Source organism: Mustelus asterias, unplaced genomic scaffold (genome assembly GCF_964213995.1).
Source record: "Mustelus asterias unplaced genomic scaffold, sMusAst1.hap1.1 HAP1_SCAFFOLD_35, whole genome shotgun sequence".
Lineage (NCBI taxonomy): Eukaryota > Metazoa > Chordata > Chondrichthyes > Carcharhiniformes > Triakidae > Mustelus > Mustelus asterias.
In genome coordinates this window covers 3205814-3277687 of record NW_027590117.1, presented here as the reverse complement: position 1 = coordinate 3277687, position 71874 = coordinate 3205814, and the positions used below count along the sequence as shown (strand labels likewise).

Below are 71874 nucleotides of genomic sequence, written 5' to 3'. Positions count from 1 at the left end.
GATGTGTGCCTTCGGTTGATTGGCCATGTTATAATTGTCCCTTCGTGTCAGGGGGACAAGCAAGATAAATACATGGGGTTACGGGCATAGAAACTCGGTGGGTTGTCTTCTGTGCAGGCTTGATGGGCGAAACGGCCTCCTTCTGCATTGCAGGGATTATATGATTCTTCTTTGAAATTGTTGCATTTCTTTGAGTGTGGAATCTCTGTCCCAATTTTGAACATTTCTTGGAATATTATGCACATTTATAGTCTCAGTACTAGTGCATTTACCTTAGCATCATACCATCAACTCCTTTGTCATTTAATGTCTCCTGCCCTCAACGATGCTTTGAAACCAGAAGAGAAATATTAATGCTAAATTCAGTAATAAGTATCAAGAAATAATTAATTAATATTCTGACAGCAGCGAAACATTCAGAAATGAGTGTTTGAGGCAGGGCAAAATCACTCAAATGCTGTAATTTTTACCTTATGTAATTTTTACCTTAAGGTAAAAACTCTGTCTTTAACGTGGTGCCGTTTCCACTTTGCTGACTCTCTCGTCCTTCTTGGTGGTACATGTCACAAGGAGGACGCTGCTGTCCAAATCAGCATGGTGACTTACTGCAGGGTGTCCTGTAGATCAGACACACCGCAGCAAATATGGATAAACTATTTCTGTGAAATCATTGATCGTCTCTGCTTCCACCATCCTCGTAGCGAACTTGATTGATCCATTACTCGGCTCTTCTGGCCGAGTGATGTTGCTGTAGTGGTGACGCAGCTGCTTCCCAAGCAGTTGACCCGAGTTCGACTCCCGGCTATCGCATTGGTTTAATTTATTTGGGACGGCACAGTGGTTAGCACTGCTCCCTCACAGCGCCGGAGCCTCAGGTTCGATTCCTGGCTGGGGTCACTGTCTGTGTGGAGTTTGCACCTTCACCTCGTGTCTGCGTGGGTTTCCTCTGAGTGCTCCAGTTTCCTCCAACACCCCAAAGATGTGCAGGTTCGGTGAATCGGTAAATTCTCCCTTAGTGTACCCGAACAGTCGCCGGAATGTGGCGACGAGGAGATTTTCACAGTAATTTCATTGCAGTGTGAATGTAAGCCTATTGTGACAAATAAATAAACTTATCTTATCCACAACCACTTTCACTGTTGCCTCACAGGGCCAGTGACCCGCTTTTAAATCTGTCCGTGATTCACTGTCTGTGTGGAGTTTGCACATTCTTCCAGTGTCCCCATGGGTTTCCTCAAAGATGTGCAGCGTTGGTGAATTGGCCATGCTAAATTGCCGTATAATGTCCCAGGATGTTTGGGTTAGGGGGAATATCGGGGTATTTACCTGGGGATAGAGTGGGATGCTCTGTCAGAGAGCCGGTACACACTCAATCGACCGAATGCTTCCTTCTGAAGTGCGATGCCCCTATGCGTTCCATACATTTTAAATCTTCACTGTTCCCAAATCTTTCTGCTAGCTGTTACAGCAACAATTTCCGCCTGAGTACTTTAGTTCAATATTAGGCAATAGGATTATGTGTGAGATCCTCTCTGGCTAAGTCGAAGGCATCCTGAAACCCATCGAAAAAGGACCCCCAGCTTTTGAAGCGACACCACGAACTTCTTACAGAAATTCAACACCCATGGAGTAGTTGAACGAGGAATACTCCTCGTCACAATGGACAATGGCACTCGACACCAGCATCCCCCGCGACGACGACATTGCTACAACAGCCTCAGTACTCAATACTGACGCCGTCATCTCCACATCTTAGTTCAATATGTTATACACTTTTACACATCTCTTAGAGCCGCACTCAATTGAGTTTGCTTCAACGAGAGGAACTCTGGATTCTCCAACCAAACCTTGCAGCTAAAATCCCTCATCGCTGTGTCCAATGCAGTAAATCACATTTACACCCTCCCAAGGACCCTGACACACTTTCTAAAATCTCCCCATCTCGTCTGTCAAAATGCAGCACTGTCCCTGAGTGTCGAATTATTAATGTGTCTCTGCGACAATATCAGTGAGAGCTGAGACTGCAGCTTCTGTTTCTCCAAGAGAATCTTTCTGTATAAAGCCGGAAGTTACACGGATTTCAGTCACTGATACATTGTCTCGCCGTCGGTATCTCACTGCTCGAACTCACTCTGTCTGTCTATCACTCGAACCCCTCTCATTAACTCAATATAAAGGCGGGATATTGTTGCTTAGTAACTGAGTGCACACAATCCGTATCTTCATCTGATCAAATAGAATTCAGCTTGTGAACAACATCATCATTTCAACCAGTTCTGGGTTAACCTCGGCACAGCTCTGATTGGAGACAGCCCCCTGAATCTCGGGAGCAGACACTGAGCATTACCGTCCTCAGAGACTTTAACCGTTACTGAACAGGGAAACTCCAACTAATCCTGGAGAATCCACAGCACAGAGCGAGAGGACAGGAAAGCCTGTCATGGGAGCTCTCAATCTGAGACACAGATTGGCCTGACAATGTGCAGATGTGAACCGACTCCTTCCATTCCCAAACTGTTGTCACCAGGAATACAGAACGCCCAGTAATGACCAGCTTGTTGCAATGTGTTTGAATGAACACGATGTCATATCATCGAAGCAGCATTTTGAAATTCTCATTCATTCAATATATTCTGATGAAATGTATTTCTTATGCTCTGTGTGTCATTGCATAATAATTTTCCCCTGACATGCCCTTGTGCCCCTGATGCTGATTTTAAAAAAAATCTGTTCATGCTATTTTCCTCATGGAACCATAGAAAGGACCAAAGAAAGGTAACAGCAGACAAGGAACCCATTCGGCCTTGCTTGTCCATGCCAGCCCGGGGATACTAAGGTGTCATTTCCAAGTTCACTCAGCTGCACCCGGCACGGAAACATGCAGCTGAAAGCATGATGGAGATCCAAAACCTTCATACCAAACATTCACTGGGATTTGCGGCTCTGTGAAGCAGCCGACGTAAACATTTCCAATCATAATCGCTGCGAGCAAGGTTCGAACCTGCGTGGGGAAACCCTATTGGATTCCACCTCAGTAACGTTCATATTAACTTCCTTTGGCACCAGGAATGTGCAAAGCACAGTGTGTGAGGTAAAATTTGTTCCTGTCCTTTGTATCTTTGTCTCCGACTGAGAACTCATTTATTAGGTCAGAGACTTGTATTTCTATTTCAATAATTTTTCATCAGAAACGAATTACATCCGAATAAAAACTGAAAAAGAGAAATCATCATTTTATTTCATGACTGTCAAATGTTGCGTTCGCCCTGTTTCTGTCCACTCGGTTTAAAACACAAGATACCGCGGATAAGGTTCTAAATAAATTACCAATTCGATGGTCGTGAATCGAACCCTGATCAACTCTTTAGGAAAAGCAGCGAGACTCACCACTATACCACCATCACTCACTTTGCTCAAACAGCCCTTATTTTCATTCGTTATAATTACAGAACTACCTTAGTTGCTGATTTCATCAGGCTCCAGGTGTGTCCATTGTCCAGTTTATAAACTAAACTTGGCTTGTCTCATTTTTCAGGACGGCTGCCACCTGTTTACTGTTGCTTCAGACTGAGAACTCATTGATTAGCTTTGAGGCATGTTCTTTGACTGAAACAAAGTTTCCACTGACAGCAACTTCAAACTGAATTTTACCTTGGACACAGATGGATATTTCTGAGGTCAAAATATTGAATGTTTTCAAAGCAGTTAGATATAGCACTTGAGGCAAACTGGCGCAAAGGATATGTGGGTACAATGTGGGACCAGGCGATTAAGTTGGATGATCAGCCATGATCATAATGAAAGGCGGAGCAGGCTCGAAGGGCCGAATGGCCTCCTCCAGCTGCGATGTTACGTTTCTGTGTTTTTTTCACTGTATCTGTTAATTTGCAGAAAGTTCAGCTCTGACAGTGAATCTGGTTTCCTCCAGGCCCAATCGGAGGGTGGTCAGAAACTGTCTGTCACTGTCAGAAACTCCATTATCAGCGACTGTGGGATGATTATTTAACTGGCTGTCATTGGTTGTTGAGGGTGTGATTTACTGTTATCTGTCAGTGCAGGAGAAACAAATAAAACAGGAAATCCAGAGATTCCGAGAGCAGATAATTTATATTTTCACCCGAAAGAAACGCAATGACATCTGTAATCACTATAATAACTGAAAAAAAAACCCAGATATGACTGGCTCTTGCCGCGGAATCTGGTGAACAGATGGGGCCTGCACCACATGGACTCCAGCGGTTACAGAAGGCAGCTCACCGCCACCTTCCCAAGGGCAATTATGGATGGGCAATAAATGCTGACCCAGACAGCGACGCCCACATTCCATGAATGAATTCAAAGGCAATCTGCGGGAAGCGGGCCTCAGAGTGTTACTGAGGTGAAGAACAGTTACTGAGGTGAAGAACTGTAACTAACACCCTGGAATCCGGAGCAAAGGTTATGTGGGTACAATGTGGGACCAGGCCACACGGTAGCATAGTGCTTAGCACTGCTGCTTCACAGCTCCGTGGACCTGGGTTCGATTCCCCGCTTGGGTCACTGTCTGTGTGGAGTTTGCATATTCTCCTCGAGTCTGTGTGGGTTTCCTCTGGGTGCTGCGGTTCCCTCCCACAGTCCAAAGGTGTGCGGGTTAGGTTGATTGGCCATGCTAAAATTGCCCCTTAGTGTCTTGGGATGCGTAGATTAGACGGATTAGCGGGTAAAATATGTAGGGATATGGGGGTAGGGCCTGGGTGAGATTGTGGTCGGTGCAGACTCGATGGGCCGAATGGCCTCTTTCTGCACTGTAGGGTTTTTATGATTTCTATTTCTATGATTTCAAAGGCGAAAAGGAGGAGAAATTCCGTCTGGGGCCTTAGATTTGGTGAAAGTTTTGTCCTGTGAATGTGTCGGTGTGAATATTGTGTAAGAGACAGTGTATGAACGGGGCGGGCGAGTCAGACTATTCTAACTGTGTCAGTGTGTCTGTTCTGATCATGGGATCTCCGAGTCTCTCTTGTGTAAAATAAAACGATTTTTTCAATTAAACAGTACCCGTAATCCCCCTGCTGAGCCCCAAAGTTAGTTTTCACGGCAACTGCTCCATTAAATTCAAGATTCCAGTCGAAAAGTAGAGAACATGTCAGTTATCGCGTGCCCGCACATGTTACCTCAAATCCTCAATATCTGTCCCCGAATCCCGCGGCTAGCAATTAATGCAACACAAGATGTAAAAATGAAGCATATCTTCCCTGCTTTGATGCATTAAAGAGGGTGGCAAAGTGGCACAGTAGTGAGCATTGCTGCACGTGTTTAATTCGGGCTTTGGGTGCCTATCTGTGTGGAGTCTGCACGTTCTCCTTGTGTCTGCGCGGGTTTCCTCTGGGTGTTCCGGTTTCCTCCCACAGTCCAAAGACGTGCTGGTTAGGTGCATGGGCTATGCTAAATTGCCCCTTAGTGTCCCAGGATGTGGAGTTCGGAGGATTAGCCATGGTAAAATAGCGCGAACGATGCTGTTTCAGAGAGTCGGTGCAGACTCGATGTGTCAACTGGCTTCCTTCTGCAGTGCAGAGATTCTATGCATACACAGTGTCTTCACTTATGAAACCAAGAATCCCTTCCGTTTTCCGAACGACTCTTTTAAAATTTCCTCTCATCTTCAAAGATCTCTCTGAACCTCAGGTCCATCTGGGCCGGCACACTGTTTAGAGCTGGACCATTCAGTTTCTGTTGCCTCTCCCCATCTTTGTTACCAAAATGCAGCACTGTTCCTGAGAGTGGGATTAATAACGTGTCTCTGCTACAATATCAGTAAGAGCTGAGACTGCAGCTGCTGTTTCTCCAAGAGAATCTTTCTTGATAAAGCCGGAATTTACATGGAATTCTGTCACTGAGACATTATCTGGCCGTCTGTGTCTCACTGCCCTAACTCACTCTGTCTCTGTCTCTCCCACCACCCACTCTCATCCACTCTATATGAAGGCGCGATATTGTTGTTTAGTGACTGAGTGCACACAATATGTATCTTCATCTGATCAAATAGAATTCAGTTCGTGAACAATATCATCATTTCAACCAGTTCTGGGTTACCCCCGGAACAACTCTGATTGGCTGCAACCCCCTGAATCTGAGGAACAGACACTGTGAGCATCACCGGCCTCAGAGGCTTACATAGAACATAGAACAGTACAGCACAGAACAGGCCCTTCGGCCCACGATGTTGTGCCGACCTTCATCTGAAACCAAGATCAAGCTATCCCACTCCCTACCATCCTGGTGTGCTCCATGTGCCTATCCAATAACCGCTTAAATGTTCCTAAAGTGTCTGACTCCACTATCACTGCAGGCAGTCCATTCCACACCCCAACCACTCTCTGCGTGAAGAACCTACCTCTGATATCCTTCCTATATCTCCCACCATGAACCCTATAGTTATGCCCCCTTGTAATAGCTCCATCCACCCGAGGAAATAGTCTTTGAACGTTCACTCGATCTATCCCCTTCATCATTTTATAAACCTCTATTAAGTCTCCCCTCAATCTCCTCCGCTCCAGAGAGAACAGCCCTAGCTCCCTCAACCTTTCCTCATAAGACCGACACTCCAAACCAGGCAGCATCCTGGTAAATCTCCTCTGCACTCTTTCCAGCGCTTCCACATCCTTCTTATAGTGAGGTGACCAGAACTGCACGCAATATCCCAAATGCGGTCTCACCAAGGTCCTGTACAGTTGCAGCATAACCCCACGGCTCTTAAACTCCAACCCCCTGTTAATAAAAGCTAACACACTATAGGCCTTCTTCACAGCTCTATCCACTTGAGTGGCAACCTTTAGAGATCTGTGGATATGGACCCCAAGATCTCTCTGTTCCTCCACAGTCTTCAGAACCCTACCTTTGACCCTGTAATCCACATTTAAATTAGTCCTACCAAAATGAATCACCTCACATTTATCAGGGTTAAACTCCATTTGCCATTTTTCAGCCCAGCTTTGCATCCTATCTATGTCTCTTTGCAGCCTACAACAGCCCTCCACCTCATCCACTACTCCACCAATCTTGGTGTCATCAGCAAATTTACTGATCCACCCTTCAGCCCCCTCCTCTAAGTCATTAATAAAAATCACAAAGAGCAGAGGACCAAGCACCGATCCCTGCGGCACTCCGCTAGCAACCTGCCTCCAGTCCGAAAATTTTCCATCCACCACCACCCTCTGTCTTCGATCAGATAGCCAGTTACCTATCCAATCGGCCAACAGTATCAAGGCTTGAACAGTTACTGAGCTGGAAAGCACCAACTAATCCCCGAGAATCCACAGCACAGAGCGAGAGGAGAGGAAAACCCGTCCTGGGAGCTGTCAATCTGAGACACAGTTTGACCTGACAATGTGCAGATGTGAACCTGTTCCTTCCATTCCCAATCCGTTTTAGCCAGGAAAACCTAACACCCAGTAATGACCAGCTTGTAGCAATGTGTTTGAATGAACTCGATGACATATCATCTGAGCAGCATTCTGATATTCACATTCATTCAACTCTTTCTGATTAAATGTATTTCTTATGCTCTGTGTGTCTTTACATAAGAATCTTCCTCTGACGTGAGACCTTGTTTTGTCCTTGTGCACCTGATGCTGATTTTTTTTATCATTCTGCTCACGTTATGATTTTCCTCATGGAACCGCAGAAAGAACCAGAGAAAAGTACCAGCACAGAAGGAACCCATTCAGCCTATCACATCCATGCCAGCCCGAGGACACCCATGTGTCTTTTCCAAGCTCAGCTTCCGACACCCGGCCCAGAGCCATGCAGCTGAAAGCATGATGGAGATCCACATACTTAATAGAAAAAGTTGGCGACTTTGTACCTGCTTGAAGCAAACATTTCCAACCATAATCGCTGCGAGTAGAGTTCGAACCTGCGCGGGGAAACCCCATTGGATTTCGAATCCAACCCCTTAACCACGCGGCCATCGCAGCTACTTACTTGCCGCCATAATGTAACCACCTCAGTCACGTGCATATATTAACTTCATCAGTACCAGGATTGCACAGAGCACAGTGTGTGAGCTGAAATTTGTTCCTCAACTTTTACTTTGTACCTTTGTCTCTGAATTCATTTATTAGGTCAGAGGCTTGTTTTTTTCTATTTAAATAATTTTTCAGTGAAAACAAAAGTATCTCTATTACTGTCGAATGTTGCATTCACCCTGTTTTGTTCACTCATTTTAAAATACAAGAGGCCGCTGATAAGATTCCAAATAAATTATCAATGCAAATGGCTGGGATTCGAACCCATATCATCTGCTTGAAAGGCAGCTATTTCCACCATTATGCCACCATCGCTCGCGCTGCATAAGCAACCGTTATTTGCATTAGTTATTATTACGGAACTACCTTAGTTGCTGATTTCATCAGGCACCAGGTGTGCCCGGAGTAAACTGAAATTGGCGTCTCTCGTTTTAGCCACCTTTTTACTATTGTTTCATACTGGGAATTCATTGATCAATTTTGAGGCCTGTTCTTTCATTGAACAAAGTTTCCACTCAAAGTAAATTGAAGCTGAATTTTCCATTAGAACGATCGTGATGGTGAGGATTTCATTGTAAGGGTGCCCACCTACTGTTATGACCTGCGATAACTAATTAAAGAAATCAGAACTGTGATGGCCAGGAACTGACCCTAGGTCAAATGCTCGCATAGTCACCACTCCACCACCATCGCTCACCTGGTTCTGCCACCCACTCTGTAAGAAAGTTCAGCTCTGACAGTGAATCTGGTTTCCTCCAGGTCCAATCTGCGGATGGTCAGAAACTGTCTGTCACTGTTAGAAACTCCATTATCAGCGAGTCTGTGATGATCATTCAACTGGCTGTTACTGGTTGTTGTGGTTGCGATTTACTGTTAGCTGTCAGTGCAAGAGCAACAAATAAAACTATACAAACACTTATTTGGAGAAAGGGCTTCTCTTGTGGCACTGGGAGTATTTGCATAATGGATGTCTGTTTCTGTTCAGTTTGACGGCAGTCACGTCTGATGCACTTTGATTCTTGTCTTTTTTTCCCCACGATACCCTTTCCCTAGCGCGACGTGTCATGTTTATTTGCTCGTTTGCTTAAATGTTGAACTGGAATTGGCCGATTATTTCAGCAAGATGCACTTTCTGCTCTGATCACTCTTTGTTGCAGTATGAGCGTTGCAGCTGCGGATCTGTGGCGCAAAGAATGGCATGCAGGACTTCTCATCATTGTTTTATTTAATTTGATTTGATTTGTTATTGTCACATGTATTAGTATACAGTGAAAAAGTATTTTTTCTTGTGCACTATAGAGACAAAGCATACCGTTCATAGAGAAGGAAAGAAGAGACTGCAGAATGTAGTGTTACAATCATAGCTAAGGTGTCGAGAAAGATCAACGTAATGCAAGGGAGGTCCATTCAGAGGTCTGATGGCAGCAGGGCAGAAGCTGTTCTTGAGTCGATTGGTAGGTGACCCCAGACTGATGTATCTTTTTCCCGATGGAAGAATGTGGAAGAGAGAATGTTGTCTGGTGAGACATTCAAAAGTTGTGGGTCAGAATCTCATCGGAGTCGGCTTTTTAGGTAAAGTTGTCAGAAATCAGGAACTGGTGTATCAATGCTCTCAGAGAAGTGAAACTGCCGCCTGGAACTTCATGAGAATGTCTACAGCGCAGAAGGAAAACATTTGGTCCCTCGGGCCTGCACCGACAACAATCCCACCCAGCCTGTATCTTCGTAACCCCACATATTTACCGTGCTAATCCCCCTGACACTGAGGGACTATTTAGCATGGCCAATCCCGCTAAGACGGCGCTAATTTTCATGGCTGAGCTGCCTATTCTGGAAAGACAAAATCTACCATTCGGGCCGCAAATGGAGCCGGCGTCTGCTTTGGATCTTCTGAAAGCACATGTTAATCTGGTGGCAAACTCCTGTCCAAAACTGGTGCCCTGATTTGAATCGAGTTTCTCATCGGATTAGAAAAATGGGAATGTGGAATTGTTCTGGACGATTCACCCATCAAGCCTGTGTCCCCAAACTTCATCTTGGTTCCGTGAACCTCAAAATACGGAACGAATCATCAGTTCACCGCCAATCAGTAGACAGAACAAATGCACCAGCGACGAGGATGGGATTCGAACCCACGCGTGCAGAGCACAATGGATTAGCAGTCCATCGCCTTAACCACTCGGCCACCTCGTCATACCATGGTGGCTCCCCAAACTACCTCTTGTGTTTTAACATCCGTAACAAAGAACACATTTCTCCCACAGGAAAATGTTGCCTTTCTGCTTTCTCGTTAATCTTGATTCGCTGTTACTTTTCCATTTGATGTAAATCCAGAGAAAGTAAAGAGAGAGGCAGTTCAACTCCCTTGTCCCTGTCTGGTTTTGAATTCACCGAACATGACTGTGATTTAAAAGTCACAAGTGCTGTGAGTTTGTGGCGTAACGGAAGAGCGTCTGACTTCAAAGTAGAGAGCTGCCTGTTCGAATCACGGAACTGTTCTTGCGTTGGTCTTGGGATTTTGATTGTTCCTGAAATGATACAACTGTGATAGAAATGAAATTTTAGGGATGCTTCCGGTTCGCATGCTCAGTTTACTTTTTTGCACACTTTTATATTTGAACAATGTGTCAGAGAAATGATTCGTCCATTGTTTGTAAAATTAAAGCAAGGTCCACAGTCGTTTCTGGGAGGTATCAATGGGGAGAGCTAACCTTTGGTGATGTAACCAGAGAATTCACACCTCAGGCGAGGAGCAAGGCTGAGAAGGCAGGGCCTTCATGAACAATCTCAACCGATACGGGAATTGATCCCGCGCTGCTGGCTGAATAAACTGTCGAGCCAACTGAGACAAATACGCTGTGCGACTCGTTAATGAAAATCAAGAAGATGAAGTAAATGAAACCTGGATTTGCCTTTGGGCAGCAGCAGAACATTCCTACTTGATGGAGTGAGTACGTGATAGCAGAGGATGGTTTTGATCTAGCGACCTCTGGGTTATGGGCCCAGCACGCTTCCGCTGCGCCACTCTGCTCCGAAAGCAAGTATCTCCCTGCTTGTTACTGCTGCCCGCGAGCCAGGAAACTATTCACTATCTCTTTTTATTTCAAACCAAATCATCCCGAATTTAACAGACAGAGAAAGACACATAGAAAAGCAGTAAAAAACTATTAGGATACACACACAATGAGGGACAGAACATATTCGACCAAGATACTGAGATGGAAAAACTGATTATGTATGAAAAGGGATTTTCTGTTGCACAAAGATAGGCCCTGTTTTGAAATGTATGTCCTGTTGTGTAACTGTGCTTTCTGCTGTGTAACTGTTCTCTCTGTTTGGAATATGACTCTGTCGTTGACAGAACTTCACTGTGGTTCTGACAAATTCTTCCCTGTTGTGTAAATGTGTGCCCGGTTTGCCCTCTTTTTAGGTCAAACCAAATAAACAAACTCAGATTAAGTCAGGACAAAGTAAAAAGGGGCAGCTCCCCAAAAGGAGGGGGAACAGCCCGAACAGAAGTCAAAGTACAAAGGAAACTTAAAAACATCAAATTAAAATGTGATTGTCAGGGTCAATAACGCACCCCAACCCCTGCGGTGCCCAACGGGCGCGGAAGGCGTCAACCACACCCTTGGACACCACATGCTCCCTCTCTAGGGACACCCGGCCGTGAACGTAGCCGCGGGAGAGGGGCAGACAGTCAGGATGGACGGCCCCCTCGATCGCTCGCTGCCTGGACCGGTAAATGGCGCGTTTCGCCAGGCCCAGGAGCAGGTTCACGAGGAGGTCGCCATCCCGACACTCCCCTTTCCGCACCGGGTGAGAAGGAACCCATTCAGCCTATCACGTCCATGCCAGCCCGAGGACACCCAGGTGTCCTTTCCAAGCTCAGCTTCCGACACCCGGCCCAGAGCCATGCAGCTGAAAGCATGATGGAGATCCACATACTGAATAGAAAAAGTTGGCGACTTTGTACCTGCCTGAAGCAAACATAATCACTGCGAGTAGAGTTCGAACCTGCGCAGGGAAACGCAAATTGGACTTCGAATCCAACGCCTTAACCACTCGGCCATCACAGCTACTTTGATGATTTAACCAGAGGATTCACACCTCAAGCGAGGAGCAAGGCTGAGAAGGCGGGGCCTTCATGAACAAGCTGTGTTATTTTATGACAATCGATTCGTGGTCATTGGACTTTTAAATCCAGATGTTTTTCCTGATGTCAAATTTCACCATCTGCCGTGTGTGTGTGTGTGTGTGTGTGTGTGTGTGTGTGTGTGTGTGTGAGAGAGAGAGAGAGAGAGATTCTTACATAATCAATCTGTTTGTGAGTATGGATTAATCCTTTATATTCCCTCATAAACACCGTGATCTCTTATCTTTGTGAATTCCTCAGATACACTTGTACCACTGAGAATCTGGTGTGCGGGTGGAGGGTGGGGTGAGGTTTGAAGGCAATGCCGCAGGGTGCTCAGTGTGAAAACAGCCGATTTTAAAGCACTTGTGTAGGAAAGTGAATAGTGAACTTGTCTGTGTGAAGATCACAGAAAAGCTCTATCTGGTGCTGCGTCCAAGAGACAAATTTTGGGTTGTCAGTAAATGAACTCCTATGATGAAGGCACAAAATCAGAAACAGGAAATGCTGGAAATATGCAGCAGCTCCGAAAGCAGCTGTGGGGAGATATTCCTGTCGCCAGGATGAAACCTTCCAATTGCATAGTTCCCGTTGCTCAGACCTGTCAATCTTAGTACCTTCGTGCAAGGAACACGTAGGGTGGGATTTGGGTCTTTGTTGACTTGAGCAAACAGGACATTGCACAAGCCGAGTAAACAGGAGATCCCGGTCTCAAATCCCAGCGAGAACCTTGAGTCCTTACAAGTGATCAGTGCAAGTGTGCAAGTCGCAATGTCCTATCCTTGCTCGTCGATATTGTCTTTACCTTTACAGTGGATGATCTACAAAAATGAAACAAAAACATGTTTCGAGACTCCACACAAATATGTCTACTATTTATTTGCTCGGTCAGGTATTTTCATCATTTTGCAGAAAACAAATAATCTGCAGTAAAGCCAATGCTGTAAATTCCACAAATACAGCTTTCCATTTTTTTTCTCAGGGAATTTCTAACACAGTCGAATGGCCTTACAATCGTACAATCCCAACAGTGCTGAAGGAGACCATTCTGCCCATCGAGTCTGTATCGACTCTCCAACAGAGAGCACACAGGACCTATCCCCGCGGCGCCACGCATCCACCCCGCTAATCTACCTATACAAACACCTTCGAGGCCAAGGGGCAATCGAGCATGGCCAATCCACCCAACTTGCCCATCATTGGATTGTGGGAGTAAACAGGAGCACTTGGTTTCCTGAGATAACGTGCCTGGGTGAATGCAGCTTGAACAGCACTACAGAAGTTTCGCATCATCCAAGACAAAGCATCCCACTTCATTCGCTTCCCAAGCATTAAAAATTCACTCCCTCCACTACAGCAGTGCGCACCATCTACACGATGCACTGCAGCAACTCAGCAAGGCTTCTTTGCCAGCCGCTTCCAAACCCACGACTACGACAGCCTGGAAGGACAAGCGCAGCAGACACACCAGAATAACACCACCAGGTTGCAGGGCACTGATATTGATTTCTTGATTGTAGCTATTTATCAATTGCTGTTGTTGCGTGTGTGTGTTCTTTAATCTTGTTTATCTCCCAGAAGAAGTGAAATATCTAATTGAAAAATATGTTACTATTTCTAACCCAACAAGCGAACGTCGTGTCAAACTTTAAGAAAGCCCCCGGGGTTTGCGATTTATTCTCGAGTCAGTGGTTTCCCTGGGAGCCGAGTCAACAGAAACAGCATGGAGAGATGGCAGAGCACGAATTGTCGGTGCCGACGCTGAATCACATCAGTGAAGCAGCAAACTGGAGGCCACGAATCTGATCAAAAATGCGACTCTGGTGGGACTCGAACCCACAACCTTTGAATGGCTAACTTGCCTTGACTTAGAAGTCCAATGCGCTATCCATTGCGCCACAGAGCCGCGCAATGGAAGATTGCTTTACTTGGCCATCTATGGATTTTTGACAATGTAGAAACTATTCATCAGTTCAACAATCTCATAGTTAAAACGTCAAGAACTGTTAAGAGGAACTTCGTTGATTGCAACTCGTGTTGGAACATCTTATGTCTTTTGAAACAGCTGTGGAAATTCACACCTTTATACAGGAAATGTGTCTATCACAGAATGATCCTCCCTCTCTCTCTTCCTCATTCTCCTGTACAGCTTGGAGGCAAATCTCGCAGGCTTGATAGCCGGGAGACACATTCGACTCTATCTGTCACAGGGCTAATCAGAACCGGTTCCCTGTTCCACTAAAACATCTGCACAGAGCACAACGCAAAGCTGGAAGCTGGAAATCTGAAACAAAAACAGAAAATGCTGGAAATGCTCAGCGGATGAGGCAACATTTTTGATTAATGGAGATTTTTGGAAAACAAGCTCCTGAAGCACAGCACATCTGCACAGTTTAAAGTTACCTTCCATCCACAATGGATGATCCATTCCATGATTTTGAATGATCCAAATTTGAGGATGTGCATTGTTATTCTGGTCGCCACAGTCTGAAAACCACTCCAGGCATTGATGTCGCCCTTGGATTTTAAATTTGTAAATCCATTCTCTATCTTTTAAAGCTACTATTGAAACTGTATCTATCACCTATTCAGTTCTTTGTGAGTGAGAAGGAGAATTGAAGATATATTTGGATAATTTTCCTATGACTGAATTTGTACAGAAGCATAAAAGCGGGAATCACACACATCACTTCATGAAAATCACCCGCTAAAGGCTGACAGTGTTTAATCAAGGGATGGTTCTCTTCATTCATTTATTATTAATGGAGAATAGAAAAGTTGGAACTGTATGCAATCTGGGCAATATAACTGAGCAAAGTGAAACACATGGGGACTGGTCACGATAAGCCTCCCATGGGTAAAAGACAAAGTGAAGGTGCGATGTTGACTGCCTTGTGAGACGGGGCAGGGAGACGTTGTAGGGTGAAGGTACATAGGAAAGTGGGAGTGCTAAACGTTTAATGATCACTGTACAAGCAAAAGGTGTAATGCAGACTGCAGGTTGGATATTCAATTCTTACTATCCGAAACAGCAGTGATTCAAAATGCCACTTGGTTCAAAATAAAATGCCAACCGGCACTAATACATTCACTTGAAAAGCATCGCCTTGCTGATTTATCATAATTTAAGTGATTTAATTTAATTACAGAGGAAAGCAGCGTACTGGTAGATTTCAAAATGATCTGGCCAACAGATTTAGTATTCCGAAGTTCTCCGTCCCAGGTTCAATATAATGTGAACAATACTTGTCTGTTGTGTCCCTCTCTAATGTTTAAACTTCAGTCTACCAGAGTGTGCTGACATTCACTGGCCGCAATACAGAACTGCAGTAGCGTGGAAAAAATGCACATCAACTATCGCTGCAGACCGACATGTTGTTGGTCAAAGAAGACAGAGGGTAGCAGTGGAAGGGTGCGTTTCTGAATGGAGAGCTGTGACAAGTGGCGTTCCTCAGGGATCAGTGTTGGGATCTCTGTTGTTTGTAATATATATAAACGATTTGGAGGAAAATGTAACTGTTTTGATGAGTAAGTTTGTGGACGACACAAAGGTTGGTGGATTTGCAGATAGCAATGAGGACAATCAGAGGATACAGCAGGATATAGGTCAGTTGGAGATTTGGGAGGAGAGACGGCAGATGGAGTTTAATCCGGACAAATGTGAGGTCATGCATTTTGGAAGGTCTAATACAGAGAGGAAATATACAGTAAATGGCAGAACCCTTACAAGTGTTGATAGACAAAGGGATCTGGGTGTACAGGTACACAGGTCACTGAAAGTGGCAATGCAGGTGGAGAAGGTAGTCAAGAAGGCATACGGCATGCTTACCTTCATCGGCCAGGGCAATGAGTTTAAAAATTGGCAAGTCATTTTGCAGCTATATGGAACCTTAGTTAGGCCGCACATGGAATATAGTGTTCAATTCTGGTCGCCATACCACCAGAAGGATGTGGAGGCTTTGGAGAGGGTACAGAAAAGATTTTCCAGGATGTTGCCTTGTATGGAGGGCATTAGCTATGAGGAGAGGTTGGAGAAACTTTGTTTGTTCTCACTGGAATGACGGAGGTTGAGGGGCGACCTGATAGAAGTCTACAAGATTATGAGAGGCATGGATGGAAGCTTTTTCCGAGTTTGGAACAGTCAATTACTATGGGACGCAGGTTTAAGATGCGAGGGGCAAGGTTTAAAGGAGATGCACGAGGCAGATTTTTTACACAGAGAGTAGTGGGTGCCTGGAACTCTTTGCCGAGAGAGGTAGTGGAAGCGGATATGGTAGTGACTTTCAAGGGGCGTCTTGACAAATACATGAATAGGTTGGAAATAGAGGGATATGGTCCCCGGAAAGGTTGGGGGTTTTAGTTCAGTCGGGCAGCATGGTCGGTACAGGCTTGGAGGGCTGAAGGGCCTATTCCTGTGGTGTAATTTTCTTTGTTCTTTGTTCTATAACTTCGAATTTGCTTTTACCTGGAGCATTTGAGTCGACGAGCACAGACGTACTAAAGGAAAATCTCGGTAATGAGACGATGGAGAATGAATTTCAGAGATAAGCAGATGATGTTACGTTGAAGATTTTGAGTAGAGGATCGTGTGGAATCATGCACTAATTAGAGCAAAAGGCCCAGTTTCAATTAGGTATCTTCCAGGTAGAATGTGTACAGATTTGCAAAGTCTCTCAGATTGATTTAGAAATTAATATCACAGACATATGTCGCATTAGAGACAGAAAGATACAGAATGAGTCCAACACTCATATATCTAGAATCTTAGAATGGATACAACAAAGCGAGGGAGACCATTCGGCCCTTTAACTGTATGCTGGTCTGTAAAAGAGCATCTCATCTCATCCCTTTCCAAGTCCTTGTCTCATAAACCTGGATATCCTTTCACTTCAGGTGCTGATCCCATTCCCCCTTGACAGCTCTGATTTGATGCTGCCTCTGCCGCCCTCCCAGGCAGTGCATCCCAGGTCCTAAACACTCAGCACATTAAAAAACAACCTTCTCTCCTCTGGCAATGGGATCAATGTTTCTTCATCAACTCTTCTTCGACTACACCCACAAACCCACCACCTCTACCATCTCGAAGGACAGTGGCAGTAAATACATGGGAACACCTGCACTGCAAGCTCCCCCTCAAGCCACTCACCATCCTAACTTGGAAATACATCGCGGCTCCTTCACTGTCGCAGTGGCAAAATCCCGAAAGACTGTTTGGCTAACAGCACTGTGGCTGTACCGATACCTCATGGACTGCAGCAGTTCAATAAAGCAGCAAACCACCACCTTCTTAAGGTCAGTTAGAGATTGGCAATGAATGCTGGCCTCGTCAGTGATGCCCACCTCTCGAAATGAATAAAACAAACACAAACTCACATCTACAACCAGAGACGGACGAATACTGAACAAATCTCACTCATGTGCCTGTGTTGGACACAATATGAATCCCCCAATCACATTCACGAACAGAGGGTAAAATGCAGTCGAAATTGGGCGATCGTTATCCAGTTGCAGTTTAACCAGAGTTTTATACAAGAATAGAAAACATCTTAACACAACGTGCAACATTTTAACCGAATATGGAACATCATGAGACCAGTTAATCATCTTTCTGCCGAACAGAAAACATCTTCACGGTGAACATTTTGACACAACAGGGAACACGGTTACAGAGCAGGGCATATATTAACAGAACATTTTTTTAAATTACACAAGATGGACCATATTTATCCAGCCGAAAAGATACTTTCAGCATGAGGGAAGCATTTTACACAACAACAGAAAGCACCTCTCAACAACAGAGAGCACAGTTGCACAGCAGGAATTATATTTACAAACATGTATTTGCAACAGAAAATTCCTTTTAAAATAGTGATTGATTTTCCAATTCCGTGTTTTGCCGGTTTTTCAGCACCTTTGTCTGTCGTTACGTGTCCAGACAATCTCTCTTACTGCGATTGTGTGTTTTTCTCTGTTTTATTCTCGGTGTGATGCAGTGGCTGAACCTCCTGACACTGGAACGAGTATTAAATGATACAACGGCGAAAATCTGCCTGACTACATTGATAGACAGCACAGCTGACTTTTACCATGGCAGAGTGTCGCAGCGGAAGCGTGCTGGATCCACAATCCAGCAGTCGGTGGATCACAACCATCCTCTGCTATTCCTATTATCACTGATAATGAAACGACTTGTGACTTTTAGATGGAGTCTGAGACAGGTATTTACATCGGCTTCTCTTTCCCCCAAAAAACCTCGATCTGCAGTGAATCACTTTTATATGCAAGAAAGCATATGAACGGGGAACATCTTAACACAATATGCAACAATTTACTGACAGAAACATCTTCACGGAGAATCTTCTCACACAACATAGAACACATGTGCAGAGCAGGGGCCATATAAACAGAACAGAGAAAAAAAAACATTTACACAGCCGGAAACACAACAGGGGAGCATTTTACACAACAGCAGAAATCATCTCTCAACAACAATTGAGACAGTTACATGGGTAAGATGGGTCTGGAGGGTATGGGACAAACACGGGCAATTGGGTGGTAAAAAAAACACGGGCTCGGTGGTAAAAAAAAAACTGGGCGGCATGGACAGGTTGGGCCGATGGGGCTGTTTCCATGTTGTAAACCTCTATATCATAGAGCACAGCAGGAAAAACAGTGAAACACTTTGCAAAACAACAGTGAACATCTTTGAACAGCGGGGGTGGGGGGGAGGGGTAGAGGGGGGAGGGAGGAGGGGGAGGGGAAGAGGAGGGTGGAGGGGAGGGGGAGGCGGAGGGTTAGGCGAGGGGAAGGGGAGGGGGATGGGGATGGGGGACGGGGGAGGGGTATGGGGGAGGGGAGGTTGGGGAAGGGGGAGGGGGAACGGGGAGGGGGAGGGGGGAGGGGGATGGGGGAAGTGGGAGGGGGAGGGGGAAGGGGACCGGGAGGGGGAGCGGGGAGGGGGAGCGGGGAGGGGGGAGCGGGGAGCGGGGAGGGGAGGGGGCGGCTGGAGGGGGAGGGGAAAGGGTGAGGGGGGAGAGGGACGGGAGGAGAGGGGGAGGAGGGAGGGCGGAGGGGACGAGGGTGTAGGGGGGAGAGGGGCGGAGGGGACGAGGGGGGAGGGGGAGAGGGGAGAGAAGGAGAGGGCAGTAGGGAGGGGGGACGGGGTAAGGGGGGACAGGGAAGGGGAGAGATGCGGGGAGGGGAGGAGAGAGGAGGGAGAGGGGGTGGAGGCGGTGGGGGAGGAGGGGTGGAGGCGGGAGGGGGTAGGCGAAGCTGGGCTTGCCGTAGCAGAGTGGCGCAGCTGAAGCATGCTGGGCCCATAGCTCAGAGGTCGATGGATCGAAAACATTCTCTGCTACTTCCTCTTAACAATAATAACAGAACCACTTGACTGCAATTCTGCAACATTTACGTGGAATATGCAGGCAGGTATCTGCATTGGCTCCTCTTTTCTGTTTTAAGCCTCAAACCAGTTTGGTATGCACAAAAGGTGTAGATACTGTGAACATCACCAGGATCTATTCGTGACAGACGTAATGGTGCACAGGACACAATTTCAGAATTTTGGGATAATGTTAAAGTTGGAAGCATTGTGAACTGTGAGGAGGATAGTGTGAACCTTCAAAAAGGACATAGGCAAGTTGACAGAATGAGTGGATAAGTTGCAGATGACATTGAAAGATGAGAATTGTGAACTTATTCATTCTGGTAGGAATATTATAGAAAGACAATGAAAAGTAAAAGGAAAATAGTTCCAAAGTATCTAATCCATTTCATTAGTGAGGTTTCTCAGTCCTACAACTCTAAATGAGGTGCAACAGTGCAACTCTAAAATAAAAGCAAATTGCTACTGATGCGATCATCTGAAATCAAAAGAGAAAATGCTGGAAAATCTCTGCCGGTCTGGCAGCATCTGAAAGGAGTAAAATGAGTTGATGATTCAAGTCCAGATGACCCTTTGACAAAGTCTCATCTGTATTGGTTTACTGCCAACTGGTAACTTCTTTAAAGTTAATAATAATCCATTCAAAATATCAGCATATGTGTTTTACAATCATAATTGCTCGTTTGAATCAATTACTGCATCTCATATTGTTTCTTGTTAGCTCATAAACGCATTTAGAAGTCACTTAACTGAATGCTGCTAGTTTTATCAAAACCTTAATGTCGACTGGTTTAAAAATCTTACCATCCCATCAGGGGTTCCACTTACAGGCATTAAATGTTATGAGGCATCTGGACAGAGTGGATAGGGACAAACTCTTCCCACTCTGGAATGATGAAGAATGAGAGAGAACAGGTTTAGCATCATTAGCAAAGGAAGGAATAGGAACGCGAGGAAAACATTTTTCACACAGTGATTGTGTAAAGTGTTGAATGCATTGCTGGAGAGTGTGGTGGATATAGATTCAATTGAAACGTTCTAAATGAATTAGACTGTTATCTGAAAAGGAAGAATGTGCAGGGTTGCAGGGAAAAGGCGGAGATGTTCATTTTCTGTCACAACTCCTCACATAATTTCGCATTCATCACTCATCACTGAATCGAGTGTGAGCTGTTCTCTTGTCGTTTCTAAACAAGGAGAAGTGCAGCAATGTTTAAATGACAGGAGAGTTGGTGGCCGAAGTCTGACGGGAAAGTTAAAAAAAAACAAATATATGTCTAAAAGGTGAGGATGGCAGAGAGACGAAATTTGAAATAACAACAGAAAATGCTAGAAACCTTAGCAGATCTGGCAGCATATATGGAGAGAGAAACAAAGTTAATACTTCGAGTCTGTATGATTCTTCTTCAGAGCTGAAGAGACGTTGAAATTTGACGGATTTAAAATGTTGCAGAGAATTCGGAGCACAATCCAGATTATTCATTAAAGCAATTACAAATGGCATGTTTGTTTTTATTTGCAAGTGGATTGGAGTAGATGAAGACTTGGTACAATTGTACAGGATTTTATGGAGACCACATCTGCAATGTTGTGTACAGCTATGGTATCCACATTTGAGAAAAGGTAAGCTTGCATTGGAGGCGGTACAGAGAAGGTTCACGAGATTGCCCCCCGGAATGAGGAGGTTGTTCTATGTTGAGAGGCAGAGTGAATTAGGCGAGAGACCCGAGAGCTCAGAACAATGTGTAGATGCTGAGTGAACGCTTCCATTGCTGTCCTCTGGGCAGACGAGTGACAGATTAAGTAAAAGTAAAGGAAAGTAAAGTTAAAGTAAAGTTTATTAATCACAAGTAAGGCTTACATTAACACTGCAATGAAGTTACTGTGAAATTCTCCGAATTGCCACAGTCGGGCACCTGTGCGGGTCAATCACCGAACTAGTTGAAGTTCAATGCAGAGAAGTGTGAGTTGATTCATTTTGAGAGTGTGGAGAAATAAAGAGAGAAACTCTTAAGGAAATGCAGGAAAAAAGGGATCTCGGTTTCTCAGTACAAAAGTCATTGAAGGTGGTTGAGCATGTTGAGAGAGCAGGTAATAAAGAAAATGGCACCCTACGTTTTATTGGAGGATTGAATACATGAGTAAGAAGATCGTGTTGAGCTTTTAAATACACTAGAGCCGGGAGCACTGCGTCCAATTCTGGGCACCACACTTGAAGAAGGTTGTGAAGGCAATGGGGAGAGTACAAAGGATATCCACACGAATGATTCTATTGATAAAGATTTGTAGCTATGAAGATCGATTTGAGAAGTTGGATATTTTTCCTCAGGGAAAGAAGTCTGAGAGGACCTGTTGAGGGACAGGGAGCATTGAGGAAGCAGGTGTGCTGCAGAAGGACTTGGATAGGCTGGGAGAGTGGGCAGAGAAGTGGCAGATGGAGTACAATGTGGAAAAGTGTGAGGTTATGCACTTTGGAAGGAGGAATGGAGGCACAGATTATTTTTTAAATTGTGAAATGCTTAGGAACTCAGGAGCACAAAGGGACTTGGGAGTCCTTGTTCAAGATTCTCTTCAGGTAAACGTGCAGGTTCAGTCGGCAGTTCGGAAGGGAAATGCAATGTTGAGCGGGCTGGAATTCAAGGCCATGGATGCACTCCTGAGACTGGCAAAGGCTCTGGTCAGACCCCGTTTGGAGTAATGTGAGCAGTTTGGGCCCCATACCTAAGGAAGGATGTGCTGGCCATGGAAAAGGTCCAGAGGAAGTTCACAAGAATGATCCCTGGATTGAGGAGCTTGTTGTATGAAGAATGGTTGAGGACTCTGGATCTGTACTCGTTGGAGTTTACAAGGACGAGTGGGGATCTTATTGAAACTTATCGGATATTGCGAGGCCTGGTTCGAGTGGACACAGAGAGGATGTTTTCACTTCTAGGAAAAACTAGAACCAAAGTGCACAGCCTCAGACTAAAGGGATGATCCTTTAAAACAGAGATGAGGAGGAATTTCTTCAGCCAGAGATTGGCGAATCTATGGAAATCTTTGCCGCAAAAGGCTGTGGAGGCCAGGTCATTGAGTGTTTCTAAGACAGATTAAGATAGATTCTTGATTAATAAGGGGATCAGGGGTTACGGGGAAAAGACAGGAGAATGGAAATGAGTAAAATGGCGGAGCAGACTCGATGGGCTGAGTGGCCTAATTCTGCTCCTACGTCTTATGGTCTTATGGAAGAGAAAGAAGTGTGGCTTTCGCACTGCTGCTGCAGAATGACAGGGACCCGGGTTCAATTCAGGCTTTGGGTGGCTGTATGTATTTTCCACATTTTCTCTGTGTCCATGCGGCTTTCCTCCGGGTGCTCTGGTTTCCCCCACACTCCATTGATAGGGTAAGTGGATTTACCATGCTAGATTTGCCCTTATGTCTCCCAGTATGTTGAGATTAGGAGGATTAACGGGGTAAAATGTGAGGTTGCGTGGATAGGTCAGAGAATCAGTGGAGCCTCAATGGGCCGAATGACCACCTTTTGCAATGTAGGGATTCAATGATAGATGTTTTCATGTTCCAGTCAAGAGTTCATCAAGAACCAGGGGAAAATTTTCAAAATAAGTGTCAAAATTGCAACGATTCAGTGCCTAATGTACACATCTTAGGAAAATAAAGGAACGTTTAACATGGCCAATCCACCTAACCTGCACATCTTTGAACCACGGGAGTAAACCAGAACACCCAGAGGAAACCCACTGGGGAAGATGTCAAAAATCTGCACAGTCAGCAAAGGTCAGGACCAAACCCGGGTCTCTGGGGCTATGAGGCAGGAGAGTGGGATTAGATAGCGTGCAATTTCAATAACGCAGGGTAGACTTGATGGGCCAAATGGACTGCGACTGCATTGTAAAGATTCTGTGGTTTGGGAATCTAAAACATGATACTATTGAATCGAGCAGTAGGCTTGAGGGGCCATGCAGTCCACTTCTGATCCGATTTATTGTGCTGCTCTGTCCAGAAAGCTGCTGATTGATTTCTCATCATTAAATCAGAATTTTAGTCCAAATACTGTTAATGCATCAACCCTGTGCTCAGTGACAAACACTGACTTGTGGTTAAACAATGTCTCAATTTTAATATTCTTATCCGTGTTTCCAAAACCCTCCATGTCCTCAGCTCTTCCTCCCTTTCATCACCTCCAGCATAACAATCCTCTGAGATATCTGAGCTCCTCTGATTCTGCCCTCGTGAGCATCCCTGATTCGGTTCATTCCACCACTGGTGATCGTAATTTCAGCTCTCTGGGTTTCAGCTCTGGAATTCCCTCTCTCAATGACCCCGCTTCTCGCTTGCTTTCCTCTCGTTCATTTTTGTCGCCTGCTTGCTTCATTTATTTCCTCCTTCCTATCCCGTGGGTCTCACATTTTCCATCCTCTGACTTTCCGCAGTCCTTTGGCCGCTTTAACTGCCATCAACGAATTATAATTGTTCAACTATAATTTTCCCCGTGGTTCCACTTTAAGGATTATTTCCGCCTCCAGCTCTTTGATTTCTCATTGGTTTCAGCTCCGGATCGAATTGAATGACGCAATGACGCTGGGCAGGGAGTGACGCTGCGCGAGTCGCGCAGGAGCGGCGCATTCCGATTGGGCAGTGGGTTACGATTGGCTGAAGGAGATGTCAATCACATTGAGGGCGTGTGTTGCCATCAGCGAGGTCTGCGATTGGTTAGAATTGGGAGCGTCATTTTCAGTGGTCTCACAGTTCAGCCGGATGGAGCTCACGGATTGGATAAAGTAGCTGTCACTCAGTCGGCGCAGAGCGTCCATTGGATAACCGCGATGGGGCAATTTCCGATTGGTTTTCCCAGCTGCCGGTCACAGGCCGTTGGCGGGGATTTACCCCGGGCCCATCAGACACCGCGCGGAGCGGCAGCAAATGTCCCGTCAGTGGCTTCAGTCCCCGGGCCCGGATCCTGAGCCCGCGGCGGAGCTCCGGATGGGGGCAGGGTTTCGGCAGCGGGAATCCCGTCCTGCCCGGTTGTAAATGGGGCGGCACCGTGGTTCGCACTGCTGCCTCACAGCGCCAGGGACCCGAGTTCGATTACGGCTTGGATCACTGTCTGTGTGGAGTTTGCACGTCTCCCAGTGGGTTTCCTCCGGGTGCTCCGGTTTCCTCCCAAAGTCCAAAGATATGCGGGTTAGGTGGATTGGCCATGCTAAATTGCCCTTTCGTGTCAAGGGGACCAGCTCGGATAAATGCATGAGGTTATGGAGATCGGACTTGGTGGGATTGTGGTTGGTACAGACTCGATGGGCCGAATGGCCTCCTTCTGCGCTGTTGGATTCTATAAATCGCAGCTCAGGGTTTCCAATGGCAGCTTCCTGTGTAAACATGTCGCTGCAGTTCCCCAGTCTCAGCAATGCCGGTGTTACAAACTCCCCTGGAGTCAGACCAATCAGTACATAAACTGGAATCTTCCTGTGCTCTGTGTGTGGGGCTCAGTGCCACACTGGGTTAAAGCTGCTCACTTTGCAGAGGCCACGGTTAGATACTGGGATCTTCCTGTGCTCTGCTTTGGGGGTGGGGTTTGCTTACTCTGAGTGGATCTCCCTTATTGTTTGGTTTTAATTATAGTCTCTCTCTTACAGACTGAGCAGAATGGCCTGATCTGACGACACACATTGAGATGGAGGAGCTGCCGCTCGAAATGAAGATGATTGAGAACTCCAGCTTTCTCGACACTCGTTCACTGAGGCCCAGCCCTTCATTTATCATTAGTTTTCCCAGGATGTCAGGTACATTACCATCTTCATCTGCTGTGCACACTGACCTGACAGTGGGAAGGTATTGGAGCAGGATAGTGCAGTCAACCATGTCAAAGGTGTGGACAGGCTGAGAAGGATAAGGAGGGATAGTTTAGCTGGGTAAGACTGCATTTACCCCGTTCCGATCTTTTCCTTCATATGCAGAATATCACCTGCAATGATTTCTCTTCCCACTTCTGTTTTGTTACCACCCAAATCGCCCAAGGATCTATCCTTGGCTCCCTCCAATTTTTCATCTACACCTTATCCCTCAGTGGCATTATCTGAAAGCACAGTGTTAGTTTTCACATGTATACTGATAACACCCAGCTCTACCCCACCATCACCTCTCACAACCAATCCCCTGTTATTAAATTATTAGACTCCTTCTCCGACCTCTAGTACTGGCTAAGCAGAGAATTCCCCCAATTAAATATTTGGAAAACCAATGTTCCCACCCCAAATTCCGTTCCCAATCACTGACTCCATCTCCCCCACTGATCACTGTCCGACGTTGAAACAAACCCTCATAATCTTGGCACCTCATTAGACTCGGAAATGAGATTCTGACCACATATCTGTTCCTTCACCAAGATCACCTATTTCCAGCTGTGTAACATCACACATTGTTTGTAATATCTCAGCTCACCCGTACCTGAAACCCACATCCATATTTTTGTTACCTCTAGACTTGATAATTCAAGCACACTCCTGCAGCAGATTTCCTTCCCTGAAGGACATTAGTCAACCAAATAGGGTTTTATGACAAGCAACAATTAGATTGTTGATTGCAGATTCATATTGAATTCAAATTTCACAATCTGCCCTGCTGGGTTTTGAACCCAGGTCCCTCAAGCATTCCCCAGAGTCTCTGGATCACTAGCCCATGACGCCACTGCCTCCCTTCATCAATGTAAGGACTGGAATTTGAACGCATGCCTCTCGAGGAGACTGTGACCTGAATGCAGCACCTTCGATGACTTGGCCATCCTGACACAGACTATGTATTTCACTCCTCTGCCACTTTCTGGTTCCCCTTTATTTCCCAGTCTCGATCTCTCAGGAGCTTATGTTCACTTTAGTCTCCCTCTTTATTTTTATATATTTAAAGAAGCTCTTTCTGATCCTTTTTATATTACTTGTTCATTTACGTTTGTAGTTCATCTTCTCCCACGTTAGTATTTTTTTGGTCATCATTTGTTGGTTTTTGAAACTTCCCCAATGCTCTGTCTTCCCACTAATATATGAAACATCCTATGTTCGTCTTTCAGTTTAATGCAATCTTTAACTTCCTCGGTTAACCATGGTTGATTTATTCCCTTCCAGAATCCTTGTTTGTCACTGGTATATATCTTTGTTATAGAGGTTTACAGCATGGAAACAGGTGCTTTGGCCCAACTTGTCCATGGCGCCCCCTTTTTTTTAAAAACACCCCTATGCTAGTCGTAATTGCCCGCATTTGGCCAATTCCTCTATACCCATCTTACCCATGTAACTGTCTAAACACTTAAAAAGATAAAATTGTACCTGCCTCTACTACTACCTCTGGCAGCTTGTCCCAGACACTCACCACCCTCTGTGAAAAAATTGCTCCTCTGGACACTTTTGTATCTCTCCCCTCTCACCTGAAACCTATTCCCTCTAGTTTTAGACTCCCCTACTTTTGGGAAAAGATATTGACTATCAAGCTGATCTATGCCCCTCATTATTTTCAAGACCTCTATAAGATCACCCCTCAGCCTTCTACGTTTCAGAGAAAAAAGGCCCAAGACAGTATGCACATATTGAACATAAGAACATAAGAAATAGGAGCAGGAGTAGGCCATCTAGCCCCTCGAGCCTGCCCCGCCATTCAATAAGATCATGGCTGATCTGACGTGGATCAGTACCACTTACCCGCCTGATCCCCATAACCCTTAATTCCCTTACCGATCAGGAATCCATCCATCCACGCTTTAAACATATTCAGCGAGGTAGCCTCCACCACCTCAGTGGGCAGAGAATTCCAGAGATTCACCACCCTCTGGGAGAAGAAGTTCCTCCTCAACTCTGTCTTAAACCGACCCCCCTTTATTTTGAGGCTGTGTCCTCTAGTTTTAACTTCCTTACTAAGTGGAAAGAATCTCTCCGCCTCCACCCTATCCAGCCCCCGCATTATCTTATAAGTCTCCATAAGATCCCCCCTCATCCTTCTAAACTCCAATGAGTACAAACCCAATCTCCTCAGCCTCTCCTCATAATCCAAACCCCTCATCTCCGGTATCAACCTGGTGAACCTTCTCTGCACTCCCTCCAATGCCAATATATCCTTCCTCATATAAGGGGACCAATACTGCACACAGTATTCCAGCTGCGGCCTCACCAATGCCCTGTACAGGTGCATCAAGACATCCCTGCTTTTATATTCTATCCCCCTCGCAATATAGGCCAACATCCCATTTGCCTTCTTGATCACCTGTTGTACCTGCAGACTGGGCTTTTGCGTCTCATGCACAAGGACCCCCAGGTCCTTGTGCATGAATACAGTGTTACCTTTCAGATAAGTACTCTTGAATCAAGTTTATCTTAATGGGAGGCCCAGCAACACCCCGCCATTGAAATTCCAGGGCAGGGGGGGAAGAAGTGGAGGGCAAAGAGACATAAGATTCAGAATAAGATTCCCTGTCGTGCTGAAGGAGGCCATTTGACCCATTGAGCCTGCATCAACAACAATCCCAGCCAGGCCCTATCCCCGTAACCCCATTTGTTAACCCTGCTTGTCCCCCTGGCACTAGGGGGCAATTTAGCATGACACATCTTTGAACTGTGGGAGGAAACCACAGCACCCGGAGGAAACTCATGCAGACACGGAGAGAACATGCAAATGTCGACACAGTCACCCAAGACTGGAATTGAACCCGGGTCCCTGGTGCTGAGGTGTAGCAGTGTTAACCACTGTGCCACCATGTCCCCAAGGTAGAATAAGCCATGTAGACCTATATCTTCACAGAAGAGCAACTTGCTCATGTAAATAAAGCAAGGAGAAGCAACTTGCCATTAAAACATTCTGTAAATATTCTGATTTTCTTATATGGAGATCATCTTGATATATGCAAACAATATTGCAGTTTCACAAATCTATAAAAGCGGGAGTAACTATGAATCTAAGGGTGACTCTCCTTAGAGAGCTAGTTACAGTAGCTGTGGGAATCTTTTGCCGATCAAGTTTATAAAAAGGAAATTACAATTGTTTTAGCCCTTTATAGACACACTCCCACATTCTTGGAGAGATGCTGGAAAGGCAGAACTTGACCATGACACAATCTGCACAAAGTGACTCCAGAAACACATTGAGTGTTTTTTGTGAGTCAAAAACTATTTTCATAATGTATGTCATTGCTGATCGATCGTCTTTTCTGCTAAATATCTTTTGCAGTCCAGTCTCGCCAACTCTGCTCTCATTCTTTTGCAATTACCCTTATTTACGTTGAACACAGTTGCTTCTGACCCAAGTTTGCACTCTCAAACTGAATGCTAAATTCCACCATGTCAAGTTCACTGTTTCCTAGCGGAGCTTTTACTCTGATTGTTTATGAAAACTGTCTCATTATACATTACAATATTCAAACTGGCCTGATTTCTGCTTGGATTCACAAAATATTCTTCATGGAAACTGTGCCGAATGCACTCTGAATTCTTCCTCATGGCTACCTCTGCAAACTTGATTGTCCGAATCCACAGGAAGATTAAAGTCAGCCACTGACGGGAAGTACTAGACGATGAAGGATACTCTGTCCACCGTGTCCCGTGTTTGTCTTCTGAGGAGGGCGGTGCGGTTTTTCGCTGTGGCGCGTCGGAACTGTCGATCGATGAGTCGAGCGCCATATCCTGTTCTTGTGAGGGCATCTTTCAGCGTCTGGAGGTGTCCGTTGCGATCCTCCTCATCTGAGCAGATCCTGTGTATACGGGAGTTAAAAACCTCACCAACCTCCTCAGAAGACAAACACGAGACACGGTGGACAGAGTATCCTCCGTCGTCCAGTACTTCCCCGGAGCGGAGAAGTTACGGCATCTCCTCCGGAGCCTTCAACATGTCATTGATCAAGACGAACATCTCGCCAAGGCCATCCCCACACCCCCACTTCTCGCCTTCAAACAACCGCACAACCTCAAACAGACCATTGTCCGCAGCAAACTACCCAGCCTTCAGGAGAACATTGACCATGACACCACACAACCCTGCCACAGCAGCCTCTGCAAGACGTCCTGGATTATCGACACGGATGCCATCATCTCACGTGAGTACACCGTCGACCAAGTACACGGTACCTACTCTTGCAACTCGGCCAGCGTTGTCCACCTGATACATTGCAGGAAAGGATGTCCCGAGGCATGGTACATTGGTGAAACCATGCAGATGCTACGACAACGGATGAATGAACACCGCTCGACAATCACCAGGCAAGACTGTTCTCTTCCTGTGGGGGAGCACTTCAGCGGTCACGGGCATTCAGCTTCTGATCTTCGGGTAAGCGTTCTCCAAGGCGGTCTTCACGACACACGACAGTGCAGAGTCACTGAGCAGAAACTGATAGCCAAGTTCCGTACACATGAGGACGGCCTAAACCGGGATCTTGGATTTATGTCACACTATCAGTGACCCCCACAGCTTGCCTCCTGGACTTGCAGAATCTCACTGGCTGTCCTGTCTGCAGACAATACACATCTCTTTAACCTGTGCTTAATGCTCCCTCCACTCACATTGTTTGTATCTTTAAGACCTGGTTGGCTGGAGAGATTTGCATTCTAATCAGTATTCTGTGACTTGATTTTGTGTCTCTGTATGCCCTGTTTGAGAGCAGATATCCACTCCATCTGACGAAGGAGCAGCGCTCCGAAAGCTGATTGCATTTGCTACCAAATAAACCTGTTGGACTTTAACCTGGTGTTGTTAAAACTCTTACTGTGATTACCCCAACGCCGGCATCTCCACATTGTGTAATTACCACAGTTTGAATATGTGCTTTGTGCAGCATTGCCAATGTCTCTAATATGCGTCAGGAAGAGCAGTATTCCTAACACCAACCCTCCTGGAATCCCACTTTAACCGACCTCCATTCCAAATAAAAACATTTCCCACTGCTCTGTTTCCTGTCACTCAGTCAGTTTCCTATCCATGTTGCTGCTGTTCCTTTTATTCTATCAGCTCCAAATGTTACCACAAGTTTGCTGTGTGCCCCTTTATTTATAAAATGCTTTTTGCCAGTCCATGTTCACATTAACCACATTACCCTCATCAACCTTTTCTGTTACCCTCATTAAAATCTGAAGCAAGTTAAATATGATCCCCCTTTAATAATTATGTATGTGTTTTCCTGAATGTACATTAGCACAAGTGAGTGTTAATTTAATCTCCAGTGTTTGGAGATTAAACCTCAAACCAGTTTAACCTCGTTGCTGAGGTTAAACTGATTGGATTTAGTTGGCTTATCCTCACAGCCTTTTCTGAAGAAGTGTGTTTACCATTTGCAATTCTCCAGTCCTCTGGCACCACCCATATAACTCGCTCGGATAGAAAACTTTAAAACATTGCCTCTGCAATTTCCACCCTTTTTTTCCCCTCAGTATCCATGCTTGTGTCTTGTCCAGTCACAAGAACACAGGAAATAAGGGCAGACATTTACTATGTGGCTCATCAATAATGTTAAACCATTCAAAACAATTATGGTTTATGTATCTTTATTGCCATACAGTGCAAAGCACAGAGGCACAGCATTAAAACAAGAACAGCAACATCATCAGACAATACAGAGATAGGAATCACACTATGTTTCTGACACATTTTCTAAAAGTCACTACATTTTCAGCATTCCCAACAAAATCATTTGAAATATCAGCAATTCTATTGGGGAGAAAACAAACTGTGACTATTAAGATGTGAATCAAATTTCTGTAGTTTATACTGACGATCACCAAAACTATGGTAACTCCGAATAAAGAACTTTTCAAGCTTGGGTAATAAGATTATGTACTAATTTATAAATTTGAACTAAACCATAAATCAGCCTCTTCAAAGGTTGCAATCCAATAATTCTTAATCCCTCACTAAGTATTCCCCTCATGCCTTCCATTTTCCTGGTTACAGAGCTTTCCACTCTTTCTATCAGCTGTATATATTTTTGAAAGTGTGGGTTCCAAACTGTGGATGCAGACTCCAGATGTGGGCATTCCAGCTGCTTAAAGAGTTTCAGATCTTGGGATTGAACTGCACTTTACTCCTCACTCCCTTGATTCCCTGAGAAACCAAAATTTGTCTATCTCAGCCTTAATTGTCATAGACTGTCATAACCTACAGTGTAGATGGAGGCCATTTGATCCATTGAATCTGCACTGACTCTCTGACAGAGCATCCCACCCAGAACCTATCCCGGTAACCCCACATATTCTGCTAATCCCCCGAACCAATATATTTGGGACACTAACAGGCAGTTTAGCATGGTCAATCCACCAAACTTCTGGAGAATGGAAGGAATCGCAAACATGGGGAGGACGTGCAAACATTATACAGGCAATCAGCCAAGGTGGAATTGAACCCGGTTCCCTGGTGCTTTGAGGCAGCAATGCTAACCACTGTGCCACCACTAGTGTATTCAACAATGGAGCATGTCAAAGGATCAGAACCCAATGAGTGCAGAAATGTATTCTCATGTCAGTGTGAAATGATCTGATCCTTACACTGAGCCAGCTTCCGCAATCTCCCAATGTCCACAAAATCAAACCCCTTCAGAATCTTGTATGTTTTAATGTTTTGCCTCTCATGCTTCTAAATCACAGAGAATACAGACCCAGTTTATGAAGGGTCACATCATATGAAACCCTTTCACCCCCGTGGACCAATTTACTGACCCTTCGTTAGTGATTGAAGCATAATGAGAAAACCCTTTCCCACAGCGAGTAGTTCAGCTCTGGGATGCATTGTCTGACAATGTGGTGATGCTGCTTCAAGAGAGGCATTCAGAAAGGAATTGGATTGTTAGTTACACCATCAGAGTGGCACTGGTTAGCGCTGCTGCTTCACAGCGCCAGAGACCCATGCTCAATTCCTCCATGGCTGACTGTGCGGAGTTTGCACATTCTCCCTGTATCTGCATGGGTTTCCCCAGGTGCTCCAGTTTCCTCCCAAAGACTAAAGATGTGCAGAATAAATGGATTAGACATGATATATTGCCCCTTAATGACCCAAGATGTGTAGGTTAAGAGGGTTAGCCATGGGAAAAGATGTTCTTCCAGAGAGTCAGTGCAGATGCAATGGGCAAATGGCCTCCTTTCTCACAATGGATTATGAGGGATCCAATGGACACTCAGTGCTTCCATTTGTGAAGCTAAGGATCCTATCCACTTTGCGAACGACTGTCCGAAACTATCTCACTTTCAAATATCTCCATGAACCTCACTCCCTCTGAGCCTGCACACTGTTTAGAACTGGACCATTCAGATTATTTTGCCTCTCCCCATCTCTTCTGTGAAAAGGCAGCACTGTTCCTGAGTGTGGGATTAATAATGTGTCTCTTCCACAATATCAGTGAGAGCGGAGACTGCAGCTTCTGTTTCTCCAAGAGAATCTTTCTGGCTTAAGCTGGAATTTACAAGGATTTCTGTCACTGAGACATTGTCTGGCCGTCTGTGTCTCGCCGCCCTAACTCTGTCTCTGTCTCTCCCTCCAACCACTCTCATCGACTCTATGTGAAGGCACGATATTGTTGTTTAGTGACTGAGTGCACACAATCTGTATTTTCATCTGATCAAATAGAATTCAGCTTGTGAACAATATCATCATTTCAACCAGTTCTGGGTTAAATCAGGCACCGCTCTGATTGGCTGCAGCCCCCTGAATCTGGGGAGCAGCACCGGCCTCAGAGGCTTTTACAGTTACTGAGCCGGGAAACTCCAACAAATCCCTGAGAATCCACAGCACAGAGCGAGAGGAAAGCCTGTCCTGGGAGCTGTCAATCTGAGACACAGTTTGACCCTGTCAATGTGCAGATGTGAACCTGCTCCTTCCATTCCCAAACTGTTATAACCAAGAATACAGAACGCCCAGTAATGACCAGCTTGTTGCAATGTGTTTGAATGAACATGATGTGATATCATCGAAGCAGCATTTTGAAATATTCATTCAATGTATTCTGATTAAATGTATTTTTATGCTCTGTGTGCATTCTTATGCCATTGCATAAGAATCTTCCTCTGACATGAGACCGTGTTTTGCCTTTGTGCCTTGATGCTGCTTTAAAAAAACATGTTCATGTTATGAATTTTCTCATCGAACCATAGGAAGAATTATAGAAAAATAACAGCACAGAAGGAAGCCATTGAACCTATCCTGCCATGCCAGTCCAAGGGCACTGCAAGAAATCTCACAACACCAGGTTAAAGTCCAACAGGTTTATTTTTTTTAATACTTTTCCAATTCAATCAAATCAAATCCAATTCAGAGTCTCAACAAGTTGAGACATTTCAGATCCAGGCTGACAAGACAGGGCGAGCGACCAAACCACCCTGTCCTGGGCCTGATCTACATGAGCCAAGCTGATTGGAGAAGGGGGAGGTTCCTCCTCCAAGACCTGAGCTCATTTGCATCTTAGCCAAAAGGCCGAGATGCCGCTTTTAAAAATTGCTTCATATGAAACATATGAAGCCTCAGCGTAACCTAATGACCTCGACCAAGTGCGGCCGACCATGGGCTGCCGTCCATACACTTGATCTTAGCCAAAAGGCCGAGGTTTATTTGGTAGCAAAAGCCACTAGCTTTCAGAGCGCTTGCAGCTCCTTCATCAGGTGAGTGGGAGTTCTATTCACGAACAGGGCTGAGAAAGACACAAATTCAATTTACAAAATAATATGTCCTTTCCAAGCCCATCTTCCTGCACCCAGCCCGGAGCCATGCAGCTGAATGCATGATGGAGATCCAAATAATGCCAAATATTTGCGAGCCTTCTTCGAGTCAGTGGCTGCCCTGTAGCAGCGGAGTAAACATTTCAAATCACACCTGCTGCGAGCAGGGCTCGAACCTGCGCGGGGAAACCCCATTGGATTTCTCAACGCCTTAACCACTCGGCCATCGCAGCTGCTTATTTGCTGTTGTGATGTAACCGACTTCGCAACGTTCACAGACCTTTATCAGGCACCGGAATGATGCAGAGCACAGCGGGTGAGCTGAAATTTGTTCGTCTCCTTTTAATTTGTATCTTGGTCTCTGATCCAGAACTCATTCACTAGTTCAGAGACTTGTTGTTCTTTTTCAGTAACCTTTCATTAAAATCAAGTTGAACCCGAATTCTGCATCCGAAAAATTAAACGAAAACATTAAGTCCACTTTATTTCATTGCAGTCAAATGTTGCGTTTCAACCACATGAGGGCGCGCTGATATTGTCCAATACACATTACCAATGCGATGGCCGGGAATCGAACCCGGGTCAACTGCTTGGAAGGCAGCTATGCTCACCACTATACCACCATCGCTCGCTCCCCTCATGTAACTGTTATTTTCATTAGTTATAATTACAAAACTACCTTAGCTTCTGATTTCAGCAGACAGAAGGTATGTCCTTGGGACTTTTTTTTTTACCTGAACTTGGCTTGTCTCATTTTTCTGGACAGTTTTAGCCACCTTTTTGCGATTGCTTCTGACTGATAACTGATTAGATTTGCGGCCTGTTCTTTCATTTGAACAAAGTTTCCACTGAACGGAAATTGAAGCTGGATTTTATGTCAGAAACACATGGATGATGAGAATATTTGCTGATTTTTTTTAGAACTGTCCCCCTTCTGTTCTGACCAGAGATAGCGAATTAAATAAGTCAACACTCTGAAGGTCAGGAACTGACCCTTGGTCAAATGCTCGCACAGTCACCACAACACCACCTGGCTCTGTCACCCCCTCTGTATTTATAGAACGAAGCAATGAAGTGGCAGAGAAATCACAGCTGAGAGAATTCTGTAACCGACATTCCCGTTCTGGGAGTTTTACACTTTCCGATAGATCGGGGTGAGCAGGATCGCCCAATCAGAAAGCAGATCCTTGGGACATGGAATTTGATTAATATCATGTTTTGCAATCATGTTAATCGGTCAGAACCATGTTGATGTAATTTCACTCCAATCTGTGAAGGTTTGTTTGAATCGTGACCTTGTTGCACAACTTGCGTTCAGCCAGGAGATGGCAGCAGGGAACAATAATTTGGATTTGCTGTTTGTGTCAATAAATCTCGTCATAGAGGTTCACAGCATGGAAAAAAGCCCTTTGGCACAACATGTCCATGCCGCCCAAATTTTACCATTAAGTTCGTCCCTATTGCCCGTGTTTGGTCCATATCCCTCTATATCCATCTTACCCATGTAATTGTCTAAATTCCTTTTAAAAGACAAAATTGTACCCGTCTCTACTACCTCTGGCAACTCGTTCCACACACCACTCTCTGTGTGAAATAAATTGCCCTTCTGGACCCTTTTGTATCCCTCCCCTCTCATCTTAAACCTATGTTCTCCAGTTTTAGACTCCCTTATTGCGGGAAAAAGCTGTTGACTATCTACCTTATCTATTTCCTCATTATGATATAGGCCTCTTTATATCACCTCCAGGTCTCCTGCGCTCCAGGGGAAAAAAAGTTCCAGTCTATCCAGCCCCTCCTTATAACTCAAACCATCAAATCCTGGTGGCATCCTAATAAATCTTTTCTGCACTCTTTCTAGTTTATTAATATCCTTCCGATAATAGGGTGACCAGAACTCTACACAGTATTCCAAGTGTGGCCTTATGAATGTCTTGTACAATTTCACAAGATGTCCCAACCCCCGTGTTCAATGTTCTGACCACTGAAACCAAGCATGTCAAATGCCTTCTTCACCACCCTGTCCACATGTGACTCCACTTTCAAGGAGTTATGAACCTGTACCCCGAGATCTCTTTGTTTTATAACTCACCCCAACGTCTTACCATTAACTGAATAGGTCCTGCCGTGGTTTAATCCACCAAAATACATCACCTTACATTTATCGAAATCAAATTCCATCTGCCGTTCATCGGCCCACTGACTCAATTGATCAAGATCCCACTGCAATCCGAGGTAACCTTCTTCACTGTCCACTCTGCCACCAATCTTGGTGTCGTTTGCAAACATACTAACCATGCCTCCTAAAAAATGACGGGGTAGGATGAGTGACTTTGCGGATGGCATATAGATTGGCTGGGTGGTGAAAGGGAGGCTGAGTTTCTTAGTCTGCAAGAAGATGTAGACAGGATAGTCAAACGGGCAGATAAGTGGCAGATGGAATTTAACCCCGAAAGATGTGAGGTAACACACTTTGGAAGGAACAATTTGGCAAGGAAGTATTCAATGAAGGGCATGGCACTTGGAAGTTCTGTGGAATAAAGGGACATTGGCGTGTTTGTCCATAATCTCTGAAGGTAGAAGGGTATGTTAGTAGGATGGTGAAAAAAAAACATATGGGGCACTTGCCTTTAACAATCGAGGCATCGATTGCAATAAAATGTCATGTTGGAATTGCATAGAACTTTGGTGAGGCCACAGCTAGAGTACTGTGTGCAGTTTTGGTCGCCACAAGGTAGCAAGGATGTGATTGCACTGGAGGGGATGCAGAGGAAATTCACCATGATGCTGTCTGGGATGGAACATGTAAGTTATGAAGGGAGATTGGGGAGGCTTGGATTGTTTTCTTTAGAGCAGAGAATACTGAGGGGGGACCTGATCGAGGTGTACAAAATTATGAGGGCATCGACAGAGTGGACAGGAAGCAGCTGTTCCCCTTGGTTGAAGGGTCAGTAAAAAGAGGACATGGGTTCAATGTGAGGGGCAGGAAGTTTAGGGTGGATGTGCGGAAAAACATTTTTACCCAAGGGTAGTGACGGTCTGGAATGCGCTGCCTTGGAGGATGATAGAGGCAAGTTGCCTCACATCCTTTAAAAGTATGTGTTCAGCAATTGGCATATCATAACATTCAGGTCCATGGGTCAAGTGCTGGTAGATGCGATTCGATTGGAGGTCAGATGCTTCTTCCGTGTCAGAGCAGACTCGATGGGCTGAAGAGCCTCTTCTGGACTGTATGATTCTTTTATTCTCTAAAAAAATTCACCACGAACCGGATCAATGTGAGCCATATTCCTTGCCAGTTCTCAGACAGGCACTGATTGGTTCGAAGTTTGTTTCATCTTTCAGGGTCCAGCTCAATTAAATAAATGTATTTCTTATGTTCTGTGTGTCATTTATAAAAACCTTCCTCTGACATGAGACCTTGTTTTGTCCTTGTGCCAATGTTGATGCCTTTGTCACTCTGCTCATGCTTTGATTTTCCTCGTGGCACCTTAGAAAGAGTAAGAGTTTAAACAACACCAGGTTAAAGTCTAACAGGTTTAAAGATCTGGTTGGCTGTAGGGATTCACATTCTAATCAGTATTCTGTAACTTGATTTTGTGTCTCTGTGCCCTGTTTGAGAGCACATTTCCACTCCATCTGACAAAGGAGCAGCGCTCCGAAAGCTAATGGTATTTGCTACCAAATAAACCTGTTGGACTTTAACCTGGTGTTGTTAAAACTCTTACTGTGTTCACCCCAGTCCAACGCCGGCATCTCCACATCACGACCTTAGAAAGAACCAGAGAAATGTAACAGCACCGAAGGAACCCATTCGACCTATCTTGTCCTTGCCAGACTGAGGACACTCAGGTGTCCTTTCCAAGCTCACCTTCCTGGTTTGTCGCTGAAAGCATGCTGGAGATCCAAAGAATTCATTCCAAAAAAATAGGATTTGCAATTCTGTGGCTGCCTAAAGCAAACATTTCCAATCACACTTGCTGCCAGCAGGGTTCGAATCTGCACGGAGAAACCCCATTGGGTTTCAAATCCAACGCCTTAACCACGCAGCCATGGCAGCGGCTTCTTTAAAGAATGAAAGCAAATCACTGCGGATGCTGGAATCTGAAACCAAAAGAGAAAATGCTGGAAAATCTCAGCAAGTCTGGCAGCATCTGTAAGGAGAGAAAAGAGCTGACGTTTCGAGTCCAGACGATCCATTGTCAAAGCTTTGACAAAGAGTCATCTGGACTCGAAATGTCAGCTCTTTTCTTTCTTTACAGATGCTGTCAGACCTGCTGAGATTTTCCAGTATTTTATCTTTTGGCAGCTCTTATTTGTCTGAATAATGTAACCACCTCAGTAACGTTCACATTAACTTCATCAGGCACCAGGATTGCGCAGCACACAGTGTGGGAGCTGAAATTTGTTCTTCTACTTTTACTTTGAGTCTTTGTGTCTGGCTGAAAATTCATTTATTCGGTCAGAGACTTGTTTTTCTCTTCCAATATTTTTCATCAATAAAGAATTATGTCCGAACAAAAAATGAAAAAGCTATCTGCATTTTATTTCATTCTTGTCAAATGTTTCGTTTGCCCTGTTTTTGTCCACTCAGTTTAAAACACAAGAGGCCGCGGATAAGGTTCGAAATAAATGACCAATGCGTTGGCCAGGAATCAAACCTGGGTGATCTGCTTGGAAGGCAGCTATGCTCACCAGTATACCACCATCACTCACTCTGCTTAAACAACTGTTATTTTCATTAGTTATAATTACTGAACTTCCTGAGTTGCTGATTTCATCAAACACCAGATGTGTCCACAGCACAGTTTGTAAATTGAACTTGGCTTGTCTCGTTTTTCTGGACAGTTTAGGCCACCTTGCATTTTCCCACTGTTTCTGACTGAGAAATTATTGATTAGTTTTGAGGCCTTTTCTTTCATTTGAACAACGTTTCAGCTGAAAGCAAATTGAATGTGGATTTTACATTACAAACACAGCGATTGAGAATTTTTAGTGAATTTTATTTTAGGAGTGCCCACCTACTGTTCTGACCTGCGATAGATAATTAAATGAATTACCACTGTGATGGCCAGGAACTGACCCTTGGTCAAATGTTCGCACAGTCACCACCATCACTCACCTGGCTCTGCCATCCCCTCAGTAAGAAAGTCCAGCTCTGACACTGAATCTAGTTACCTTCGGGCCCAATTGGAGGATGGTCAGAAACTGCCTGCCACTGTCAGAAACTCCATTATCAGCGAGTGGGGGATGATTATTTAACTGGCTGTCACTGGTTGTTGAGGTTGTGATTTACTGTTACCTGTCAGTGCAAGAGAAACAAATAAAACAGGAAAATTGAGAGACTCCGAGAGCAGATAATTTGTCCTTCGCCCTAAAGAAACACAATCGTGTCTGCAATCGCTATAATAACTGAAAAAAAACAGATATAATTGGCTGTTGCCGCGAATCTGGTGAACAAATATGGCCGTACACCACATGGACTGCAGCGGTTCCAGAAGGCAGCTCACCACCACCTTCCCAAGGGCAATTAGGGATGGGCAATAAATGCTGACCCAGACAGCGACACTCACATTCCATGAATGAATTCAAAGGCAATCTGCAGGGAGCGGGCTTCAGAGTGTTTAACAGTTACTGAGGTGAAAAACTTTAACGAACCCCCCGGAATACAGAAGAAAGGCTAAAAGGAGGAGAAATTCCGTCCTGGGACCTTACATTTGGTGAAAGTTTTGTCCTGTGAATGTGTAGATGTGAATATTGTGTAAGAGAGAGTGTATGAAAGGGACGGGCGGGTCAGACTAATCCAACTGTGTTTGTGTGTCTGTTCTGATCATGACATCTCCGAGTCTCTCTTGTGTAAAATAAAACAATTTTCCAATCAAAGATTCCCTTAATCCCCCTGCTGAGCCCCAAAGTTAGATTTCAAGGTAATTGTTTCGCTAAATTGAAGAATTCAGTGGAAAAGTAGAGAACATGTCAGCTATCGCGTGTGAGAGCGCGATCAGTGCAACAGTAAAACGGGTTTCAGTGGAAAATGGAGTACTCAGTTCGAGTGAAACCTTTTCAACAGCAAACATTCGTGTGTCAGAGACATGAAGGATGTGAGCTGGATCTCTGGAGAGGCGGAATTTCATTGCAAGGGGAGAGTTTGTGAGGAGAGAGAAACACAGAGAGACTGGAGGAGCCGGGAGCTGACAGCAGCTTGTCTCTGCTCCGTCCGCTCTCTGCCTTTAAGTTGCTCTGTGCCGCCGCCACTGGGTTCATTTCGGATCCAGTTCTGACTCACACAGATTTTTCACACACTCTCGGATATGACTGAAACTGCAGCCGCCGAAACGGCTCCTCCAGCCGCTCCCGCTCAAGTGAAGACTCCCAGGAAGAAGAAGGCGGCTCCCCGACCTGCGGCAGCCGGTCCCAAGTTGGGCGAGCAGATCCTCAATGTTGTGGCGGGATGCCGCGATCGCAAGGGAATGTCCCTGGCCGCGATAAAGAAAGCTTTGGCTGGCAGTGGAGTGGATGTGGGGAAGCGCGTCTCCCAGATCAGGTTAACTATCAAGAGGAAGGTGGAGAAAGGCTCTCTGGTGCAGACAAAGGGACAGGGCGCCTCCGGCTCCTTCAAACTCGCTCAGAAGGAAAGCCCGGGGAAAATGGGAAAGAAGGTGAAGAAACCAACAGCCAAGAAATCTTTAGTAAAGAAAACAGCGGCCAAGAAGGTGACAACAAAGAAAGCAGCAGCCAAGAAACCCGCAGCCAAGAAACCCGCAGCAAAGAAAACTCCAGTGAAGAAATCAACAGTGAAGAAAACAAGCAGCAAAAAGGCGGCAACTCCAAAAAAGGTGGTGAAGAAAGCAGCCCTGAAGAAAAAGTCTCCTGTGAAGAAGGTGACGGGCGGAAAGTCTGTCAAAAAAGTGACTAAATCGAAGGCCAAACCCAAAGTGAAAGCAGCAAAAGCGAAGAAAGCGTCAGGAAAGAAGTGAAACAACCCGAGCAAATTGTAAACCTCTGAACCCAAAGGCTCTTCTCAGAGCCACCCACATCTCTCAGGAAAGAGCTGATCCCGCAAGAAAATGATTCCTGCCCCGCGGCCCGGCTCATTCTCAATAGAGATCATTTCAAGTTCAGACTAAAGCAAAACACAGCAGAGGCTGAATTTCATTTGAATTTCACATTTGTTCAATCGCCACTTTCTCTCATAATAAAGATGTCTGGTAGATTCAGTGTGAGACAGTAACACTGGTGGCTCAACACCGCATTCCCGCCTCATTTTTAACCGAATCCCTGCAATGCAGAAGGAGGCCAATCGTCCCATCGAGTCTGCACCGACCTCAATACCACCCAGTCCGGATCCCCATGACCCTATTTATTGACCGGACTTATCCCCTGACACTCCGGTGCAATTTAGCATGGCCAATCAACCTGACAGGCACTTTGTTGTGCGGGAGGAAACCGGAGCACCCGGAGGAAGCCCAGGGAGAATGTGCAAACTCCACACAGACAGTGACCTCAGCCGGGAATCGAACCCAGGTGCCTGGCGCTGTGAGACAGCAATTCTTCGCCAAACATCAATGTCAGGAGTGGGGTTTGAACCCACGCCTCCAGCGGAGACTGCGGCCTTAGACCGCTCGGCCATCCTGACTCCCTTAATTTTAACACAGGAGATTGCCCCAAACAGCTTCAATCAAGTGTTTGCAAACAGCGAGAAGCAGATGTGTGTGAGGGTGTTCCGGAGGAAGATTCTTGCTATAGGATCGACTGTGTTTAGGTCGGAATATTACTGTCTGGGAATTATTCCGGGTAAGAAGTTTAACAACACCAGGTTAAAGTCCAACGGATTATTCCGGGACCAGGTTTAAAAACACAAAAGGACAAAGTCACGACCCGAAACGTTAACTCTGTCTCTCTCTCTCTTCACAAAAGCTGCCGGAGCTGCTGATAATTTGCAGCATTTTCTGTTTTGATTCCATATTTCAAAGCTCCGGGTTTGTGGAAACTCTTGACTGTGAAGGGCGGCTCTGGTAGTGTTTGTGTGGGGAGCTGTGTTTCGCTTCCATTGTTAATAAACGGGTTGAAATTCGCGGTTGCAGAAACTGGAGGTGGAGCTGAAAGATCAGGGGCCGTTCTGTGTGTGTGTGTCAGTCCGGCTCTCTCCTCCCTCCCGCTCTGTGTTTAGTCTTCACCCTGTCTCCTCCCCTCTCTGCTCTTACTCCGCCTTTCTCAGTCAGGTCGGCGCGGGCTGTATAAAAGGAGCCTGAAAGAGTTCCTCTCTCATATTGTGCAGTGATCTGAGTGAAGAATCATCATGTCTGGCAGAGGGAAAGGAGGCAAAGGACTGGGTAAAGGCGGCGCAAAGCGGCACCGCAAAGTGCTCCGTGATAATATCCAGGGCATCACCAAGCCAGCAATCCGCCGCCTCGCTCGCCGTGGCGGTGTCAAGCGGATCTCGGGTTTGATCTATGAGGAGACTCGCGGGGTGCTGAAGGTTTTCCTGGAGAATGTGATCAGGGATGCGGTCACCTACACTGAACACGCCAAGCGCAAGACGGTCACTGCCATGGATGTGGTGTACGCTCTGAAACGCCAGGGCCGCACTCTCTATGGATTCGGCGGCTGAACAACTGCAACCTTCCTCCCGAACACACAACAAAGGCTCTTTTCAGAGCCACTCACCGCCTCACAGAGAGAGCAGTGACCTGGGGGCGGGGGCTGGGACAGGCTGTTGAGTGGTGGAGATGAATATTTGCTTTGTTCAGGTTGAATTTAACATTTCATTTGCAGTAGGGATTGAAATTGTTTTGATTTTTAATTGGATGATCTAAATAGCTCTATCGTTTCTGCAGTTGTTGATTTTCCCCAGTTGACATGTGCCCTCAGTGAAAAGCCACATCACTCCTGTTTAATCACTGTGTTTGGATAGAGTTTATAAAAGCTTTCTCTGGAATAGCGGAGTTTAGTAGCAGCAGCCGGTGAATCGTTCACTGGAACCCAGTTGTGATGATATTTGCCCCCAGACGGTTGTTTCCTGCACTGAAACTGACAGGCTTTGTCCTCTTTTTAGGTCAAACCAAACCAAGTAAACAAACTCAGATTAAATCAGGACAAAGTAAAAGGGGCAGCTCCCAAAAAGGAGGGGGAACAGCCCGAACAGAAATCAAAGTACAAAGGAAACTTAAAAACATCAAATTAAAATGTGAATATTGGGGTCAATAATGCACCCCAAACCCTGCGGTGCCCAGCGGGCGCGGAAAGCGTCAACCTCGCCCGTGGACACCGCATGCTCCCTCTCCAGGGACACCTGGCCGCGAACGTAGCCGCGGTAGAGGGGAAGACAGTCAGGATGAACGGCCCCCTCGACCGCCCGCTGCCTGGACCGGTAAATGGCGCGTTTCGCCAGGCCCAGGAGCAGGTTCACGAGGAGGTCGCCATCCCGACCCTCCCCTCTCCGCACCGGGTGTCCGTAGATCAGGAGCGTGGGACTGAAGTGCAAACAAAACATCAACAAAAGGTTCTTTAGGAAAACATAAAGGGAGTGCAGCCGAAGACACACAACATAGACATGGTCCACGGACTCCACAAGGCACTGCTGCTTCACAGCTCCAGGGACCTGGGTTCGATTCCCGGCTTGGGTCACTGTCTGTGTGGAGTTTGCACATTCTCCTCGTGTCTGCGTGGGTTTCCTCCGGGTGCTCCGGTTTCCTCCCACAGTCCAAAGATGTGCGGGTTAGTTTGATTGGCCATTCTAAAAAATTGCCCTTAGAGTCCTGAGATGCGTAGGTTAGAGGGATTAGTGGGTAAATATGTAGGGGTATGGGGGTAGGGCCTGGGTGGGACTGTGGTCGGTGCAGACTCGATGGGCCGAATGGCCTCTTTCTGTGCTGTAGGGTTTCTATGATTTCTATTCTATGGAAGGCCACAGAAAGGGCAGTCTTCGGAGCCCGTGAACCAGTGAATCCTACGGTTGTGCGGAACTGCTGCATGCATCACCCTCCACTCCAGGTCCCCGACGTAATTAGAATCATAGAATCATAGAAACCCTACAGTGCAGAAGGAGGCCATTCGGCCCATCGAGTCTGCACCGACCACAATCCCACCCCACATATTTTACCCGCTAATCCCTCTAACCTACGCATCCCAGGACTCTCAGGGGCAATTTTTAACCTGGCCAATCAACCTAACCCGCACATCTTTGGACTGTGGGAGGAAACCGGAGCACCCGGAGGAAACCCACGCAGACACGAGGAGAATGTGCAAACTCCACACAGACAGTGACCCGAGCCGGGAATCGAACCCGGGACCCTGGAGCTGTGAAGCAGCAGTGCTAACCACTGTGCTACCGTGCCTCCGTAGAGGGACCTCCAGCGGGGACCTCCGCCGCCCGGCGGCAACAAGGCCCGCCAAGGTGTAGAAACTGATCAGTTTCCGCTCAGTCATTCACAAACCCGCAATTCGAGCCGCTCCAACCCCAGCCTGTTTCTGATTGGCCATCCTCTCCGCATTCGCAGCTCTGAACCAATCGCAGAGCATCGAATGTGAAGATTGAGCCAATCATTGGCTTCAACTGTCAACCGGCAGAAATTTTGAATTGGGGGAAATGCCGCCAATTTCAGCGCGGGAAAGGGAATTGAGACAAATTCTTAACTTATTAAAAATAGATTCTCAATTAATATTCTGCTGTAAGATTATTTTACAAAAGGTTTCATTTGTCCGCCACGGGAAGCAAACGGCTCTATTCAGTAATGTCAAACGGGACAAATATGAAGTCACTCTGGAACAAACAACAGACTCAACCCCTTTCACACCGGCTTCAGGGGGACACAGAGAAGCGACAGATTTCTGATCCTTTCCGCTGAAAGCGGCGGCGAATGTCACAAACGACAGGGGAGGGGCAATCTGAATGGGCTGGAGAGCAAAGGGACGGGGATAGAGTGGAACAGTGGGATATTCTGGGAATGAACAGCCCAGAGAGCGGGGAAAGGGTCTAAAGCACTAAGTGGAGGGAGATGGACTTCAAATCTTCAATGTTTCTGGTAATGGTTATATTAATAAGGACGGAATAAAGTCTTCTTTGAAACAGACGGTTATTTCTTGCATCGAAAACGGCCCAATTTCTGAAAGGGGCGGTTAGGGAAACCACTGAACCAATTAGAACCTGAGTTACAGATATTAATTCCCTGGTCACAATTTGATTGAAACTTCCTGGGCCAATTCCCGCTGGGGGCGGTTCCTCACAGAGTTTAAAAAGGCGGATGCAGCGCAGACTCTGTATTAACAGTCTTCGTCTCTCAGATTGTGCTGAATCCGCTCAGAAAATGGCCAGAACCAAGCAGACAGCGCGCAAATCGACCGGAGGGAAAGCTCCTCGCAAACAGCTGGCTACCAAAGCTGCCCGGAAGAGCGCTCCAGCCACGGGCGGAGTGAAGAAGCCTCATCGCTACAGACCCGGCACTGTGGCTCTGAGGGAGATCCGCCGCTACCAGAAATCCACCGAGCTGCTGATCCGCAAACTGCCCTTCCAGCGCCTGGTGCGAGAGATCGCTCAGGACTTCAAGACAGATCTGCGGTTCCAGAGCTCGGCCGTCATGGCCCTGCAGGAGGCCAGCGAGGCTTACCTGGTGGGGCTCTTTGAGGACACCAACCTGTGCGCCATCCACGCCAAGCGAGTCACCATCATGCCCAAAGACATCCAGCTGGCCCGCCGCATCCGCGGGGAACGCGCCTAAAACCCGGCTTCAGCACCAAGTACAACAACGGCTCTTTTAAGAGCCACCAACTCGACAAATGAAAGAGCTGCGATCTCCTGTTAACGATTCTCGTGTTTGAATTCCCAGGACAGAATATTCCCAGGACTCCAGTACTGACACCTCTCAATGTTACAATTAACTCTCCGTTGCATTGAGGTCATTCATATCTCCAATCCTTTGATGGTTGGAGTAAAAGCGATGCCGTTAACAATTTTACCACAATTTAATTTTAAGGTAGTTTATTAAACCTGCGATCATTTCAGTTTCCGAGCAATAATTCCGCAAATCCACTTTCTCCGCACGTGTTTCGAGTCGCAGCGAGAGTGTTGAAAATTGTGTCAATTAAGTTCAGAATATGAAGCATGTCTCAAACAGCAACCCACTCACACAGATATAGCCATTGCAGGAACGCTTGCACATTCGCATAGACAATAATTAACACTTTTCCAGATCCAGTGACTGACTTTGTGAGGACATTCATCGGTTTTCAAAGTCAGTCACTGGATCTGGAAAAGTGTTAATTATTGTCTCTGTGAATGTCTATGCGACTATCACATTTTAAAGCAATTATATTGGAAATAGGATCATTTCAGTTCACTGGGATGGTTTCCCCGATAAACAGCAGCAACTTGTATTAAAATACTGTCTGCGTCAATAGTACGGATTGATAGAACAAAGCGGGAAACAGCTGTGCTGTGAATAGCAGTGCAGAAACTGACCGATAGACACCAGGTCGCCCTTTTTCAGATAAAGTGAGTGGCTCTGAAAAGAGCCTTTGGGTTATCAGATTCAAGAATGGCCGCTTCACTTGCTCTTCGCGGTCCCAGCGCTGCTTTTCTTGGGCAGCAGCACGGCCTGGATATTAGGCAGCACCCCGCCCTGAGCGATGGTCACCCCTCCCAGCAGCTTGTTGAGCTCCTCGTCGTTGCGGACGGCCAGCTGCAGGTGTCTGGGGATGATGCGGGTCTTCTTGTTGTCCCGGGCCGCGTTCCCGGCCAGCTCCAGGATTTCAGCGGTCAGATACTCGAGCACAGCAGCCAGATAGACCGGGGCTCCGGCACCCACACGCTCAGCATAGTTGCCCTTTCTCAGGAGCCTGTGAACACGGCCCACCGGGAACTGCAGTCCAGCCCGGGAGGAGCGAGACTTGGCCTTGGCCCGAGCTTTCCCGCCGCTCTTTCCTCTTCCAGACATTTGCACAATCTCACAAACACTTTCACAAAGAATCAGCAATTTCTCCAGCATTGACTGTTCTTATAAACTGACAGCTCCTCTGATTGGCCGCTGCTCTATTCACCTCATTTGCCTATATTCTTCACCAATCAGCTCACTGGAAACAGAAGAGGGCGGGATTTCCCCACAACAACCGGCAGAAGCAGAGAATTTGTCCATTTCCAAAAGCCCGCCAATTTCATTGTGGGAAAGGAGCGAATTCAAATCAATGTCGTCATCAGTCAGAGATTTCAAATCCCTTCTATTGATTTGCTTTTATTCAGCTCTTCCCGTCACCAATCGCAGGCGCGGCTTTAACATTTTCTTTCAATGTGCTTCATTCTCCTATCGCTTTCTAACTGTCCCGGGCGGGAATCAATCCCTGTTCACAGCATTCCCAGAAGGAAAACACTCTGTTTAGTCTGCAATCAGAACCCAGTGTCCTTCACTGAAAACAGGGAGCCGGATCGAGTCCTCACACTGTCCTTATTCCGCTCTGTAATAATCCCACTCCGGAATGTTACCCTGCGGAGAATTACTGTGAATAAAATGATGAATCAATGAACATTTCATGAATTGAGAGAAGGGACCGTTAACCGCGAAAAACAGCCGCTAATTTAGGAGCTGTGAAAATAACAGAATAATAACAGTTTTCAGCACAAAGCGAAGGCAGCTGAGTGAATTCTGGGTCAGTGTTTGGATTACAGGACAGGAGACACAAACGAAAGTTTAAAAGATAATTTATTCGTCACAAGTAGGCTTACATTTAACACTGCAATTAAATTACTGTGAAAATCCATCAGTCGCCACACTCCGACGCCTGTTCGGGTACACTGAGGGAGAATTTAGCATTCACCCAACTTGCACATCTTTGGACTGTGGGAGAAAACAGGAGCACTTTCCTCTTTCAGAAGAGGAAAGAGGCAGAGGATGGATGTCCTGGTCTGGAAACCCAGAGTCCTGGGTTCAAATCCCAATGGGGTGGATTCCTAATGGGGCAAATTAGAAGTTTATGGGGTGGCACTGCTGCCTCACAGCGCCAGGCACCTGGATTTGATTGCTGGCTTCGGTCTTTGTGGAGTCTGCATGCTCTCCCTGTGTTTGCTTGGTTTCCTCCAGGTGCTCTGGTTTCCTCCCACAGTCCAAAGATGTGCGGGTTAGGTGGATTGGCCGTGCTAAATTGCCCCTTAGTGTCCCGGGATGCATAGTTTAGAGGGATTTGCGGGATAACTATGTGGGGTTACGGGGATCGGACCTGGGTGGGATTGTTGTTGGTGCAGACTTGATGGGCTGAATGGCCTCCTTCTGCACTGTTGGGATTCTATGATTCACCCAGAGGAAAACCAATTAGATTTCCTGACCCAATTGTTGTTGGAATGCTGATCAAATAGGATTCGGGAAAAAGGCAGCAAGATTTTTCCTTCCTCCCTTCCATTCTCTGGATTTACACCGGCTGAAAGAACAACGGAAAACGTTTTAGTGATGGAGCAGTAACAGATTATCTTTGGGAAACACATTAAGTTTGAAATTTCCTTGTTATGTAATAGAGCAGAGTGGTTACATTTGTGGTGAGATGGAAGAAACTGTGGAGGAACAGAGAGCCGTGTACAGACATCATTATCAGCCAGTGGACAGGAAGGTAAAGAATAATGTAACAAAGCGAATAGAATATGAAGAATTGGATCTAGTGCTACAGTTATAGAAAACTCTGTTTAGACCCCATTTAGATCACTGCGTTCAGTCTGGACAACACACCTCAAGAAGGTTAGATTGGCCTTGGAGTGGGAGCAACAGAATTTCACCAGTGATACCAGACTCAAATGATGAGGACAGATTGCAAAGACAAGTCCTGTCATTACCTGAATATGGAAGATTACGGGATGATGTGAGTGAGATGTTTACAATGAATAATTTGACAGGGTACAGAGAGATAAACTATTGGCTCTGAATGGGGAACTTCACCGTAAAATGACAGAGAGGCATTTCAGGGGTAATTTCAGAAAAAGCTTCTTTTCAGAGGATGGTGAAAATGTTGAATTGTCCACACACAATTGTTAAAGCTCCGTTTATCAGGAAATTTCCAAGCTGAAGCTGACAAGTAGCCAGTGATATGAAGGTGGATAGTCAGAGATTCTGTAGATAGTTAAACAAGAAAAGAGTTAGCAGAGTGAGCATTGGTTCTATAGAAAGTGCAACTGGGGGATTGATAATGGAAAACAGGGTATTGGCAAATGAATTGAACAGGTATTTTTCATTGGTATTCACGATAGAGGATACAAGTAACATCCCAGAAATAGCTGTAAACCAGCAAATGGAAGGGAGGGAGGAACACAGGAAAATTCCAATCAACAGGGAAAGTGGTATTGAGCAAATTGTCGGGTCGACAGGCTGACAAATTCCTGGGTCCGGATGGACTTCTCGTGAAGGACATGAAAGAAGTGGCGAATGAGATAGTTGATGCATTTGTTTTAATTTTGCAAAACTCCCTGGCTTTGGAGAATGTTCCATTCGGTTGAAATATAACAAATGTAATACCTTGATTCAAAAAGGGATGGAGACAGAAAGCAGGAAACTACAGGCTGTTAGCCTAACACAGCTGTCATCGGGAAAATGTTAGAAGCCATTCTGAAAGATATTACAGATATTACAACTTGGAAAAAATACAAGGCAATCAGGCAGAGTCAATATGGTTTTCTGAAAGGGAAATCATGTTTAACTAAATTATTGGAGTTTTTTGAAAGAGGCCCATGTGCTGTGAATGGGGAACCGGTTCTTACATTTTCAGAAGAGATTTGCCAAAGTGCCAGATCAAAGGTTATTGTGTAAAATAAACATTCATGGTTTTGGGCGTAACATTTTGGCATGGATTGATGGTTGGCTAGCTAACAGGTCAAAAAGAGTTCGCACAAATGGTTCTTTTTCTGGGTGGCAGGATCTGATGAGTGGTGTATTCATGCTGGGGCTACAAATTGTTACAATTTATAAAAATTACTTGGATGAAGGGACTGAAGATACCGTTGCTAAATTTGCTGACAGCATAAAGATAGATAAGAAATTAATTGTGAAGTATACGTAAGGAAGCTTCAAAAGGAAACAGATAGATTAAGTGAGGGCAAAATGTGGCAAATGAGGCAAATTGCGAGGATAAAACAGTGGTTGACAAATGGGAGACTTTCAAAGTTGAGTTGAATGGGATGCCAGTCAGGTACATAGCCACCAGACACAAATATGTGGTGTCCAAAGCTAGGATATCCTGGATGTCTCAGGTTATTGACAAGAAAATAAGGAAGAAAAAAAGAGGCATATGATGCATGCTGGAATAATAATAGCAATAGAAATCAGGAAAATCAGCTCAAAATGCAGGAGAGAGGCTAAGGCTGGAATAATGAAGAGGAAGCATGAGGAAATGTTAGCAGGCTGCGCTAATACAAATCATATCTTCTTCAAACATTAATTGTAAAGGATTAGTGAAGGATAGAGTGGGGTTCATAAGGGCCAAGCAGGGTAAACTGCTCACTGCAGCAGAGGGTATGGCAGAGATAGTAAATAAGTACTGTACTTCTGGCTTTACCAAATTAAGAAGTTTAACAACACCAGGTTAAAGTCCAACAGGTTTATTTGGTAGCAAAAGCCACACAAGCTTTCGGAGCTGCAAGCCCCTTCTTCAGGTGAGTGGGAATTCTGTTCACAAACAGAGCATATAAAGACACAAACTCAATTTACATGAATAATGGTTGGAATGCGAATACTTACAACTAATCAAGTCTTTAAGAAACAAAACAACAGCATAAAGATAGATAAGAAATTAATTGTTAAGTATACGTAAGGAGGCTTCAAAAGGAAACAGATAGATTAAGTGAGGGCAAAATGTGGCAAATGAGGCAAATTGCGAGGATAAAACAGTGGTTGACAAATGGGAGACTTTCAAAGTTGAGTTGAATGGGATGCCAGTCAGGTACATAGCCACCAGACACAAATATGCCGTCTTTACCAAATTAGACAATGTGACAATGGCCCAGTTGAAAATGTATGTGTTGATTAACTGAGCTTCATAGTGAGAGTGTGGAATTAACTCTCTCTCAATCGATCATTGTGTGTGGGTGCGGAATTAATCCTGTCTCAATCTATTCGTGTGTGTCAGTGTTGAATTAACTCTCTCTCAATCTATTATTGTGAGAGAGTGTGGAAGTAACTCTCTCAATCTATTACTGAGAGAGAGTGTGGAATTAATTCTCAATCGATCATTGTGTGTGTGAGGAAGTAACTCTCAATCTGTTATTGTGTGAGAGTGTGGAATTAACGGTCTCTCAATCTATTACTTGTATGAATGTGGAATTAACTGTCTCTCAATCTATTACTCAATGTCACTGTGGAATTAATTCTCAATCTGTTACATTGTGTGAATGTGGAATTGACTCTCTCTCAATCAATTACCGTGTGTCACTGTGGAATTATATCTCAATCTATTACTGTGTCTGAGCGGGGAATTAACTCCCTCTCAATCTTTTACTGTGTGCCAGTGTGTGTGTGTGCCAGTGTGTGTGTGTGCCAGTGCGCGCACCTGTGTGTGTGTGTGTAAATAACTCTCAATTTCTTACTGTGTCAGTCTGGAATTAACTCTCTCTGAATCTATTACTATGTGTCGGATTGGAAATCACTCCCTGTCAATCATTTGTGTGTGACTGGGATTAACGGTCCCTCAATCTATCACCTGTGTGAGTGTGGAATTATCTCTCTCTCAATCTATTACTGTATGTCAGTGTGGAATAAACTCTCTCAATCTATTACTGTGTGTGTGGGGAATTAACTCTCTCTCAATCTATTACTGTGTGTCAGTGTGGAATAAACTCTCTCAATCTATTACTGTGTGTGTGGGGAATTAACTCTCTCTCAATCTATTACTGTGTGTCAGTGTGGAATAAACTCTCTCAATCTATTACTGTGTGTCTGTGTGGATTCACTCTCTCTCAATTTTTTATTGTGTGAGAGTGTCGATTTATCTCTCTCTCTCACTCTATTACTGTGTGTCAGTGTGGAATTAACTCCCTCTCAATCTATTACTGTGTGAGGGTGTGGAATTAACTCTCAATCTATGACTGTGAGAGAGTGTTGAATTAACTCTCTCTCAATCTATTCCTGTGTCAGTGTGGAATTAACTCTCTCACAATCTATTCCTGTGTCAGTGTGGAATTAACTCTCTCTCAATCTGTTGCTGTGAGAGAGCATGGAATTAACTCTCTCTCAATCTGTTGCTGTGAGAGAGCATGGAATTAACTCGCAATCTATTCCTGTGTGTGAATGTGGAATTAACTCTCGCTCAATCTATTACAGTGTCAGTGTGGAATTGACTCTTTCTGAATCTATTACTGTGTGGGAACGTAGAATAACTCTCTCTCAATCTATTGGTGTGTATGGGTGTGGAAATAACTCTCTCAATCGATTAGTGTGTCTGAGTGTGGAACTAACTCTCTCTCAATCTATTACTGTGTGAGAGAATGGAAATAACTCTCTCAATTTATTACTGTGTCAGTCTGGAATTAACTCTCTCTGAATCTATTACTATGTGTCGGAGTGGAATTCACTCCCTCTCAATCATTTGTGTGTGTGACTGTGGGATTAACGGTCCCTCAATCTATTACTTGTATGAGTGTGGAATTAACTCTCTCTCAATCTATAACTGTGTGAGTGTGTGGAATTCTCTCTCTCTCAATCTATTACTGTATGTCACAGTGGAATTAGCTCTCTGTCTCAATCTATTACAGTGTGTGTGTGTTGAATTAACTCTCTCAGTCTATTAGTGTGTGTGAATGTGAAATTAACTCTCTCAATCTATTACTGTGTCTCAGTGTGGAATCATCTCTCTCGCAATCCAAAACAGAGAGAGTGTGGAATTATCTCCCTCTTAATCTATTACTGTATGTCAGTGTGGAATTAGCTCTCTGTCTCAATCTATTACAGTGTGTGTGTGTTGAATTAACTCTCTCAATCTATTTGTTTGTGAGAGTGTGGAATTAATTCCCTCTCAATCTATTACTGTGTGTCGGTGTGGAATTCACTCTCTCTCAATCATTCATTGTGTGTGACTGTGGGATTAACAGTCTCTCAATCTATTGCTTGGGGTGGTGGTGTTCCTCAGGGATCAGTGCTGGGACCTTTGCTGTTTGTAATATATATAAATGATTTGGAGGAAAATGTAACTGGATTGATTAGTAAGATTGTCGACGACACAAAGGTTGGTGGATTTGTGGATAGCGATGAGGACCATCAGAGGATACAGCAGGATATAGATCAGTTGGAGACTTGGGCGGAGAGATGGCAGATGGAATTTAATCCAGACAAATGTGAGGTAATGCATTTTGGAAGGTCTAATACAGATAGGAAATATACAGTAAATGGCAGAACCCTTAGGAGTATTGATAGGCAAAGGGATCTGGGTGTACAGGTACACAGGTCACGGAAAGTGCCAATGCAGGTGGCGAAGGTAGTCAAGAAGGCATACGGCATGCTTGCCTTCATCGGCCGGGGTATTGAGTTTAAAAATTGGCAAGTCATGTTGACGCTTTATAGAACCTTAGTGAGGCCGCACTTGGAATATAGTGTTCAATTCTGTTCGCAACACTACCAGAAGGATGTGGAGGCTTTGGAGAGGGTACAGAAAAGATTTACCAGGATGCTGCCTGGTATGGAGGGCATTAGTTATGAGGAGAGGTTGGAGAAACTTGGTTTGTTCTCACTGGAGTGACGGAGGGTGAGGAGAGACCTGATAGAAGTCTACAAGATTATGAGAAGCATGGACAGAGTGGATAGTGAGAAGCTTTTTCCCAGGGTGGAAGAGTCAATTAATAGGGGGCATAGGTTTAAGGTGCGACGGGCAAGTTTTAAAAGAGATATATGAGGCAGATTCTTTACACAGAGAGTGGTGGGTGCCTGGAACACGTTGCCGGGGGAGGGAGTGGAAGCGGATACGGTAGTGATTTTTAAGGGGTGTCTTGACAAGTACATGAATGAGATGGGAATAGAGGGATATGGTCCCCGGAAGCGTAGGGGGTTTTAGTTGAGTCAGACAGCATGGTCGTTGCAGGCTTGGAGGGCCGAAGGGCCTGTTCCTGTGCTGTAATTTTCTATGTATGAGTGTGGAATTATCTCCCTCTCAATCTATTACTGTATGTCAGTATGAATTTACCTCTCTGTCTCAACATATTACTGTGTGTCAGTGTGGAATTAACTCCCTCTCAATCTATTACCGTGTGTCGGTGCGGAATTAACACTCTCTCAATCTATTAATGTGTGCGAGAGTGGAAATAACTCTCAGTGTATTACTGTGTGGCAGTCTGGAATTAATTCTCTCTCAATCTATTACTGTGTGTGTGTGTGAAATTTACTCTCTCACAATCATTTATTGTGTATGAATGTGGGATGAAGAACATAAGAACTAGGAGTAGAAGTAGGCCATCTGTCCCCTCGAGGCTGCTCCGCCAGTCAATAAGATCTTGGCTGATCTTTTTGTGGACTCAGCTCCACTTACCCACCCGCTCACCATAACCCTTAATTCCTTTACTGTTCAAAAATTTATCTATCCTTGCCTTAAAAACATTCAATGAGAGCTAATCCATTGAAGAAGTTGGTAATTTAAAGGAGAAAGCATTATCATAATACAGAGAATATAGAGACGGGGTGAGAGCAGAGGTGTGGGACAAGAGCGGACACAGATGAGAATGCTGTCAGCCACAGAGTGGGGAGATCAGTGGCTGAGGAAAAAGGAAGAAATATCAGAATTTCTCAAATGGAAAGCTCCATTATCAGTACGCATTGTTCAAGACCTTAATTATACGGCCAGGAGAAATATTGATGTATCTGAACGTTTTATGTTTCAATTTGGTAGAATACATTCAATGCTCACAATGTGGTTTGCTCTAGATTGGATAGACTGAGTGTCTGCTTTGTGAAACACCTGTCTTCAGTCAGAACAAAGATTCAAATCCAAGCTTAAACTGAAGTCCCAGCTCTAAACAACGGAAACTCAGAATGTATTACAGGTGAGTTGGCTAAAATAGATTGGGAAACTCGATGAAGGGGCACGAAGGTGGATAGGCAGTGTCTGATATTTAAGGAAGAAATGCTTGCATTGTAACAGTTGTACATTTCCTTCAGTCGCAGAAACATAACAGGAAAAATGACCTAATCATGGCTAATAAAATTACGTATTATTAGATCTGATGATGATTTTTATAAAGTTGAAAGAAAAAGTTGCAATCCCAAGGATTGGGAACAGTTTTTATTTTAGGAAAGGAGGATAAAGAGATTGATTAGAGGGATAAAATGCTGTAGGAGAGTGAACTTGCAAGTCGCTTACAATTGGACTATTAAAGCTTATGTTCGTGTGTGAAAAAATATAACAAAGACAAATTTAGGTGCTTTGCATTCGGATATGGGCAAATTTATAACGGAGAACAAGGTAATGGCAGCGCAATTAAATAAGTGTTTTCATGCTGTCTTCATGGAGGAACACACAAATAACTTCCCAGCAATGCTCGGGAACCATGGTCTAGAAATTGGGGGGATTTAATATTACTAAAATATATAGTGCTGGAGAAATTAATGGGACTGAGGGCTGCAAAATCTCCAAGGCCCAATAATCTACATCACAGGATACGAAAGGAAGTGGCAATGGGAAGAATGGATCCAACATTGTCTACATTCTTTAACAGTCTCAGCAGTTTGGAGAGTGGAAAATGTTACCCCTGAGCACAGTTTCACAGCAGAGAGCACAGTTCCACAGCAGAGATCACAGTTTGACAGCAGAGAGCACAGTTCCACAGCAGAGAGTACTTTTCCACAACAGGGAAATGAGTTTCACAGCGGAGATCACAGTTCCACAGCAGACAGCACAGTTCCACAGCAAGGATCACAGTTCCACAGCAGGGATCACAGTTCCACAGCAGATATCACAGTTCCACAGCAGAGAGCACAGTTCCACAGCAGAGAGCACAGTTCCACAGCAGAGAGCACAGTTCCACAGCAGAGAGCACAGTTCCACAGCAGGAATCACAGTTCCACAGTAGAGGGCACAGTTCCACAGCAGAGAGCACAGTTCCACAGCAGAGAGCACAGTTCCACAGCAGAGAGCACAGTTCCATAGCACAGATCACAGTTCCACAGCAGAGATCACAGTTCCACAGCGGAGAGCACAGTTCCACAGCGGAGAGCACAGTTCCACAGCGGAGAGCACAGTTCCACAGCAGAGAGCACAGTTCCACAGCAGAGAAGACAGTTCCACAGCAGAGAGCACAGTTCCAAAGCAGAGAGAACGTGAAGTTTCCTTTCTTCAGGCTTTCATTAGATACACATTGTATGAAATACTTTTTTCAGTCTCTCTGATTGTTCCCTTGATTCGCCTCTTCACAGCTGGACGGATTTTAACATGTACAGTTTACAACACATTTCACCCTTCTCGGCCTTACTTAAGGTCAAAACTGTGACCTGCGTGTGTCCTTTCTCCACGCACTGAATGTCTGCCTCTAACATATTGCGGTCACTCAGTGTTTGATGTTTATTTACTGTCAGATTATTAATTTATCCTGCTCCCGCCTCATTACTGAAATTAGTGGAACCTTTTGTCTTGTGCTTTCCAAAGCAAGGTGGAGGGCAGGAGTGATTAAGTAATAAAATAATTGGTGCTGCAAGGGAGTGGGAAAGGAACAAGTAACAGCAAACAGAGATGTGTCTGAAGGAGGTGTGAATGGAAGAATGATGAACAGCTGCCAGCTGAAAGCAAAATCAAGAGAAAATAAAGATGAAAACCAAAAATCAAAATAAAATGGAATCAATTATGACGGTTACTATCATATTAGAAATATGGACAGGAGTCAGGCCATTCAGCCCCTCAGTCCTGCACCATCATTCAAGAAGGGGAGGCGATGGTCTCGAGGTATCATCGCTAGACTATTAATCTGGAAACTCAGCTAATGTTCTGGGCACCCAGGTTCGAAACCCTCCACAGCAGATGGTCGAATTTGATGTCAATAAAAAGTAATTTGAAAATAAGAATCTAGTGATGGCGATGGAACCATTGTTGGAAAAATCCATCTGGTTCACTAATGTGCTTTAGGGCAGGAAATCTGATGAAATTATCTTGTGTGGCCTCCATGTGACTTCAGAGCGACAGCAATGTGGTTGACTCGATCCGTGGATGGGTAATAAATGCTGGCCAGTGATGCACACATCCTATGAATGGACCAAGGAAATCATTGTGGCTGCAAATCGACTTTTTGAACTTTTGCAGCAACCATTCACTCCCTTGTATAATCTGTCTAATTCAGCCTAGAACATATTCAATGATCCAGCCTCAACTGTTGTCTGGGGAAGGGAATTCCACTGACTAACGATCCTCTGAGATGAGATGAGAGTGACTGCCCTCGACATCAAAACAGGATTTGACCGAGTTCAGCATCAAGGATCCTCAGCAAAAGCAAAGTCGATGGGAATCATGGAAACCTCTCCACTGGTTGGAACTTTATCCAGCATAAAGTAAGATGGTTGTGGTGGTCAGTCATTTCATCCTCAGGAGATCATTTCCCGAGTTTGTCAAGTTACTGTCCCAGACCCTTCCACCATAAGGTCAGAACTGGAGATGCTCGCTGATGACTGTGCAATGTTTAGCACCATTCAGGACTCTTCAGTTACCGAAGCAGCCCACTCGCAAATGCAGCAAGAACTGGACAGTATCCAAGCTTGGGCTGAGAAGTGGCAAATAACAATCACACCACACATGTACCAGACCAAGACCATTTCCAGCAAGAGAGAATCTAACCATTGTCCCTTGACATTAAATGAAATTATATCAATATCTTTGTGATTACCTTCAATTGGACTAGCGATGTAATACAAGGGCTACAAGGCAGGTCAGAGACACAAAATCCCATGGTGAGTAACAAAGATCCTGACTGCCAAACACTATTCACCATCTACCAGGCACAAATCAGGAGTATGATGGATTAATCTCCACTTGCCTGGGTTAATGCAGCACCAGCAACACTCAAGAGGTTTGACACCATCCCGGACAAAGCATCCCTCATGATTGACATCCCATCTGTAAACACACATGCCCTTGACCACTGACACACAGTGGCAGCAGTACTTACTACCTCCAAGATGAGCTACTGGAACTCACAAAGCTTCCTTCAGTAGCATCTTTCAAACCAAAGAGCACTACCGTCGAGAGAAGGACAAGAACAGTTGACTCATGGAAACACCATTAAATGGACCTTACCCTCCAAGTCACTTACCATTCTCACTTGGAAATATATTGCTGTTCCTTCATTGTGGCTGGATTCATTCTGTATCTCTCATTCTCTGGTGCAATATATCTGTACCATATGTCATATGTATCTTGCATTTTCTGCTGCAGGATGTATGTTGCATCATTGTTTGAGCCTGTGTTTGGAACAGTAGTTGAGCAAGGGATTTTGTCCATCAGTTACTTTCTGATATTGCACGTGAATTTGGGACTCATTCTGAATCTCTTAAGAATAGCATGCGTGAACATTCAAATTCTGAGCAGGAATAGAACACTCGAGTCTGCTCCTCCATTCTATTACATCATGGCTGATCTGATTTGAACATCGACTCCACACTCCTGTCTAAACTTAATACCTTTTAGTCTTTGTTTATCAACAATCTATCTACCTTTGGCTTAAAGACTCCATTTCAGTTAGTGTGTGTGTGTTTGTGTGTGTGACTATCAGTCAGTGCTATTGTATATGAATTTAAACACAATTCTGAATAGGAATCTTTCTGGTACCGCACGAGTGCAGTATTCAGTATTCTCTGAAATTGTATGAGTTTGGCAGGCATTCTGATCTGTCACAAAGATGGAATATTAGGGTAGGATTTATGTTTCTGTTTCTGGTACCATACAGTGGGGTTCATTCAGCATCTGAGTATATCTGCTGCTGTTTCTAAAGGGTGCAAATCATGTGTATTGGTCAGACTGTCATAATGTGTGTGAGTGTGGGATCATTCTGAATCTGTCACTGGTACTCAAGTGTCTGGGATACTGCTATGTAAGTGTGATAATCAGATGTAACTTTCAGTCTCTGGTGCTGCATGTGCAGCATGAGATTCATTCATCTAACACTGAGCACATGTTTGAGAATTATCGTGTGTCTGTCAGACTCTATGACTCAGTGTGAGCATGGGATTCATCATGTAATCTTCAATCTATTTATAAGTTTGGATTCATTCTATATAAATTTCCAGCAAAGCAACAGGCCACTGGTGTGGTAGGTTTGAAGCAAACAATGTGTGTGAATTTCGGCCCAACATTAAATCTGTGTCACTCTGAACACAATTGTGAAAGATAGTGTATCCTTCAATCTGATACGGGATTGCTATGCAAGCTTCACTCAGGTTGTTCACATTGATTTGATCTGTGACACTCAGTCTGATTCTGAGTAAGAATTTTGACATGAATGTAAAAGGAAACTCAGTCTGGAATTCATGTAGTATCGTCCATCTTGCTCAGTGTGAGTGGGGAGTTAGGATTAGTTAATAAGCTATAGTTCAATTCAAAGTAATCAAATTGATATTGTAACTTTAAGTTTCATAATCTGGGTGAATTTTCAACTGAAATCTGAATTTGTATCTCAGGTTATACGAGCCCTCAGAATATCTCAATCTGAGAATGTATTTGAGATGAGGCTTTGTATCGAATGTATTTGTGAGGATACAAACTATGGGCCACTTTTAAACCCCTGATGTGGGTGGTATTTAACTCGAATCTCAGTGCACATTATTAAGGTGCATTGTGTAACTTTTAACCGAAAACCATTTGTCAGTTTGATCAGATATTGAATTTGGAGCTGTGGCTGCTCTATTGTGGGATTGACACAGTGATGGGCGGCACGGTAGCACAGTGGTTAGCACTGCTGCTGCACAGCTCCAGGGTCCCGGGTTCGATTCCCGGCTCGGGTCACTGTCTGTGTGGAGTTTGCACATTCTCCTCGTGTCTGCGTGGGTTTCCTCCGGGTGCTCCGGTTTCCTCCCACAGTCCAAAGATGTGCGGGTTAGGTTGATTGGCCAGGTTAAAAAAATTGCCCCTTAGAGTCCTGGGATGCGTAGGTTAGAGGGATTAGTGGGTAAAATATGTGGGGGTAGGGCCTGGGTGGGATTGTGGTCGGTGCAGACTCGATGGGCCGAATGGCCTCCTTCTGCACTGCAGGGTTTCTATGATTCTTTCTATGATTCTATGATCCAATATTAGGTGAGAATTTGGACTGGGATTTATGGATCCCCCTATCAATGGCACTGAGTTTGTTTTGATGTATTGGTATACAGTGAAAGGTATTGCTTCTTGCGTAAAACGGACGAATCATACCGTTCATAGAGTAGAGGGGAGAAGGAAAGGAGAGGGTGCAGACTGTAGTGTTAAAAATTCATTTACCAGGAGTGGGGTTCGAACCCACGCAGACATATGGCCATTGGATCTTAAGCCTTAACCACTCGACCATTCTGGTACGAGAACGAGCTGTCAAATAGGCACATCATCTGTCTCTCCTGCTGTTTGGGTCTGTGGAATTGATCATTGTCTCTGAGCTGTCAGTGACAATGTACGGACTGTGTGTGAGAAGGAGTTGGCGACAATTTCCCCTGTAACTTGTGTGGAGGAAATATCACGTTTGTTTTGGATCTGTCAAATATTTATCTGTGGAAACAAAGTACATTTAATATCTCAAATCCAGATTCCGTCAGTTTAATCTCTATTAATAATCATTGTGAGCGGTTTGCGAGGCTGCAGCCAGACTCCAGCTCTGATTGGTCACTCACATTTCAATCACATTCTTAACCAATGGGAGAGCCAGGGAGAAGAAATGGGAGGTTTTGATTGGTTCACATTTTCAAACTGGAAAACCCACCAATTTCAGTGCAGGAAAAATACAAAATAACGGAACGCCTGAATGTTCAGGAAACTATTTCAATCTCACACTTTATAATCTGTTTATTGTATTTTCCCTCACAGAATCCTGGCGCTATTTTAGGAACAGTTTGAATTTCTCAATCTCTTATCTATAACCCGCGGTAATCAGACCCCGTTCAGCAATTTAAAACGGAGCAAATCTCAGCTCAGTGGAAAAGCAGAAACGAAGAGATTACCAACCAACCCCTTCACACAGGCTTCACAGGGACAGAGGGAAACGGCTGATTTCTGATCCTCTCCCCTGAAAGCGGCCGGGAATGTTACAATGGGAAGTGCGGAGAGAATCCCCGGCCCGATCCCGCCGGTGGAACAGGCAGCTTTGTGTCCGGAGAATAGGGAGGCCGGGGGGGGAGGCAGATCTTAAAGCGCTGCAATGTACTCAGGTCCTGTGTGTGCACAGATCTGGCTGATTCCGTCCTCTGGGAAAGCTGCGGAATAAACAGATCAGCCCGAGAATAACCTCTTCATTCCCGCCTTTACTCTGTTGCGGGAGCTGCTCCCAGATCAACCGAGAAAAAAAAATTAATTCAGGGTCGTGAAACTCTGAATATAGTTATAAATAAATTTAAATAATTACCTCCTGATATTCTTTCTCCCCATTGTCCGTGACAATCCCCAGACTGGGATTTAAAATACGCTCTCAGTTCAGTTTGATTGTCCCTTCAATGTGAAAGTGTGTGTGAGGGGCGGGTATGAAGTCCCATTCACAGCATTCTGCACCGGGACAAATCTCTGTCCTCCAGAAAGACATTTCTCATTCACTCAATAAGGGAAAAGATGGCGCAGCTTTTTCACAGAGATTGTGGGTGGCTCTTAAAAGAGCCGTTGTGTTTGGAGTGTTTTTCAGTCCATGGGGAGTTTTACTTGGAGCTGGTGTACTTGGTCACCGCCTTTGTACCTTCCGACACGGCGTGCTTGGCCAGTTCCCCGGGCAGCAGCAGGCGCACGGCGGTCTGGATCTCCCGGGAGCTGATGGTGCTGCGCTTGTTGTAATGGGCCAGGCGGGAAGCCTCACCCGCGATGCGCTCGAAAATATCGTTCACGAACGAGTTCATGATGCTCATGGCCTTGGAAGAGATGCCGGTGTCGGGGTGAACCTGCTTCATCACTTTGTAGATGTAGATGGAGTAACTCTCCTTCCTCGACTTTCGTCGCTTCTTGCCGCCCTTTGCTCCCGGTTTCTTAATCACTTTCTTCGCCCCCTTCTTGGGAGCTGGTTTCGATGTTGGTTTCTTCTCATCAGCCATGTTCAATTTCACACAGAAATAAAGCAAACCCCTTCCGAGCGCTGATTAAATAAACTTTGTTTTGTCTTTCTAAACTCTGTTTGTGAACAGAATTCCCACTCACCTGAAGAAGGGGCTTAGAGCTTCGAAAGCTTGTGTGGCTTTTGCTACCAAATAAACCTGTTGGACTTTAACCTGGTGTTATTAAACTTCTTACCGTAAATAGACAGTCCCACAGAACTATGCTAATGAGGAATTGGGAAAGCAATGATTGTGATTCGACATTTTGAAAGTTATTACAGTCACTTATCAGGGGTTCATTTGAGTGGATATGAAAACAGACCAATCAGATTGAGAAGTTTCCGCCAATCACAAGCCTCCTTACCACAATCAGGAAATACATTTTACAAAGAATCTCCAGCGCCAGTTTCTCAGTGTGTAAAGATCCACCGGGACCGGCGGCCATTACAAGATGGCGGCGGCTCCTTCCAGAAAGAGCTTCGAGATCTTCGTGTCGCGGGTGCCCTGGACCCTGGCCGGCAAAGAAATCAAAGAATATTTTGGACAGTTTGGATTAGTAAAGAAATGTCTTCTTCCATTCGAAAAAGAGACTGGATTTCGTAGAGGATTCTGTTGGGTTGGCTTCAATACAGAAGAAGGGCTTCAGAATGCACTGCAGAAGGAACCACGCCTCCTTGAAGGGGCAAAGCTTCAAGTTCAGAGAAACAGAAAATTGTTTCAAGGGCGCAGACCAAATAAAGTCACTGAATCAGCAAATTGACACTGAACATGGAGGGTATAGTTAAAGCTGTTTTGTCCTAAGTAAATTAAAGATGGTGATTTAAACACTTAAAAAAAAAGATCCAACGGGAAATGTCGCCTGGCTGTCGGTGTGAGGGACCCTTCTCCACAGAAGAACTGTGCGGGAGTGTGGGATTCCTTCAGGAACTGTGAATCTCTGGTAATGTGCGTGAGTGTGGGATTTACTTACTCTCTGACACAGTGCGAGAGTGTGGGATTTACTCACTCTCTGATACAGTGTGAGAGTGTGGGATTTACTCACTCTCTGATACCGTGTGGGATTTACTCACTCTCTGATACAGTGTGGGATTTACTCACTCTCTGATACCGTGTGTGAGTGCGGGATTTACTCACTCTCTGATACAGTGTGTGTGTGGGGGATTTACTCACTCTAATACAGTGTGAGAGTGTGGGATTTACTCACTCTCTGATACAGTGTGAGAGTGTGGGATTTACTCACTCTCTGATACAGTGTGAGAGTGTGGGATTTACTCACTCTCTGATACAGTGTGAGAGTGTGGGATTTACTCACTCTCTGATACAGTGTGAGAGTGTGGGATTTACTCACTCTCTGATACAGTGTGAGAGTGTGGGATTTACTCACTCTCTGATACAGTGTGAGAGTGTGGGATTTACTCACTCTCTGATACAGTGTGAGAGTGTGGGATTTACTCACTCTCTGATACAGTGTGTGATTGCGGGATTTACTCACTCTGATAGTGTGTGAGACCATAAGTTATCGGAGCAGAATTAGGCCACTCGGCCCATCGAGTCTTATCCGCCAATCATGACTGATATTTTTCTCTTCCTCATTCTGCCTTTTCCCCATAATCCCTGGTCCCCTTATTAATCAAGTCTACCTATCTCTGTCTTAAAAAACACTCAATGACTTGGCCTCCACAGCCTTCTGCAACAAAGAGTTCCACAGATTCACCAGTCCCTGGCTGAACAAATTACTCCACATCTCTGTTTTAAAGGATCGTCCCTTTAGCCTGAGATTGTGCCCTCTGGTTCTAGTTTTTCCTGATTTTGGAAACAAACTCTCCATGTCCACTCTATCCAGGCCTCACAGTATCCTATAAGTTTCAACAAGGTCCCCCCTCATCCTTGTGAACTCCAATGAGTACAGACTCAGAGTCCTCAACCGTTTCTCATATGACAAGCTTTTCATTCCAGAGATCATTCTTGTGAACCTCCTCTGGGCCCTTTCCAAGGCCAGCACATCCTTCCTTAGATACGGGGCCCAAAGCTGCTCACAATACTGCAAATGGGGTGTGACTGGAGCCTTGTACAGCCTCAGAAGTACATCACTGCTCTTATATTGTATCCCTCTCGACATGAATGCTAACATTGCATTTGCCTTCCGAACTGCCAACTGACCCTGCCGGTTAACCTTAAGAGAATCTTGAACAATGACTCCCAAGTCCCTTTGCGCTTCTGATTTCCTCAGCATTTCCCCATTTAGAAAATAGTCTATGCCTCCATTCCTCCCTCCAAAGTGCATAACCTCACACTTTTCCACATTGTATTCCATCTGCCACTTCTTTGCCAACTCTCCTAGCCTGTCCAAGTCCTTCTGCAGCCTCCCTGCTTCCTCAGTACTACCTGTCCCTCTCCATGTCTTTGTATCATCTGCAAACTTAGCAACAGAGCTTTCACTTCCTGCTTCCAAATTGTTAATGTATATGGTGAAAAGTTGTGGTCCCAGCACTGATCCCTGAGGCACACCACTCAACATCGGCTGCCATCCTGAAAAAGACCTCTTTATCCCCACCTTCTGCCAGTCAGCCAATCCTCTATCCATGCCTGGATCTTACCCTTAACATCATGGGCTCTTAACTTATTTAACAGTCTCCGACTCCGCACCGTGTCAGAAGGCCTTCTGGAAATCTAAATAAATCACGTCCACTGGTTCTCCTTTATCGAACTTCCTTTTGCCTCCTCAAAGAACTTTAAAGCTTAGTGTGGGATTTACTCACTGATAGAGCATGTGAGTGTGGGATTTGTATCTGTGAATGGATGAGAACATATCTGAGTTTATGATTCATTCTGTATCTGGGTCTCATTGTGTGTCTGTCCAAAGGTGGTGCATGTGACTGCATGTAGTAATAATTCTCTTCTTGGTGGTATTAGTTTTATTTTTGTTTGTATCGCTCTCATCCACAATATCAGTGTGTTCATTTTATTCTGTATCTGTCAGTCTCTGTACCTGTATTTCAGTGCATGTGTTGCAGGACGGCAGTGGAATCACACACTGACTCTGTTTGACTGTTCTTCCTTTGCGCTTGATAAGCAATTGTTAAAATATTCAATGTATAGTGTATTTTCTACCTATCCTCTTAAATTTAATCAACATTTTTCCTTCTGACAGGCAAAGAGTTGAAACCAGCAGAATAAATGGAGCGATTCTTTCACACAAGGTGAATTACAGCCAGCTCCTCACACACAGTAAGTGTCACTCACACACCCAGCAGAGATGGCCAAGAGGTTCACTTGCTGGAGTTCTGATCCATTGTGCTCTGCAAGCACAGGCCCCAAGCACAACATTGTTGTTGGTTTATGGTTCAGTCGTCTGGTTGGTGAGGGTTTCAACTAAATTGGCAGCGGGTTCGACACCAGCACATAGAAGTAGCAGAAAGGAATAAGGGCAGAAAGGAGGGAGAGTGATGGATAATACTGCAGAAGGAGCAGACTAAGAAGCATTGAAGTTAGTCCTCTTCCAATTTAGAATGTTTACTTTAGATTGTTCCTTGCTAATGTCAAGCTTGTGATCCAATGATCACTGGATAAAAACACAGACACTTGATTCATGTGGCCAACCTTGGCCCACCCCAGCACCAGATCCAGCAATGCTTTGTTCATAGTTTCTTGAGAATACTCTGATCCAAGAAATTCTCTTGAACATATTTCAAAAATTCCCAGACAGATGAATGTCTGAATTAGGAGCAGGTGTAGGCCACTTGGCCCCTTGAGCCTGCTCCACCATTCAATATGATCATGACTGGTCTGATTGTAACTTCAAACCCACATCCTTACCTATCCCCGATAATCTTTCACCTCCTTGCTTCCTCATAGCACCAGGGAGCCGGGTTCAATTCCAACCTTGGGTGACTGTCTGGAATTTGCACATTCTCCCTGTGTCAACATTTGTTCCTCTGGGTGCTTTTTCTGAGTGGCAGTCAGTGACTAGTGCAGTTCTGCAGGGATCAGTGCCAGGACCCCAACTGTTCACATTATATATTAATGATTTAGAAGAGGGAACTAAATGTATTATCTCCAAATTTGCAGATGATACGAAGTTGGGTGGGAGGGTAAGCTGTGAGGAGGATGCAGAGTTACTTCAGCGTAATTTGGACAAGCTGAGTGCATGGACATCGCATGTCAGATGCACTATAATGTGGATAAATGTGAGGTTATCCACTTTGGTAGAAGGAATAGGAAAAAAGATTATTACATGAATGGTTGTAAATTTAGAGAGGTGGATATTCAATGAGATCTTGGAGTCCTCATGCATCAGTTGCTGAAAGTAAGAGCGCAGGTACAGCAGGCAGTAAAGAAGGCAAATGGTATGTTGGCCTTAATAGCGAGAGGATTTGAGTACAGAGATAGGGATGTTTTGCTGCAATTGTGTAGGGCGTTGGTGAGGCCACACCTGGAGTATTGTGTGCATTTTTGGTGTCCTTATCTGAGGAAGGATGTCCTTGCTATAGAGAGAGTACAATGGAGGTTTACTTGGCTGATTCCTGGGCTGGCAGATGTGTCATATGATCGGAGACTAAATCACTTAGGATTCAGAGAGACTAAGTTGGCTGGAAAGAATATTCCAAATGGTGGGGGAGTCCAGAACTAGGGGTCTTGGTTGAGGATAAGGGGTAAAGCTTTTGGAACTTGGGTGAGGAGAAATTTCCTCACCCAGAGGGTGGTGAATGTGCGGAATTCATGACCACAGAATGTAGTTGAGGCCAAAACGTTATCTGGTTTCAAGAAGAAATTAGATATAGCTCTTGGGTTCAAAGGGATCAAGGGATATGGGGGGGAGAGTGGGGATCAGGATATTGAATTCAATGATCAGAATGAATTGTGGAGCAAGCTCGATGGGCTGAATGGCCGACTCCTGCTTCTGATTTCTATGTTTCTACGCTCCAGTTTCCTCACACATTCCAAAGATGTGCAGGTTAGGTGGATTGACCATGCTAACTTGCTTCTTTGTGTCCCAAGATGTGTAGGTTAGGGGGATTAGCAGGGTAAATGCATGGGGTTACAGGGATGCAGCAAGGAGTGAGCCTCAGAAAGATGCTCTGTTGGAAAATCAGTGCTAACCCGAGGGGCCAAATGGCCTTCGTCGACACTGTAGGTATTCTATGATTTTCTATCCACCTCTGCAATCAAAATATTGAAAGATTTTGCTTGCTTTGCCTTTTGAGGGAGTTCCATCGACACACAACCCTCTGAGAGAAAATAATCTCGCCTCATCTGTGCCTCAAATGAATGACCCTTTATTTTTAAACAGTGACCCCTCATTCTAGATTCTCCCACAAGAGGAAATATGCTCTTCATATCCATCCTGTCAAGACCACTCAGATCTGTAAAGTTTCAATCAAGTCGACACTTACTCTTCTAACCTCTCGCTTGCAAATTTATCCCCTCCAACATGTCCTCATGAGACAACCCGCTCCTTCCTGGTATTAATCCCGTAAACCTTCTCTGAACTGTTTCAAGCACATCTACATATTTAGCTGAAGCTAAACGAAGCATGTTATTTATTGGGAAAATTATTATATATTATCTTTATTTGTTCTAGCAAGTAGTCTCACAATACCAGGTTAAAGTCCATCTGGATTTTTTGGTGGCATGAGCTTTCAGCACGCTGCTCCTTGTTGGAGTGTAACCGGGGACAACTTTGATTGGATGTAATGTGACCAATGGGAACAAGATGTAAGGGTCAGCTGACCCAACAAAGCATGGAACCAATCACAGAGTGATGTAATAGTCAGCTGATGAGCTGATTCATTCTTGGCCTTTTGGCTGAGATCAGGTGTAGTATGGTCGGCTGCGCTTGGTTGAGGTCATTGGGTTGCACTGAAGCTTCGTGTGTTTCATATGAAGCAATTTTTTAAAAGCGGCATCTCAGCCTTTTGGCTAAGATGCAAATGAGCTCAAGTCTTGGAGGAGGAACCTCCCCCTTCTCCAATCAGCTTGGCTCATGTAGATCAGGCCCAGGACAGGGTGATTTGGTCGCTCGCCCTGTCTTGTCAGCCTGGATCTGAAATGTCTCAACTTGTTGAGACTCTGAATTGGATTTGATTTGATTGAATTGGAAAAGTATAAAAAAAATATATGCTCTGTTTGTGAACCCAATTCTCCACTCACCTGAGGAAGGAGAAGTGCTCCGAAAGCTCGTGCTACCAAATAAACCTGTTCGACTTGAACCTGGTGTTGTGAGACTTCTTACCATGCCCACCCCAGTCCAATGCCGGCATCACGACATCTGATTTGTTCTAGTATAAGGTGTAAATTTTACATTGAAGACACGTCAGGTGAAGACAGCTGAGTAGAATGTGTGGTTTGTCTCATGTGGGGAGTCTTGGATGCGGCCAGTGTCTTGAATGACCACATGTGCAGGAAGTGTTCCCAGCTGCAGAAACTGGAGCTCCAGGTTTCGGACCTTGAGGAGCAGCTGGACAGACTGTGATGCATTTGAGAGGCTGAGAGTTATATGGACAGCACATTTAGAGAGATGGTCACAGCAGAGCTCAAGGTACTAGAGGAAAGAAGGGAATGGGTGACCACTGAGCAGTCCAGGAAGAACAGGCATGTGGAATCATAGAATAGAATTATTGAATCCCTACAGTGCAGAAGGGGGCCATTCAGCCCATCGAGCCTGCACCAATAACCATCCTACCCAGCCCCTATCCCCATAACCCCAGGTATTTACGCTGCCAATCTCTCTAACCTACACATCTTGGGGCACTAAAGGGCAATTTAGCATGGTCAATCCACCTAACCTGCACATTTTTGGACTGTGGGAGGTAACCAGAGCACCAGGAGGAAACCCACACATAAACCGGGAGAATGTGCAAACTCCACACAAACAGCCATCCAAGGCCAGACTTGAAGCCGGGTCCCTCATGCTGTGAGGCAGCCATGCGAACCACTTTGTCACCCTGCCACCCAAACGGGTACTGCAGGAGTCCCCTGGGATCCTAGTCACGAACATGTCTTCCATTTTGGATGCAGATGAGGGTGCTGGTCAGCACCCCAGAGGAGTGCAGTCAGAGCCAAGATTCTGGCACCACAAGCATCTTGCTTGAACAGGTGGGGAAGAAGAAGACAGGAAGAGCAATAGTGATAGGGAATTCATCAGTCAGTAGTGCAGACAAGCATTTCTGTGGCCAAGGATTTGACTTCAGGATGGTGTGTTATCTCTCTGGCCAGTGTCAGGGATGTCACTGAATCGCTGCAGGACATCCTGAAAGAGGAGGGTGATAGGATAGAGGTTGTGATACATATAAAAGTAGCAGAAAGGAATAAGGGCAGAAAGGAGGGAGAGTGATGGATAATACAGGAGAAGGAAGTAATACCATGTTGGATAGAAGGAGACAAACAAGTACTATGAAGAATGTCAAGACAGGTTTCCAATGTATGTAAACACAAAGTGTGATAAATAAGGTTGATGAGCTTGAAGGACCAAGAGAAATGTGGGAATCTGATGCGAAGGAAATGACAGAAATGTGGCTTAAAGAGTGAAGACAGGGTGCTGAATATTCAAGAATTGTGTTCAGAAAGAGATAGATAAGAGAACAGGAGAGGTGGGATGACAATACTGACCAGGGAAGTCATTGTAGTGTTGGAGAGTGGAGATGTACTTGAGGTGACAAGGACACAATGCAGTTGTTTAAAGTCTGAAATCAGTGTAAGGGGAACTATTGAGAAAAATTGTGAGGGTCAAAATTAATCTCCATTTGCAGAGGCAAGGATTAATCAAGGATAGTCAGCATGGCTTTGTTCGGGGGAGATCATGTCTAACAAATTAGATTGAATTTTTTGGGGAGTTGTCTAGCCTTGTAGGTCAGGGCAGTGAGTTGATGTCGTCCACATGGACTTCAGTAAGGCATTTGACAATGGGAGACTGGTCAAGAAGATATGAGCCCATGTGATCCAGTATAATTTGGAAAATTGCATCAAAAACTTTCGTAGTGGCATAAAGCAGAGGGTGATGGTCACAGGTTGCATGTTCCTTTGTGTTCCAGCTTGTGCAGATTCAATGGTTTGTGGGTTATTTGGATAGTGTGGGAGGGGGTTGTGTGGGAAAATGTAAGATGCTGAGTCAGTGCAGACTAGATGGCATAAATATCCTCCCCCACTATAGGGATGCAAAGAACAAAGAACAATACAGAACAGAAACAGATCCTTTAGCCCACCAAGTCTGTACCGATGTAGATGCCTCTCTGATCTTTGGAACAAGTTTGGTGAACCTTTGTTACACTTTCTATCACAAAATAATTATCCTTCCTAAGGTAAGGGGACCAAAACTACACACAGTTCTCCAGGTGCCGTCTAACTAAGCTGCTATACAATTAAAGTAAGGCTTCACTTCTGCTGTACTCAAAACCTTTTGCAATAACGTCCAACATATCATTAGCCTTCCTAATTGCCATCTGGACCTGCATGTTAACATTTTTAGTCCTTTTGTACATCTACATTTTCTTATCTTTTATCTTGACAGGTATATATCACAGGAATAAAACAAATTCATCCACTCACAGATATAAAACACGGTGTCACCTTGATCACACATTAAGTAACAATTCTTCGCTCAGACAGACAAAAGATAATTGTACAATACTGAATAAATTACAATTAATTACCTGATAAATATGTAAATGAATCCAAAAAAGCTCAATATGAGTAAGACAGAAAGATGTAACAGCAATTCCTTTGCTTCCAATTGCAGGAATTGCTTCCCAGGTTATGTATCCAATTGTTACCATTCACAGAATTACAAATTGAATACTCACACACAGCTGCTGAATATAAACAGGGACAGTCAAATGTACTGGAAATCTACATGAAAAAATAAATTGAAAGATGAACAAATATCAACACATTATAATTTTAGCATGTAGTGTTTATCACAATGTCTGAGATACATGTCACCTTAAAGTACAGAAGTATCCCACACTTCAACACAACGCAAGAGACACATGGATAAAGATTGATTCCTACACCCACATGGATAATCAGAGAATCACAGATGTAAAATTAATCCTACTTTCTCAAACTCTCTAGAGACAGATGGAAGAACAAGGAATTCCAAAACATACTAGAGAATGACAACTACAGAATGATACCTACATTCAAACTTTTGTTTTGAGAAACAGTGAAGCAAAATGAAGTCCACTCTCACACAGTATCACAAGTAGCATCCATAGAATGAACCCTGCATTCACACACAACATCACAGACAGACAGAAAAGCACACCAAATGTTGTACCAGAGACCGATGCATACAGTATGATTCAGACACTTATGCAGTTACTCAATGACACATGCCTGCAGAACTGAAATCAAACTCCCATTCAATTCAAGACACTGGCATGAGCAGAATTTACCCCATATTAACACACACAGTGGAGACTGATATTGTGCATGAGTCACAAAATTATGTTCAGCCAATCTCACACATGCAAGCTGGCAATCAACAGACAAATACACATTTTGTTTCACATACTGTACCCAA

At 44.9% G+C, this 71874-nt stretch overlaps 2 protein-coding genes, 1 long non-coding RNA gene, 5 other non-coding genes and 1 pseudogene across 8 annotated transcripts; 2 read left to right on the top strand and 7 right to left on the bottom strand.

Annotated features, from left to right (window-relative positions):
- Positions 1–7870: 7870 nt before the first annotated feature.
- trnas-cga (transfer RNA serine (anticodon CGA)) lies at positions 7871–7952 on the bottom strand. Its single transcript has one exon. It is a non-coding gene; the product is annotated as a tRNA-Ser (tRNA).
- Positions 7953–10114: 2162 nt separating this feature from the next.
- Positions 10115–10196, bottom strand: trnas-gcu (transfer RNA serine (anticodon GCU)). Its single transcript has one exon. It is a non-coding gene; the product is annotated as a tRNA-Ser (tRNA).
- Positions 10197–13953: 3757 nt separating this feature from the next.
- On the bottom strand, positions 13954–14044 carry trnar-ucu (transfer RNA arginine (anticodon UCU)). Its single transcript is given in 2 exon segments — positions 13954–13989; positions 14008–14044. It is a non-coding gene; the product is annotated as a tRNA-Arg (tRNA).
- Positions 14045–24408: 10364 nt separating this feature from the next.
- On the top strand, positions 24409–30229 carry LOC144482264 (uncharacterized). The gene is made up of 3 exons (XR_013495917.1): positions 24409–24651; positions 25156–25302; positions 28727–30229. It is a non-coding gene; the product is annotated as an uncharacterized LOC144482264 (long non-coding RNA).
- Positions 30230–34741: 4512 nt separating this feature from the next.
- Positions 34742–34813, bottom strand: trnag-ucc (transfer RNA glycine (anticodon UCC)). Its single transcript has one exon. It is a non-coding gene; the product is annotated as a tRNA-Gly (tRNA).
- A 3347-nt stretch (positions 34814–38160) lies between these two features.
- Positions 38161–38242, bottom strand: trnas-uga (transfer RNA serine (anticodon UGA)). The gene has a single exon. It is a non-coding gene; the product is annotated as a tRNA-Ser (tRNA).
- Positions 38243–40493: 2251 nt separating this feature from the next.
- Positions 40494–41159, top strand: LOC144482187 (histone H1-like). Its single transcript, XM_078201388.1, has one exon. It carries the CDS (start codon positions 40494–40496, stop codon positions 41157–41159), a length of 666 nt encoding a protein of 221 aa, XP_078057514.1.
- Positions 41160–46724: 5565 nt separating this feature from the next.
- LOC144482300 (histone H2A-like) lies at positions 46725–47114 on the bottom strand. Its single transcript, XM_078201481.1, has one exon. It carries the CDS (start codon positions 47112–47114, stop codon positions 46725–46727), a length of 390 nt encoding a protein of 129 aa, XP_078057607.1.
- Positions 47115–61967: 14853 nt separating this feature from the next.
- Positions 61968–62354, bottom strand: LOC144482210 (histone H2B pseudogene; annotated as a pseudogene).
- Between the last annotated feature and the right edge of the window lie 9520 nt (positions 62355–71874).

Excerpts from the sequence above, each read along its gene's own strand:
- LOC144482187 (XM_078201388.1), top strand. The coding sequence starts at position 40,494 with ATGACTGAAACTGCAGCCGCCGAAACGGCTCCTCCAGCCGCTCCCGCT.
- LOC144482300 (XM_078201481.1), bottom strand. The coding sequence starts at position 47,114 with ATGTCTGGAAGAGGAAAGAGCGGCGGGAAAGCTCGGGCCAAGGCCAAG.